The sequence below is a fragment of the Carassius gibelio genome, chromosome A23, assembly GCF_023724105.1.
Source record: "Carassius gibelio isolate Cgi1373 ecotype wild population from Czech Republic chromosome A23, carGib1.2-hapl.c, whole genome shotgun sequence".
NCBI lineage: Eukaryota > Metazoa > Chordata > Actinopteri > Cypriniformes > Cyprinidae > Carassius > Carassius gibelio.
In genome coordinates this window covers 7,754,751-7,817,642 of record NC_068393.1, presented here as the reverse complement: position 1 = coordinate 7,817,642, position 62,892 = coordinate 7,754,751, and the positions used below count along the sequence as shown (strand labels likewise).

The following is a 62,892-nucleotide window of genomic DNA, read 5'->3' as shown; positions in this document are numbered from 1 at the left end:
AACAAACACAGAGAATTATTAAATATAAATAAATAAATAAGGGGTTGGCGGCACTTCTTTTTTTCACCTTCACGCACTGAAAAGACTCGATGTTTAATACAGCAACTGTGGCTCCCTGTCAAAAGCGGTTCTGTCAGGCTGCAACGAAAGTGAAACGCTTTTGGCTCCATGTGTCCCTCCCTGGCTTCGTGCTTCAAAACAAAAGGAAGCCACGTCAAGCTTCGTCACGGGAAAATAATCTGATAATGTCTTCGTACATTGTTTTTAACCCCCAAAGGTGACGAGAGACCCTGGCACGGACTTATAACTATCTCAGCTTGTCTTTTCTCAATGTCGCGATAAAAGCGTTAACACCATCTGTGTGATTCTCCTGGGTGTTTTTGAAAGCCTTCAGAAAGTGAACGTGAAATCTAGTTTGCTGGAGCTCTTTCTCAAACAGTGAAAATGGATTCATTCTCTGTAAAGGACATTTCGTGTCCGGTTTGCTGTGAGATCTTCAGGGCTCCCGTTCTTCTGTCATGTAGTCACAGTTTCTGTAAAGAGTGTCTTCAACAGTTCTGGACAACCAAGACCACTCGGGAGTGTCCTGTCTGCTGGAGAAGATCCTCAAGGGATGATCCTCCATGTAATCTTGTGTTAAAAAACTTGTGTGAGTCATTTCTGAAGAAGGAAAGAAATGAGGAGCTCTGCAGTTTACACGGTGAGAAACTCAAGCTCTTCTGTCTGGAGGACAAACAGCCTGTGTGTTTAGTGTGCAGAGACTCACAGAAACACCTCAATCACACGTTCAGACCCATCAGTGAAGTAGTTTCATCTCACAAGGTAGGACAAATGCGTCCTCTTTCAATAAATAACGAAATAGTGAAGTACAGATATCATCACATTCATGCACTCAGCATTTATTCACATATGACTGTATTCTCTTGTTATATTGTATTTTATGCAATTCTAGGAAGAGCTGAAATCCTTACAAGAAAAACTTAAACACCGAGAGAAAATCAAAGAAGAGTGTGTGAAAATATGTCAACACATTCAGGTGAGGATACACAGCAAGTCAAATACATTTTCATTAAAGCTGTAAAGTATCTATACACAATTACGATTTTTAATATTAATGTAATAAATTCCGTTTACAGTAATTTCTGATTAAGTGTAAATTTTTGGTAAATTTAGGTTTTTTTTTCATTAACCCCATGGTCATGAACTTTCAACTTTCTTCAGGACATTTTAGAATATATTAAAATAAATTGTTATAATTATTTAGAATACAGTGCATTAGAATTAAGAATATAAGTTAATAAGTTTTCAAATACATGTTTTTAAATTCTACATGTGCTTTAGTATGTTAGTCAACACATCAAAATGAATGTACTTCTTTAAAAAGCATGACAAAACTTGATTAAAATCTAATGATTAAATTTTTACTTTAAAGTAAAACCTCTATTTCAACATTATAAAAATTATATACATTTTTTTGACATTATAATACACTTTATTTCAATAATATTATACGTATTGTACGATTTAAAAATACATTTGTAAGATTTGAAGTACACTACAAGGATGCATTTAATAGAATGCACACTTGTTCACACTTGGATGTAAATGATCAAAGTGAATCTGGTTTCATTTCAGTGTCAGGCGGAGCACACGGAGCGTCAGATTAACCTGGAGTTTGAGAAGCTCCATCAGTTTCTCAGAGATGAAGAAGAGATTGCACTCACCACGCTGAGGGAGGAAAAAGAGCGGAAGAATCAGATGATGCAGGAGAAGTTCGAGGAGATCAACAGACACATCTCAGCTCTTTCACACACAATCACAGACTTGGAGAAGATGATGAATGCCAATCAAGTGTTGTTTCTAAAGGTCTGGTTTCAGAAAATGGTATTCATTGATTGATTGATCACTGATTCAGTTATTGATTATTGGAAGAGATAACACATTTTCTGTTTGTTTGCCAGAACTTTCCGGATGCGATGGAGAGGTGAGTGATCTGTTCTCTTCCCTCGTGTCTCTGTTTCTGAACACGTCACAAAGCCGCTACAGTTCTGACTTCTGAATGTTCCTCCAGAGTCCAGAGCTTTCGGTCGGATCCACAGCTGGCTTCTGGAGCTTTGATAGACGTGGCACATTACCTGGGAAACCTGCCATTCAGAGCCTGGAAGAAGATGCAAGACGTTGTCCAAAACAGTGAGTCTTTAGAAAAGTGATTCTGAGGTCATCGTCCGAGATCTGATCTTTTATATGAATGAAAGCAGCTGTTGATTGTGTCTCAACAGCTCCTGTGATTCTGGATCCCAACACTGCTTATCCAGGTCTCCTCTTGTCCGATGATCTGACCAGTCTGGTGTGCAGCACCAACAGTCAAGCGCTTCCTAATAATCCAGAGAGATTCGACGAGCACTCCTGCGTTCTGGGTTCAGAGGGGTTTAACTCAGGAACGCACTGCTGGGACGTGGACGTCAAAGAGAGCTCGTCCTGGGGCCTTGGAGTAACCACGGCATCAAACCAGAGGAAGGGTTATGATTTCTTTGACAGGGGTGTGTGGAGTGTGCAGCACAGACTGTTTGAAGAGTCTGGTTTTCCTGTCGAACAACAGCTGGAGCGGGTGAGAGTTCAGCTGGACTTCGACAGAGGAACGGTGTCTTTCTCTGATCCTGTATCTAACACTAACCTATACACGTTCACAACCACCTTCACTGAGACCGTCTTTCCATTCTTTTATAGCTTTTCTCATCTGAAGATCTTATAGTTGAGTTGGGGGAAGGGGTAGTTGTGGCCTAATGGTTTGAGATTCGGACTCGTAATCCAAAGGTTTTGAATTTGAGTCTCAGGCCGTAAGGAATTGTAGTTGGGGGGAGTGTAATGTACAGTGCTCTCTTCACCCTCATACCACGACTGAGGAGTGTGTGTGTGTGTGTGTGTGTGTGTGTGTGTGTGTGCACTTTGGATGGGTTAAATGCAGAGCATGAATTCTGAGTATGGGTCACCATACTTGGCTGAATGTCATGTCACTTTCACTTTTTGTCACTTTTTTAGTTTGTGCTGTGAAATGATTATCAGTTTGGAAGTGTTTATTTCGTTAACGAAGACGACGGCGGAAAATATTCGTAAACGGAAAAATTTTCTGTGACTAAGACGAGACATTGACGAGATAAAAAAAATCTGAAGACGAAATTATGACGAAATTTATGCCGCGTCTTCGTTAACTAGACGAGACTGGACTGTAATGTTATTTGAGGAATACTGGACATTCAAAATGCATCCTATTGTCTTGCAAAATGTGCATTCATTATTTGAAATTGTCTTAAATCACATATCACATATATTTTTTTTATATCTTATGAAGCGTGCACACAGCCACACACTAAAAATCCTGTCAAACAGCACCTGATTATGGACCAAGTTATCTTTCGAGTTTGATTGCTCCAATACAGTAAAAAAAAAAAAAAAAAAAGGTTTACATATAAACACAGCTGGTTATGTCTAAAGTGAAAGTAAACCGCTGAGAAAAAAACGGATGTGATCCTGGATATAAGATGTGTGCAGCAGTACTAACCATTCTTCTGCTTGTCATGAAAGGATCGTTGGTTCACCCCAAAAATAAAAATTCTGTCATTATTTACTCACCCTTATGTTGTCTGAAAGCTGTGTTAATTTCTTTCTTGTGCTAGCATGAAAGGATATTTTGAAGAATTTAATATGAACACTCAAACCCATGGCTATCTGTTGCTTGTGAAACAAGGCAACATTTGCAGTGTTTTCTGTGCAGATCTTTTGGTTTTTGAAACTCTTAGGAGAATTCCTGAGGGAAGACTTTTATTTTAGAAGGAGAACGGCGGATATTTTCCTTGAGAAGAGTTTTATTTGTGAAAGAACTAAGCTTATTTTCTGGACACTTGATTCTTTCTCATTTTATTTTATAAAATAATAGCACACAGTGCCAGCTGAAACCGGAGCCAGAGATCAGCTGAAGCAGCAACATATTTATTTATTTATTTATTTTCACAGTTAGAGTCGAAAAAAATTGGATAGTGTTCAGATAAGCATAAGGGGAGCAGGAACAGATTGTAAACTAGGAAGTAAACTAGGGATGTTCATCTTACTCATCCACACAGACACATCCGGATCTAATAATCATTATTCTTTTTTTTATTTTTTTCACCTTGCTATAAAAGACCCTTTACCTTGTTATATAACACTCTGCTTTCTAAGGTTTGGGATACAACATGAACACACTGAACTATGATAACACTATATATTAGACATTTTAGTTCAAATTAATATGCAGTACAAATGAATAAAAAGCAGGTTTAAAATGATCTGATGTTGTTTGCTCATTTAGCAGTTCTGTGTAACTCTAAACCTGGTCAAATTACTTTTGAAACAGTACAGTCAAGAAGTGTAACAGAAGGTCAGAAAGGTTTGGTGGCGACTCTGTTCATTGACTGACATATTAAACCCTCATTAGACACGCTTGTTAAAAACACTAATCCCATTCCAGGCCTCGTGAGATTCCAGCATTCCAACCCAGCATCAAACTCGCTGACACAGTCACTCTAAAAACCTTAAAGGGCTCTTACGATGCGTTTTCAAGTTTTTCCATTCTCTTAGGAGTGTTACAAGCCGTTCGTGAATAGATAGAAGACTTAAGTCTCAAACCCAAAGAGGTATTCTTCATCAAAGTTTAGACTCGTCTACGCCCCCCTAAATGCCTCGTTCAAAAATGTCCTCAATGTCTACATCACGATGTGGGAAGATTTGCATTACGCCGCCCAAATGTTCACAAAGAAAGAAAGCTTAACTTTGATTCTCGCTGTTGCTACTACTTTGTTTGGTCTTCCGAAAGAGGACACAACTGGAAATCAGTGATTAAGTTGTATTTACAACACTCTTCCAGAACAGTTCAACCCAAATATTGAGATGTTTCCTGATCCTGGGAGAGAAGACTACAATGCCATGCTTCTGACTCACAGTCTGTAAGTACGTTAACATATTTAAAGGATTTGCCACTGATGATTCAAACATGAGTTTTGAGCACATTTTGTTCTTTCTCCGATCTCAAATGCAGACATGGTTTTGTTTACACAGCGCGATATGCAACGCAACGTGCAAAAACACAGTATAAGTCATTATAAACTTTAATTATGTCTCCACTGGATGCACAAGAGTGCCTTGTTTGTAATGGGTTTCATTGTTTTTGTCTCGTCCGGCCGGGACTCGGCATCACAGTATAATAAGGGCTGTAACATTTCTGTCACACGCTTGAGGTATTCAGCCAATCACAACGCACTGGATAGCTGGCCAATCAGAGCACACCTCGCTTTTCAGACAGATGAGCTTTGATAAAAACAACGCTTTTCAGAAAGATGGGGCATAGAGGAGAAACAATAATGTACATTATGTGGAAAATGTTTTTTGATATGGATCAGAAAATGTCCAGTCATTTTCAAAAATGTGTGTGAACTGTTTTGGGAAATGAGAACTCGAGAGTCAAAGATCTTAACTGTAAATCATCTGATATTATTTAAAACAGATTAATCTAGACCACAGATACAACACATAAATGACTACAAATGAATGAGGAAGACCCTGATTTAAGGTGAATAAAATTACATGATAATGTAATATAAAAATGTTGAATACTTTTATTCAGCAAGGATGCAATTAATTGATCAGAATTGACTACAATGATTTGTAAAATGTTACAAAATATCTGTTTTAAATTAAGTGATGTACGTCTGAGCTACTGTATTAAAAAATAATGTTTCCACAAAAACATTAAGCAGCACGACTGTCTTCAACATTGATTTATAGCAAATGTTTCTTGAGCAGCACATTAGAATGATTTCTGAAGGATCATGTGACACTGAAGACTGGATTAATGATGCATGCTTTACATCGCAGGTATAAATTACTGCTCAGAATATATCAACATTAGAAAACAAGTTATTTTAAACTGTAAGCCTTCTTTCAGAAACATTAAAGAAATCTTACCACCCCCATCCTAAACCGTAATGTATATTACTCTCTTCATCTTTACACTGTACATTTATATTTTCATATAGTTTAAATATTCAAATATTCTTAAAATAAGGGTTTCACCAAGCCAAATAAATGCACACAATATAATTTTGGTCTGAAAATGGGTTTAATAAATAATTAGCCCACTCTCTGCTCCACAACACTGCTGTGAGATCTCACCGAACACAAAGACATAATACTGAACAACATCAGCACACTGGCAGATAACGGTCACTCAAACACAAGCATGCGGGATGAGCTTCTCTGAGGCCTTCTTCTGAAATATAACACACTGACAGAAGATCAGCATTATTACTGAAGTGCTGAAGTGCTTTAGTGGGATGATGGCGTATGTTAATGGCATATAGGTGCTCTGCTGTGTAGTATGGACTTGACTTGAGTGATTCTCTTGATCATGACAGAGCGAACACCAATGTGTGTGTGTGTGTGTGTGCACAAGGCCTAGATCATTTACTAGAGCTGGCCAGGATATTAAATGACACTTTCATATAACAGGGTGTTTTTATTCTCTTCTGCCTTTGGTAGAAGTCTGGCTTCGTTCTCAGGTGGAAGGAACTCGAGGTGATGTCGACCCCAGACAGGTGTCGTCAGATGCTGCCAACGCTGAACAGAGAAACACAGAGTCACACAAACTGAACAAACGCTGCATACCACACGAACCAGAGATTTATGCAACTATCAGTGAGGAACTAACTACAAGTCATTTGTCGTACCTCCATGAGAGAGCCTTTGCAGTGCAGCAGTTTGTAGAGGACGGTGAGAGGAATGCAAAGCATGGATGAGAGAGCGAGAAACCAGCCCAGCACCTCACCCCACCACGGGTACACATACACCGCATTATACACTAATCGCTTGTAGTTGACCACATGAAAGAAGAAAACACCCTGTGAAACACACAAACACCCCTTTGAGACCCTCTCAAGAATACGAAACCCCATGTTGATCCATTATTGCGGTGTTAAACCCACCATGCATACTACCGGAGTGACGTAAGACCAGCACCACTTCATATACGGCAGAGGACGATAGCCGATCATACGGGCCACATCGTCCATGAAGCGATCAGCGCCTTCAGAGAGAGACAGAGAGCGAGAGTGAGCGGTTTCTGGACTGACACGAAGACTCTGTGTGTATCTGCATCTTCACCATGATTTCACCAGATATGACATGCTCCTGAATCTGTATCCTCGTTGGTATGGAAGAACATTATTATAAACCTGGGGTTCCCGAACCTTTTTGGTAGCCGAACCCCTTCAATGTAAATAATTACTTCGATTATGTCTGAGATTTTAAGTTAGTATTTCAGTAATTGAACATATATTTGCATGTTGGGAGCAAGGTTGTTGTAGTCAACTTAAAATAAAACCACAAAAAAATGTTACATGAAATAAAATAAATGGTAGTTGACTTATTACCTGCCCACGAAATAAGAACAGAGTCTGACCGGCCCACAAACACTTCCAGTATTAGTGTGTTTACATGATGTTGAGAAGACGCTGTGTTCAAGGATACCACAGAAATACAATTCAAACATTTCGTTGTATGCATGTCATTTCAACTGAGTGCTCAAAATATCAAGTTTTGTGCTAATATGTGATGTATACCTAGTGCAGCTTTAGGTGTCCAGGTAAAGCATATTACTGTTTACTGAAGTAGTTCTGATAATTCGTTGTGAACCTAAGAATGTGTCGATTAATGTAGACTGATGTTGTTCTAATTACTTGGTTTAATAATAAAGAATGTAGTGTAGCGCGCAGACTTTATAATCATAGTGAAATTGCGGTTTATTTTGCTGCACTGGCAGTTATAGTGTTACAGCGGGAGAGGTTAGGTTAGGCTGGTGTGCAAGTGATACAGCTGTCCTGCGTTCGGATTAAAGGGGTCAACTTTTATTCTCGCTTTTGCCACTAGTGCCATGTTGTGGAGAATCGGTTTCATTGTGAAAGTGAAACTGTGGTTAAGTTGCATCTACAACACACTTCTGGAACCATTCAACCCAAATACTCAGATGTGTGCAGTGCATTTTATGGAGGATGATGACTGTTTCTTGAAACAGTAGCCTACAATGCGTCTGTGGCACAAAGGCCGTTTCTATAAAGTGGGGCAATTACAACTTTGCAAGGACAGTTAGGTGCTTCTGACTCACAGTCTGTAAGTATGTTTTTTTTTAATTTAGAGAATTTGCCTCTGATGATTCAAACACGAATTTTGAGCAGTGTAGAGTAGCACTTGTTTCTCCGATCACAAATGCAGACATGGTTTTACGTTTACGCAGCATGATATGCAACACGTAAAAACACATTATAACTCATTATAATCAGTAATTATGTCAGTAATTATGTAGAGATGGACTGAGTCTCATGCTGCTGGGAGACAGTAATATGGTGAAGGGAGTAACATTTCCGTCACATGCTTGAGGTATTCAGCCAATCACAATGCACTGGATAGCTGGCCAATCAGAGCACACCTCGCTTTTCAGACCGATGAGCTTTGATAAAAATCAACGCATTTCAGAAGGTGGGGCATAGAGAAACAATAATGTACATTACATGGAAAATAATGTTTTTTTTTTTAACCTTAAACCACATAAACGCATTTAATTGCACTAAAGGTGTAAAGTACTTGAGTAAATGTAACTAATTACTGTACTTAAGTATTTTTCTGGGGTACTTTGTAGTTTATTTATGCTACAAATGATGTGATATTGCTATCTACAGGGCACTGAAAGTACTATATCTTGAACATTTCCCCCTTACCCAAAGTTGTCAACAAAGCTACTTTAAGTGAATTTTGAGTTTCTGAGCCAGCAGTTGTGAATCACAGGAGTTTTATAAATGTGATGAGGACATGACTGCAGCTGCCACTGAGGCTGAAACCAGGCTTTGACTTTTTAATTTTACATAAAATTATTTTATCCATTACACTGAAGAGACCTTTTTGAAGGATATTGTTTTTGTAATTTTGAGGTGTTCAGTTTTATTTTGGTTTCAGAAAATAAGCGTGATTGCTATTCTCACAAATCAACTTTCTTGTTTGAGTTTTGTGCCTTGTCTTCGAATTGTATGTCACTTCCCTTCTCCCGTGGTGCTTTTACTCAGTTTGCATCTCATCTGCATCTTATCTTAGCCTCCTGTATACTATATATACAGCCCTAGTGTTTCTTTAGTTCTTTGTGAGTTGATGAATGTAATGGTTGTCTGTTTGCCAGTCATTCTGTTCTTTGTTCCCTGTAGTTTTTGGCTTATTGTTTGTACGAGCTTTTCCATTAAATGTCTGCCTGTTTCCTCAGCTTCTCCACAACGCTACAGTTTTTGACTGGCATGTCTCTTTGACTTGTGCTACTATTATAAGAACGGATTTGCACACTATATTATTGTTTTATGTGAAGGTGCTTGGTCAATGGTAGCACTCTTTAACTGGCTCAAGGACTCCTCTCTATGCCAATCACAACAAGCTTGGCCAGCTGACCAATCAGATATGAGTAGGCTTGTGAATGGGAGGGGTTTGCTCCAAACATGCTTTGAATGAATCGCAAATGGCTCTAATATTAAACGTATATTCTGAGAAAATTACAATGTTTTCTGACCTTAGATGAACTTAAACCCCCCTTTAGAAACCCTGCTGTAAACCAATCAAAGTTTGAGGGTCGGGTTTGGGTTTCCTGGCTAGTTTAACCAAGCAAGACTTCTTCTGTCAAGTCAGCTTCACAGTTTCATAAGCTAATCCATCATAACCCAGTCTGGACCATCATGGGAATTCCAGCTGGTCTTTTAAGCAGGGTTAAATTTTTGTCAGGATTATGTTTGTTAGGAATGTTACTGTTGATCCAGGAACAAGTCCTACTTGGTAAAATCATGGTCCCGGTTTTTGCATGGCTACAGATTTACAGATTACCATACACCCAGGCCACCACCACACACTCCCAGAAGGCCTGCCAGAGCAGAGTAATCCCACTCGCCGAGTAATAGTCAAACAGCTGGAACACATACATCCCCCCCTGAATAGAGAGAGAACATAGCCAAAAACACAATCAGGAAACTGATATGAACTCTACTGTGTGATACACCTCACGGTCGGCCTCAGACGTACCTCTGTTACCATGGAAAGATCAATAGTAAAACAGATAAAGCAGCATATTGCAACAATAACTTCACGGCGCTGAGAGCCGAGGAATGACTTTGGGGGCAGCATGTCCATTATTCCAGTAATAAAGCCTTCAACACCAACAAACTGAGAGAGAAGGAGAGAAAAATGAGTCTTGTTTAAAAGGAAGCTGACGATCTAACAGAGAAATATGTGTGCAAAAAGGACATCTGAATGTGTCTGACCTTGTCAAACACTGTTGCTAATCTAAGAGCTCTGTGGATAATCGAAGGCATTGTGTGAACATTTAAGGCGCCGCTCCCACGTCACATGTCTTGCACTCCTGTGCTATTTTTTAATGGTTGCTATACATACTCATGTGCACACTGACGGTGATTAAACAGCCAGAGGTTGGTAAACTGCTGTACTGTTGCTGGTTAATATATGTTAATAACAGGAGATATAATATATATTAACCGTACACACACACATATATATATTAAAGTGTAATTTTTATAAAAAGCTGAACAAATAAGCTTTCTATTGATGTATGGTTTGTTAGGATCAGACAATATTTGACCGAGATACAACTATTGAAAATCTGAGGGTGCAAAAAAAAGAAAAAAATAATAAATACCGAGAATATCACCCTTAAATTTGCCTAAATGAAGTCCTGACCTTAGCAATGCATATTAAGAATTAAAAAAATAAGTTTTGATATATTTATGATAGGAAATTTACAAACTATCTTCCTGGAACATGATCTTTACTTATCCTTATTTTTGGGAAAAAAGAACATCATTAATTTTGACCCATACAATGTTTTTTTGGCTATTGCTAAAAATAGATCCCAGCGACTGAAGACTGGTTTTGTGGTGTATATATGTTAGGTAAAAAAAAATTGTTAGCATGAATGCATTGTAAGTCGCTTTGGATAAAAGCTTCTGCTAAATGCATAAAAATGCTTACATATACATAAACACACACACACACACACATGTATATATTTGACAGCACTAGTAAATGTTTTTGAGCCCAAGAATGCAATAATGCTGTGTGAAGTAGTAGTAGTTCCAGATAGCGTTTAGGAAACAACTTTTTTTTTAATATGATATCTTATCAGATAACTTTGTAAATGTCTATTGAAACATTCAGTATTGAAATGGACTGTAACAACAAATGAATCAGTCTGATCACATATAGGTCTTTTTCTAATCGGTCATAAATGAGTGGGTGGAGCCTCACCTGACTGTCCAATCCCAACACCAGAAGCATGAGAAAGAACAGCACCGCCCACAGCGGCGCTAAAGGCATCAGCGACACAGCTTTTGGATAGGCAATAAACGCTAAACCAGGACCTGAGAAAAAAAAAACAGACCCACACGTTCATGTACCCTGGCATTTTCATGTATTTACCATTATAGTACCATGTCCAAAATCCTACTGTAGTAGTAGTATGGTACTCTTTGCTCTTGTAATCAAGGAGAATGAAAGAACAGACAACGTGATAAGGGCCGAAGCATATCTCACCACTTTCTGCTACATTACTGATGTCAACGCCTTGTTCGGCCGCCATGAATCCCAAAACTGAGAAAACCACAAATCCTGCAAAGAAGCTGGTGCCGCTGTTTATGAGAGCCAGAACGAATGCATCCCTACAGCGAGACAGAGAGAAATCATGGTGGGATTAGCACGTAGGAGAACACACAGTGCACAGGGTTAAACTGGGTGGATGTTGAACTCATGCAACCCCTGATCTCTGATCCCATCACATACATGCAAACACACACGCACTACTGTCCCACAGGGATGCTGCGGGATTACGAAGCCATACAGAAGAAAAAAAACACATCTCGGCAGGGAGGCCTTTGTTTCATTACTGTGTTTATTTACAGACGCAGTAATACACATACAGGGAGGCCAAAAAGTTTCAAATCTTGTAAGTCAATCATCATTTATGGTGAAAAATTCATATCATTTATAGTAAAAATTACTGTATTACTATGTAATATATTACTTCAGATATAGATATATAATTGCTTCACTGTGGATTTCTTTATATGTATATAACATAATTAGTGTAAAAAGTGTAAATAATGTACTTTTGTTAAAAACTGCATTTAAACACATTAGCCTCAGATTCATTTATGGTCTTCAAGTCTATTGATACTTTAAGCAGATGTTATTCTGCACTAATTTGCCCTTATATGGTATAATGATCACAGATTTAATATCATAAAGTGATCCCGGTGTGTGTGATATTTTGCTCACTGGTAACAGTTGTTGTTGAATCGGTTGTAGCTCCCAAGAGCCGTCAGGGCCCCCAGACCGATAGCATAAGAAAAGAAGATCTGTGTGGCAGCATCAATCCATACCTGCCATCATAATCATGATAACAACAATTATATAACCATGTCACTTGGCTGTAGTTTGGGCTTTAAAACATCAGTACATGGGTGAACCTTTGCTTACTGTTCAATCTAATGCTGAAAAGAAAAATTCTGAAAATAGATTTTAATCTAGATTTTAGTTTTCATGCATTCTTCGATGACTTTTATTGACTAGTTTGTTTTCAAAATATTAACAGTTTGTTTACTCTTGAAAGCACTTGCATATTTTACTTGACCAACCAGAAGTATACAGTTTTTAGCATGTTTTGATATAAAAAATAAAATAAAATAAAAAATAAATCACATAATTGTTGCAAGATTTAAAACCGGAGACTTTCGAAAACGCTGCAGAACCGGTTTCAGTTTGAAAACCCCGGGGTTGTGTTTTAGTGTAAACAGAGACTTCTGAAAACGATGGCGTGGCTGGCCACATTAGCTCTGCGTGTCCTTGACTATCATGTAAACAATAACATCATGCTCATTGTTGTACCTGGGTGAATGGTCATGTGACATACACTTTCGGTTGTGTAGTGTGGACGGAGAACGTTTCTGAAACACAGTGAAAACGCAAGCGTAGACGAGGATGGTTTTAAAGGGAAAACGCACTAGTGTAAGCAGGGCCACAGAATCACCCACATAAATCTGAACACACGCAGCCATGCGCTCACCTGTGCCTCGGAGAGTTTGCTCCAGTTTGGTTTCAGGTAGTAAATAATGCCATTAACAGCTCCTGGCAGTGAGACCCCATGGACAAACAAGACCACCAGGACCACATACGGGAACACCGCGGTGAAATATACAACCTGCACACACACATACAGACGCATTCATGTACGTAAAATCATAGCTCCTGAAATGAGTATTACTTTCTGAGGCATCAGAGATTGAAGTTTATCATCATGTTTCAAAATCTTTTCTCTAACAGTCAAGCACTAGAACAAAACCCAGCACACACACACACACACACACACACATCCGCTGAGAGAGCTAATAATCAGCTTATGTTGCCAGTGCTCTGGCCTTTGATCTATTTCCTCATGTTCACAACAAACATTCATAATGGTTCGGCTGATGTGTGTCCAGTAAGGGATAATGTACTGCCAGCCATCATTACTGCAAAATAAACCCTAGCAGTGCGATCAGGACCCTGACGTGGAGCAGATAATGAGTGATAATGATCTGACTGTACATTATCCCACTTATTACACAGCTTCTTATCAAATAAATACATGAAATATTGATTTGAGTACTTGTAGATTAGCTCAAAACTTCCAATAAGGACAGCCCATTACAGAGTTATAACTTCCATAACAACATAGTCACCACGGTAAAACGACAATGTTACAATATTTATATATTAATAAATTATTTATAGTACCATTCAAAAGTTTGGGGTCAGTACAATGTTTCTGAAAGAAGTCTCTTACGCTCACCAAGGCTGCATTTGATTTATAAAAAAAACGAAAAAAAAAAAAAAAAAAAACTACTACTGTTTAATAGTATTACAATTTACAATTGATTTCTATGTTAATATATTTGAATGAACACGTAATGCGATGCACTCACGGTCTTAGTTGTGGCCATTGTATTGACAGACAAAACATATACTAATGCCATGTAATGGTTTAAAAAAAACGTGTTAAAAAGTGTGGGAAACACTGCTTCCTTGCTGACTAAAAGTAATAATTTCTATTTATAATATTGTTCTAGCCACCATCGTTTACACACATATTTTTGTACCTTTCCAGCGGACTTAACACCCTTCCAGATGCAGAAGTAGACGATGACCCATGTAGCCAGCAGACACAAGACCAAGTAACCGTTGATCTCACCTACTTCATCCAAACCACCAGACAGACGGAGGACTTTACGTCTGATCAAGAGACAAACATAGTGTCAGACCAAAGTGAACATTAAAAACATTTTTTTTTTTTTAAAGCAGAAGGGTTTGAGCAACCATGAAATATTACACACCGCTTACTTTCTACAACGGTTAATACATACAAATGATTAATACACAAACAGTTGACGGTAGCCACTGACTTCTACATGAGGATGAATAAATTACAGAATGTCATTTTTTTTGGGTGAATATCTCTTTAAGAGCTCATCTGATCGCAAATGCTTCATCAAAAGGAATATAAATCTGTGCCAGGGCCTAGTTAGATTAGAAAACGCTTCAAAAACACTTACTCCCAGAACTCCATAACAGATGATCTCAGCCCCGTGTGCTCCAGACAGCTGGAGTTGAGCAAGGAGACGTTGGGAGGGGAAGAGGACAGCGACTGATTGAGACACACGCGGCTGAAGTTAGTGGTACAGTTGACCGTGTTCCACTCGTGTCCACATGTGGCCCACGGCAGAGGGGAGGTGAAGGAGTGAGCCAGAAAATACAGGCCCCACACCAGAACCATGATGTAGTAGGTGTTGCAGAAGAACACGATCACCATTGATGCCAATCCAAGCCCTGGAGGAGAGAACGATACTGCCTTTCTTCAGCCTCACGCTGGACAATATTAAGAGCCAGACAGATCGATATTCTGTTGTGCCATTAAAGATAAAAATGCCTGCTAGCAGGATGAGGCATGGATCGGTTTAACTAGAGGTTGGCAAGGGCTGGGGTGTGTGCAAATGCATCTGGTTGTTAATACTCCACCTTTAAAAAGAGGCGCGATGTTCCACGTGGCGACCCCACCCTGCTTCATGAACTGACCCAGTGCGATCTCCAGGAAGAAGACTGGAACACCTCCAACAAACACCATCAGGAGATAGGGGATCAGAAACACACCTGCGACACAGGACGTCACAAGGCTTTAGCAGACTGACAAACGGTTTATTACAGAAATAGCATACTTGATTGCATGTTAATTGCATTTAAATGAAAATGTATTATATTTTCAACGCACTTAAGTTAGACTTTTAGTACATTTAAAATACATATACTTTATAATATTGAAAACAATACATGTGGTTTAGTATGCTAGTCAACACATCAAAATAAGTGTACTTCTTTAGAGCACAGAGGATTAGTAGAACATAGTGGTTTAAAATGAAGTAAAAGTAAAACATTTAATTTTACATTATAAGAGCTTCCTTTTTTTTATTTCACCTAAGTGAGGTAAGAAACATGATTAAAAGTGAACTCTGATTTGAAGTGCAGTGCAAGTGTACATTCAATAGTTAAGCACACTTGTTTTTCACAAGGGTAACAATGTCTGCATCTTAGTTTTCAAATAAATATTTCACCCAAAGATGTAAATTCGGTCATCATTTACATGTTTGTATCGTCATTCCAAACTGGTTTCTTTCTTCCAAAAAACAGTAGATATTATTATTCCAAACAACGCTGGTCCCCATTGACTTTCACTTTGCGCACAAAGAAACACTTGAGACATTTTGTGTGCTCAGGTTTAGAATGACGCGTTTCCTTCACAAATCATGTTTCCAGACAGGTAACACATCTAATGTTTATTATCAGCTCTATAGACACTAATGAGACGGTTCTTGAGGTGGTGTCTGATGACACTGATGCTGACTTATTGACACGCTTCAGCTGAGGGGAAGCAAAACAAGCTTCTAACTCCAAGCAGCATACATCACCACCTACATGCGTCAGAAGAGCTGCACAGATGGCTAATGTTACAAGAGAAGAAGAGGAGAACAAAGAACAGAGCATCACTTCTTCAACCTTTGATAAACTCTGGTCACCAACAGAAGAAAACCATTGTCCTCCCTCTTCCTTCCTGTCTGTCAGGCATACATTTATTATTCTCAGCACTTTGACTTTCTAATTTATCTGTAGATACTTCATTAAATTTCAGATGGTTTAGTTTATTAGTGTTAAAGAAATCGTTCACCCAAAAATGGAAATTTGCTGAAGATTTACTCACCCTCAGGCCATCAAAGGTGCAGATGGGTTCAGTTCTTTATCAGAACAAATTTAGGAAAACGTAGCATTGTATGTATGTTCTGCAGTGAATGGGTGCCGTCAGAACTAGAGTTGATAAAAACATCACAATAATCCACACTACTACAAATCCACTGATTTGTGAAGCGAAACACTTGTTTGTAAAAAACAAATTCATCATTAAGATGTTAACACCTTATACATAATATTGCTTTCTTTGAAGAACTTTCTTGAAGATAAAACGCCTTAATGATGGATTTGTTTATTAACAAAGATTTTAGTTTAACTGATGGACTGGATTATCATCAGCTGTTTGGGCTCTCATTCTGACGGCACCCATTCACTGCAGAGCATCCACTGGTGACACGCATTTCTCTGAATCTTCCAAGGCACTCACATGGTAAGATAAAAACCTGGTCTTAAATCATTAGAACCAGTTAAAAGTAGATCTATGCGTTTTGGCAAAATGGTCTTCTTCAGGACATATCCACCCTTTCATCCGCCCTGGCTGACTGAAAACATAGCTTCAGGGTCAATTTTAAAGACTGAAACATATTTGTGATCAACAGTTTCAGGAGATGACCAGCAGATTTCAACAGAGGGGTGATGACTAAATTTCTTCTATTGTGTAAGAAGAAAAAAGTGCAACAATGGTCTAATCATTACAATCGTGTGTTTTTTTCACCCAACAATTTACAGCCACGTGGCAACACAAATTAAGTGTATATTAAAGTCAAACTGGATCATTATCGAAAGTGAAAGCACCTTTAGGGCAACATTTTGAGCTAAACCAATGGTCAGTGGCACGCAAATAATCTGTTTGTAATCAGATTGTAAAACGCTCACATAAACACCTTGATCGATCCGACTGAGCTTGATCCGAATTACATTTCAATCGGACTGAAGGGGGTGCTCTATTCCTCTTCCAATACGATTGAGAGCGCATGTAAACACTCGATCGTTTTGAACCATGAAATAAAAGGACTGCGCATGTGCAATGACGCAGAAATAACGTAATGATATGATGCACGGAACGAGCGGCTCTTCATGCGTCAGAAGAAAGTGTTGTTTAAATGCATTTCCTGTCATTATAAAACTCCTTTCACTCAGCATCTGTGAAGTGGAGCAGGACAACCGTGTTTTGGATACCCATTCACAGGCTCCCCTTTCTGGAAACTTTTTATTTTTGCGTGATAAATATGAGCAGCACAGCGTCTTTTATGTATATTTACCCATAAACGGGGATTATGCGGTTAAAAACAATTAAAGAAACCATAAAGGAGAGTGGTTATTATGTCCAAACAGTGAGAAACTCCAGTCTATATTAGCTTTCACTTTCACTTTCACTATTTGAGCAGTGTGCGCATGTCAAAAAAAAAATATATATATTCCGATTCGAAGCTTGTGAAATATAAATGTGCACATCAACCCAATCACTTTATTTAGCATTCATGTAAACGCTAAAATCAGATTCATCAATTGTAATGAATTCAGTCCAATTGAACCAAAAGGTGCGCATGTAAACGTAGCCAGTTATAGATGTTCACCAGCTATACGAAATAAGGTAGCTAACTTCCTGCCCCGAAATAATAATAATGCGGCTTGGCTCTTCACTAGGAAATTTTAGATGTGGGCGGTGTAAACTGTGATAATATGGTGAGAACTAATAGTTTTACTGATGTGTTTTCTGGGAAAGAAGATCAAATTAAGTATTTTATTAATTACAATTACTCGTATGTAGTCTATAGGCTAGAATGTGAGCGTGGATATTTTTATGTGGGTCAAACAAACAGGAAACTGCATTAAAGAACACAACTATGCTGGTATCCCATGTTCAATAAGAGACGGAAATAGACAGAAACAGATTCTAGTGTCACTTATTGATAGTATTTATAGGAAAATCTCATATTTTCAATGTAATCTCAAGACTTTTAGACCCCAGTGTATGTATCTGATATGATATATCTGTGCCTGTATGCATCTCACCTCCTCCATTCTTATAACAGAGGTAAGGAAATCTCCAGACATTTCCAAGGCCAACAGCAAAACCGACACAGGACATGATAAAGTCCATCTGCCTGCTCCAGGTCTGTCTCTCCGAACGCCCCAGTTCTGATGCGGGGTCACCTGTCTCTATCAGACCTGTGCCAGCTCTGGGCTCAGCAACCTCCACACTGGACTCCTCAGTCTCAGACACCAAAGGACGGGCGACTTCTGCTTCCTCCTGAGACTCATCCTCACACGTGCCACAATCATCTGAGAGAGAGAGAGACGAACACGACTTAGTGAGCACTTGATCTTCGTTTACTTTAATATCAGCAGAATTTGAAATATGAAATTAACTCCAGGCCTTTGTTATATAGATATCACAAATTTGATATATATGAATGAATGAATGAAGTCACAAGCGCCCATTCAGCATGATGATTGGACTGCTGTGACGTCACTGGCAATTTTATGTATGTCAGAGATGCAGCTGAATCCAGATCGGAGCGGATTGAAGGACTGTGTGTGTGTGTGTGAGGAAGAAAGTGAAAGAGAGACACTTGACACCGGTAAATACATGAAGAGACCAGATCTACATCAACTCGAGAGTTTTAGAGCCGTTCGTTTAAACGTAACGTAATGGAAAGATACGTTACACTAAACAACAGTTTGATTCCGTTCAATAACGGTCTTTGGATTACATTTTATGTCAGGTCTCTGTATGAATGCAGCCATTGAAATGTTATTCGTGTCATTATCTAATAGGTAACGTTAGGCTAATAAACAGATTATAATAGAAAGTGGTTCTTACTGGAGAAGTGCTCTTCTGGCGACATGCCGCGTGCGCGCCTCAGATCCACAAATAACGGTTCTTCGCGTTTGATTTATTTATTTATTTGTTTTTAATTCGCGTGGTTTAGTACTTTCCTGTGGGTTTGCGGTCTGATTGTTTGTGTAGAATCGATCTTCAGCAGAATGTGGACGAGATTGAGCTGTGAATTATAATAATTGACGTGCGTCGCCGGCAGACGAGGAATATAAGGCTCTCAGAAGCAGTCGACAAAGCACTTGAAGGTAAGCCTGAAGAATCGCATGGATGTTGGTTAAACGCGAATGGCGGTAGGTCTTAAGGAATCTCCCGGTTTGGTTCGGTAATATAACAGAGAAGCAGGTGTGAGGTCGCCGCCTGCCTCGCTGGATTTACACTGCTCGAGCTCGAAGCATCAGCGCGGCGCTCCGTTCGCTGCGTCCCTGCTATCACGCCCGGTGCGACGCGGCGCTGTGATTGGCTGACGAATAAGGTACGCCCGTCTGTGATTGGCTTATGAATGTAGCCCGTCTGTGATTGGCTAATGTGCGACGTTGTCACACAGAAACGCGTACCCGACCGAAGCCGCGTAGAGATGCAAACCACGTGCATCTTCAAACCACTGTCTATGCTTCAAACCCAGAGGAACAAGCAAGCATAGCGATACATTATTCCGACAAAATGTGAACGGAAATGCGTCGAGGACGTTTTAAGATCAATCCATTGTTGTAATTTGAGCACACTGGGTTGATTATTAGCTGGAGGACCTGGTGAAAGAGGAAGGATAAATGTGGTTTGGCAAAAGGAACCGGACTTTCCTGATGTTCCCTGGACCTTTAGTTTAGACAATGTAGTTTTTATGAAAATTTATATTTAAAATAACGTTAAAATTATTTAAAATACCGTTAGGGTTCATTATAATAATAATAAAGCTTTAATTACTGAAATATTGTAACGTTTTTAATGTTTTAATTTTTATTAAGTCCTTTCTGTTATTTAAAGAAATTTTACTCCATCAATATTCATTTTTAAATGTTGTTTTTTTTTTACCTGTCATAACACACTCAGGATCTCCTTTGATACTAAAACACATTTGAAGCTAGATGTCTCCATCTCTAGTTTCTCTAGTAGTTACAGTGGACCTAAATAACCCCCTCTAGATCAACTTTATCCAGCCATACCATTAAAGTAGTTTGCATCATACTTCAGGGGATAGAAAAGGTCCATTGCATTTGCCAATCCCAATGGTACTCACAAAGCAGTGTCAAATTTATACAGTGCGTAATAAATACAAGCATAGCCAAACAGCTGTGAGAAACTATTGATGTTTAGTAAGTCACAAAAAGCCCCAAGACTCCATAAACTCTGTATTAAGCCTCAAGATCCAGGGGGTATTAAAGGATCTCTTGCAAAAAGGGCTTACATGCTGTTCTCATAAGTTCCCTCAGCTGCAGCAGCACAGAAGTGTGTGTGTGTAAATTCATAAGTTTTTTTTCTTCTTCTTTTTACTATGGCATGTGTCAAGTTGCCCCGTGTACCATCACTCTTAGTCTTTACAATGTAAAGAAGGTCCTAGATAATGTACTTTCAAAACTAGTTTTTGTATACTAAAAGTGTTTTTGGAAAGATGTTTTGTCAGCTGCACAATCGGTGTGTTGTTGACAGTACAGTCCATTATACACACTGTATTTCAAACCCTCACAGCCTGGTTTTCTTACTGGTCAAAAACTCGAATAATTGTCTTGAAAGATCTGAAAGAGCAGTACTGTATAGCAAAGCTGTTGTGTATAAATAAGCAGAGCCCTTGTTACTTAGAGACCTTGTCAAGTGAAGATAATGCCCTCTTGAGGGGAACACGTGCACTTGCATATTCGGTGAAGTCTGTTATGTGTTTGACAGTTGAGGTGTAATTCCTACAGAAAGTTGATCAGTGAAACAGACAACACCACCCATACACTCTTCCATAAGTATGCATTTATTTCTTAATTCATTTAACTTAAATATCTGACAATGTCTTTGCTTGAAACAGTGCATTAAAATGGAAAAAGCCTACCTGGGCATAACCAAACCTGAGATAGACACACATTATTTGACTCATATATATAATGTACACACCACACATTTGAGATATATATATATGAATAAATAATAACAATTAAATAAACATCAATATGACAAATAATATCTTCAATAAATATGCCACACTGAATAAAACTTTTTAATAAATAATGATTAAATAACTTGTGCAACACCAGCAAACTATATATCAGTGAATGTTCAGCTATTATTGAAAGAGGATTTTCCCTGTTGAACTCATAAATATTAAATGATGTCACTGGAGCAGGGGCTGACAGCTACATGAAGGTAAAGCTTGCAGCGCTGGGGATCTCTTTTACTTTCCTAAACCAGGCTTCACACTGGGGGAAACTGATTCTAGATCAGCATAGAAGGGTAATTTCTCCCACCGTGTCTACACTGGACATGAGCGGCGGCGCACGGCGTGACAAAACACAATAGACCCTATTATAATCTCTGACAGTAAACTGCTGCCTCGTTCTATTTATGACGTACTGACACAATGTAAAAATGATCTGCAACGGATGCTTTGTAGCCCCGTCTGGTTCAGAGGTCTTGGTGCATGTGTCCATGCTCGGGGTTTTTGCTTTGCTCGTCTGGATGCCATGAGACCAGACGCTGGTAGCGCTCCTGCCGCTGCTGGTCAGGGTCGATGTTCACCCACACTCTTCCTGTCCATTTGACGCCCCGAGTGACTAAACAGTCACCGTGCAGAGAGAATTCATCCAGCTCTCCAACCCAACCTGACAGCAATGTGTGAACAACAACAATGGTCAGTTCATTAATATTCCTCATGCGTACACTACCAGTCAAAGGTATGGCATAATAACAATTTTTTAATGTTCTAATAGTCTTCTTTTAAAAAATGTTTTAACCCACAGTGTTTAGTTTGGTATTGCTATGTGGTGGATATGATATTTTGGTATGAGCTCAGACTGCCTCTTCAATGCAAGTCCATGGGATAACTAGGCACACATCTAATAATAATAAAAAATATAAAATCACAAATACAGGAGATGGAGGCATATGAACAAGAGAAACTCACCATTTCCATCTGAGAGGTGGTTGTACCACAGCAGAGCGGTTCCAGCTACAGGTTTGACCTTCAGATTGCCTTTAACACAGTACTGCTGAGAGAGATCACCTAAGACCTGAAACACACACACACACACACTCCGGGTGACGCTGCAGTAACATCAATTGCCTAAGATGGCTATCATAATTCAAGACCTTCTTCCTGTTGCTGCCCGGTTGCCATGGCAACAGAGCTCACCTCCCCTGTTGCCATAGAAACAGGACGTGGCTCACCTCCTCCTCATAGGTCCTGTTGTCAGCCACGGGGAAGCTGGTCTCTCCTCCTCCATCCGCCGAGTTCAGATGCAGCAAGACCGTCAGGTACCTGGGACACACAAATACTTCATTACGGCGTCTCATTCAACAACAGACTCCGAGAGTCTTCCCCAGGAGCTGTACCTGCACGCCACCTGTGTGGAGGCGGAGTTATTGGCTGCCAGGTGTGTGTGGGCGCAGCTGCTGTCGTGATTGGTGAGGCTGCTGTCGTGGTGGGCGTGGCTGTAGCCGCCCTGCTCATAACGGACCACTTCCATTGGCTCGCTGAGATCCACCAATGAGGACGGCAGTCGCGTTAAACGGGTCACTCTGGAGAAAAATATAGAAATAGAGCATAGTTTGTCTGTTATTTTGTTTATTGGCTGTTAGCTGCACGTGTCACACTTTCAGGTGTCTGGATCGAACCAGAGTGGACGGAGAATGTTTATACCAAGCGTTGTTGCAATCTAGACTGGTTTGGGTTTGTCAGGTGAATACTCAGAACCTCACTGAAAGCCTTACCTGTGTCTGATGCTCTTCAGCAGGTGGTGTGTGCCCTCTCCGAGGTAAAGTCGCGTGTGTGTGCTTCTCTGCCTGACCTCGGCATGTCTGTCTGAACCTTGGCCAGCGCTGCCATACTGCAACACTCCACCACTGACACGCTTAAACTCCTGCAGAGACAAAACTCCTGCAAACACACACCAGACACCACTCCAAATCAGCTACAGCTTCCATGCACCAGTCATACAGCAGTCAGAACACTTCTGCATCCATTTCACTATTTAATGAGGAAAACGTGCATGGTGCAATACAAGGTACATTAGGATGGCTGCGAAGATGTTCTGAATATTTTTAATGCATTTCCATGTGGTTGCTTGCTAGTGTGTTCTAAGTGGTTTCCTTCAGGTCCAGGTCAAGTGAGCCCATTTATGATTTTGGTCTCTATAAATGGCTTGGACTCCTCCTTCAATGTAAGTCTTTGTTATTCATTAACAAGCCGCATGTTTTGAGGCAGCATAGCACAAATCTTAAATGATGAGGGAGAAGTCACATATTTAGGGATGGGCTGTGTTTAAATCCTTCACATAAAGTATGTGCATCAGTTATAGCTATGCTTGCCTCAGGAAACAGCTCAAGTAAAACATTACTGCTGATGGCAGTGTTACAATGAGCAAGGCGAGAAAACAAGAATAGTATTTCTCGATTTTTCTTCTTTATTCGCGGGTCAGTGGGTCTTCACTCTTTCCCCTCCAGAACCGGACCACAGCGGAACACTCTCCAGACGATAGAGCAGGGGGACCGGAAGAGGGGACACTACCTTGGGGAGACCGGATGTGTGTGTGTGTGTGTGTGTGTGTGTGTGTGTGTGTGTAGCCCTCATATTAATGAGACTTTAATGAGTGATAGGATACTTCTGGAAGCTGCTAGAAAACACTGCATGTTGTGTCACTGTATCAGACCCACCACTCTCTCTCTCTCTCTCTCTCTCTCACACACACACACACACACTTCACTTACCAGAGGGGCTGGTCTCAAACCCGGTGTGGATTTTCCGTAAATTGTATGAGCTCAGCCAAGATCCATCAGTCGAATGGGACAGACTCAAAATCTGCGTCGGAAAACAGGTGTTAATTGTATTTTTGTTTCTATCTTTCAGCTCTCTCCACATTCACTCCGTATTCCCAAAATAGAATTCTGTCATCATTTCCTCTCACTCGTATTGTTCCGAACTGTATTATTTTCTTCTATGGAACAACAAATGAGTTATTAAGCTTTCAAAGAAGCAATAAAAACTACAGGGTTTTGGGCACAAATATACATGTACATATACAATGTACTTATATGGACTGAAGGGATGTGCGATAAAATAAAATCGTGTGTGATAAAATAAATGACACTAAAACCGCCAGTAGCTGTCAGCAAGTCTTAATGAGTGAATTATTGAATCATTCATTGAGATGATTCACTCAAAACAGACGATTAATTCAGAAATGAAGCAAGTGAGTATCTTCATGCGTAGATCATTGACTCAAATGATTTGGTCAAAAACTGATTCAGTAATGAGACCCTGCATGGGTTGCTCTGCTCTCACTCTGGAACTATTTTTACTGGAAATTTAACTCACTCAATATTGTCGTCTTGTTCGTTGAACTGCTGTATAAAATCAATCTCACTTGGAATTACACACACACACTAATATTCTGTGTGATATTACTAAACTATATCTTATCTTAAAATATATATATATAAAAAAACAAGGATATTTTACCTATACAACTTGAATTATGTGGACATTTTAACTGTATTCTAATGAGCTTCATCTACGTTATTTTTCTTGCAATATGAGTGACACAATGTCAACTCACACATTGCTAAAACAATTACAATATTATCGGAAAAGATAAATATCACACCCCCCAAACTGCAGGTCATAATCACTGAAAATGTCCACCACAACTCACACAGCTTTGCAACAAGGAGAGAGTAGATGATGACAATACTCTGTTAAGTGACTGAGCTGATGCATGTATGTGTGAGCCTGAGCAGAATGAGTGTGTCTGACCTCCTCCCTCTGCAGCAGGCCGTCCTGGTTGAGGTCGAGCAGGCTGAAGAGCTCATCTTGAGTGAGCTGCTCCTCCTGGCTGTCCGGAGCTGTGAGGAGTGAGCTGTGTGTCAGACCCTTCAGCTGAGCCAGCTGCATCACCACACTGCTCTCCTCCACACTCAGGAACCCTGGGATCTCTGAAACACACAGCACTGCCCATGTCTCTCTGCATGCTGCATACAACCAATAATATCTCAGGTACTGATTATGCAGTGACATATACATATATATACATACATATATATATATATATATACATATATATATACATATATATATATACATATATATATACATATATATGATTTTTTTTAAAACAAATCGTAATCTATATTATTTATATTTATAACAATAAAAACATTTATTTATGGGTTTCAAGAACGATTCAAGGATGCATTAAATGTAACAAAAGTGACATTTATAATGTTACAAAATATTTATATTTCAAATAAATGCTTTTGAAAGTTCTATTCATTAAAGATAAAAAAAAAAAGAATCACAATTTTCATAATCAGAAACATTTCTTGAGCAATGAATCAGTATATCAAGAGTGATTTTTGAAGGATCGTGTGACTCTGAAGACTGGAGTAATGATGATGGAAATACAGCTTTACATCACAGGAATAAATTACATTTTAACAATATATTAAAGTAGAAAACAGTTATTTTAAATTGTTATACTATTACACAATATTACTGTTTTTATTGTATTTTTTAATCAAATAAATGAGATCTTGGTTCACAGAAGAGACTTCATTTAAAAAAAGAAAAAAAAAGAAAAAAATATATATACCCCCCCCCCCACACACCTATATACTAATTATCAACCAATATTACAGATGCATTATTCATGTTATTTTAAAATGTTTTATATATATTATGGAAAAATGTATGTTTTTATAAATATTATTAGCAATTAAATTTTATTTGCAAATAAATTAACATATGTACATATTGTGTTATAAACGGTGTTATAAAAATGTATTAGCAATTAAATAAACTTAACATTTTGTAAATGTTTTATATAACTTACAAATATTTTTAGAAATATTTGTAAAACAAATGTTTTTATAATATTAGCAAAACATTTTTAAATAAATATTCATATGCAATTCAATTTATATTTCTCTATAGCTATTAGTAAAAAATAAATGTTATCTTAAATATTATTTGCAATTGAATTCAAGATTTTATAAATATGATTTTTATAAATATTACTTGCAAACAAACAAATAAATACACGGTTTTCTGTGTTTTGGGTCACTACACAATATTTCAAAAATAATTAGGAAAATAATAATAGTAAAGAATGAGAGAGTAAATGTTTGGCTATATTTAATACTGTATATATTGCTGACTGTATAGTACTGTACATATTAAGGTTTAATCTAGGTAATGGACACATTTTTAAGTAGCTAAGATCAGAGCAGAGGGCATTAAGCTGTCAAATATACCGTATTTTTCGCACTATAAGTCACACCTAAGTATAAGTCGCATCAGTCCAAAAATACTTATGACGAGGAAAAAAACATCTATAAGTCGCACTGGACTATAAGTCGCATTTATTTAGAACCAAGAGAAAACATTACCGTCTACAGCCACGAGAGGGCGCTCTTTGTTTTCAGTGTAGACTTAAGGAGAACTGAGCAGCATAGAGCGCCCTCTCACAGCTGGAGATAGTGATGTTTTTTCTTGGTTCTTTTCTCTCGGTTCATGACAAATTAATTTTGATAAATAAGTCGCACCTGACTATAAGTCGCAGGACCAAACTATGAAAAAAAGTGCGACTTATAGTCCGGAAAATACGGTAATGAATTGTTCCCATACCTCTATTTGAGACTCATGGTACTGCCTGACCCATTGACAGTGTTAATGAGACCGTGCCATTAATGTGTCCTGGCGGGGGCCATTGTTTCTCTGGGATGGGTGAGAGAGCTCACGGATTTAGACCGCTACATGTAGGTTTCAGCGTCATCGATCACTGTTTTTGTTCAGCATCATTCAGATGAACACAACGCATAAACATATTCATATTCAGGCACACTCTTCATAAAGCTCTTTTCTGCAACAGATGCGGTCTCTCTCTCTAGCTCTTTAGATCGGAAGAGGGGAAAAGAAAGGGTGAAGTGGACAGGAAGTGAGGGCCATTCTCGGGGTTGACATTGTGTAGTGCTCCCAGCAGGGGAAGAAAAACTCCTGAGCATCCCACACACACACACACACACACAGATGCCGCTCCAGCCCTTTCACACTTACACACTTCCTTTCACACACACTTCTGTCACAGCCAGCTCTTCCCACAGCTTTACACTGGCAGACCGTTCATGATAGACCTACCTATCCATCCATCTATCGATCTACACCTCCTTTGACTCGTGGGGGGAGTGTAATGTACAGTGCTCTCTTCACCCTCAATACCACGACTGAGGAGCTCCTGAGCAAAGCACTGAACCCCCAACTGCTCCCGGGCACCACAGCATATATGACTGCCCACTCTCTTGGTGTGTTCACAGTGTGTGTGTGTTCACTGCTGTGTGTGTGCACTTTGGATGGGTTAAATGCAGAGCACGAATTCTGAGTATGGGTCACCGTACTTGGCTGTATGTCACGTCACTATTATTATCATAATCACACTCCTCAGGAAATAAGAGAGGAAAAGGAAGTGTGTGGTAAAGTGGAGCTCACAGTTCATCATCTCCAGCAGAGAAAGGGAACAATCAGCACCTCAAACACCCTCATACACACCCTCCCTACACTACCTTACTACTTACTACTACTACACGACACTACCTTACACTGAGCCTCCAGCTCTCTGACGCTCTCTGGACTATGATGCTGACAGCGTCTGCTCTACTGCTGCTCCTGCTTGTTCCTGGCATCAGTCCCGTGCCCAGCAGACTCTGGGAACACCGGGGATCCTCCCATTGTGTGCCCATCCCAAGCAACATGACCCTGTGCCAGGCTCTGGGCTAAAACAGCATGCGGATGCCCAACTTGCTGGGACATGAGTCTACAGCAGAAGCGGTGCAGCAGAGGGTCACCCACACGCCCAAATATTTCTGTGCTCGCTCTTCACTCCTGTGTGCCTTGAGAGGTAAGACTCACCTATAACAGACCGACTCTCAGTGATCGGCAGCAACCATGATGCTGAACACTACATGATTTATATACACTGTATATATACAAATACACACAAAATGCACTGAAGATATTTTTTCAGCCCACTGTTTTCAGTTGTGGCTGGTGCTCAGCGTTACACGGCCATTGTTATGCAAATGAGTACTACGGTCAATGTTAGGTGGAAGTGAAAACCATCTGCAATGAAATGACAATATAGCAAGCGTCCCTAATCGCATACTTATTGACTATTCTATTATGTTTTTTAGTATAAACAGAGCACAAGTAATGTGTTCTCACTGAAAATTCCCAAAAAGTGTGGAATGTGGGACACTTCATGCACTCATCTGTCACAGCTTTGATTACATAACGAAGGCGGAGGGGCTTTCAGACTCAGATTATGAGTGACAAAATAACCTTATATAATTCATACACTATATGGTGTGTTCAGGATCATTTCTCCATGCAGGAGTCTGTGTGTGTCTGTACGGGATAGCTGCGCCCCCATCATGAACTGCTACAGTTACCCCTGGCCTACAATACTACAGTGTGACCAGTTTCCAGTCGAGTTAAACAAATATTTTCTGTTTTACATACACCGAGTTTCAGAGAAATGCAGATAGGAACAATGCTGGGTTTCCTCTGTCAAACTGATATTTGTGGTTGTTTTCAGTGGTGCCTCGAGCGAGCTGCACAGACTGTGTCCTCCAAAGACCTGCTCCACCTCTTCTGAAAAAATGGCTTTGGTAAGAAACACTAGTTTTCGCTTATACTAACCAACCTAAAACTGTTAATGCTGAAACTGGTTTCTCGTGTCGTGTTGTCTCTCTGCTAGTGGTTAAAGTGCGTCTATCCATCTAGCTGGAGGAAACACCAGCGGCTGCTCAACCAAGCATCACACACGTGGAAAAGACGTCGGTGCAGAGCGTAGAGTTTCAGAAAACATACCTCAGTGCTCATAATGACATAAATAATAGAAGATCCTTGTCCTATGTTTTTGAATCTTAAGATATTAAAGTTTTACAAATGCTTTTCTGAAAACTGTAGTTCTCGTGAACATTTCCGGTCACAAATGTTGAGGTCACTTTGAGGTCTGTAATTGATGTCGAAACCAAAACTTACAGTTGATATGAAAATGAATCGGTGTAAACTCACCAAACAGCAGTGGTTTCAGGCTGAGTGTGCGCATGTTATGAGTCCGGTCGGGAACCAGAGAGACTCTCTGCACGTGTCCAACCTGAGCAGAGCAGATACACATTACTCTGTGTCCCTCAAGAGACGGGAAAATGACTTGGACAGCTAGGATCAACTTTAATGTCTGTCATTTTTAAAACAGATCAACACATTTTTAACACAATTTGAAAAACATGTTATTATTTAAATTCCAGATTAAATTCCTTTCTCTCTCTTTACAACTTTTTTGCATACAGATCTATGATAAAAACCTGTTATAATTTACATTTCATCACTATGAAAAAAGACATTATCTGAAAATATAAATTCCAATTAAAAATATTAATAAATGGTAAAATAGCTTATTATTAAATTATTAATCTAATGTTTTATGGATTTCTTTTTGTCCAGTCTTACGGTTTTGAATTTTTTTTTTATTTTTTTTTCTAGATTTAAAATTAAAAGAGGATGGTAAGGGGGATGCATTATTAATTATTTTAAACTTAAAATGTCCATGTTTGTTATTAGTATTACAACTGCTAGTGGGGTAGGTTTGAACAACAGCATTTTTTGTACTTGACATTAATTTACACATCACATATAATTTCTAAGAGACAAATAGGAAATTGTTATATATATTAAAATTGAGACAGAAAAAAATAAATTAAAAAAAATAACAGATGTTGAAACAAAATGTGTTTGAACACTCTCTGACTCCCCAGATGATAAACTAGAGCAGGACAGACACGTGTGTGGTGTATCGCGCAGTACCCGGATGCCCTCCAGGCGCGGCAGCTGGAAGGAGAGCCCCGGGCTCCGCTCAGCCGAGGACGGGCTCTGCTGCTCAGGCATGGGTCGAGGGGCACTGGCGCTACTCTCCAGGGGTACATCCTGCTCCCCAGAGCCCGTGTTATAGTGCACGTAGAGCAGCAGCGCGATGATGTTTATTATATAGAGGTGGAAGAAGGCCATGACAACCACGAAATAGGCCCTGGAGCACACGCTGCTCTTCTGGATGTGGAGCCGCTCGCGGCCGCCTGGGGCTCGCGCTGGAGGGGGGAAGTGATGGGCCTCCCCCTCGAGCCTGCGCAGAATGTCCTCATACTCACCCATCTCCTAAATCATGGCCCTCCTCTAAGCTTTCGATTCAGCCGAGGTGTATCCAGCAGAGGTTACCTGGTTTGACAGCTGCTCCCCAGCATCACAGCAACGAGCGCGATCCCGAGCTGAACTACACCTCGATGACGAGTTCGAGGCAGATCGCGGGCGCGCGCTCATCTGAGTGTTGACGGGGATCTGTGCAGGAATGTGTTCGAGCGCAAGCGGAGGACGAGGAGAGATTCAAGACGACCTCAGCTGCCTATCGGAGGGCAAACAAATCTGACAAGTCGGACACACAACAGATTTACAGCAATAAAAGCAGGAAACCGCACAACTCCTATGTAAACGAAGAAGGAAAATAAGAACAGCGTTGTTAATCGTCTGTCGTTTTGCCCTGCAAGCAGCGCGAGGCAGCCGACGCTGAGATACGAATAATCCTTTCAAAATAAAAGCACGGTCTTTTTCCATTTACATAACCTTGGCTTAAATAGATACATTTTGCTACAATTTCCCACAAATACTGATAATTAGCGATTAGAGTATTTTTGGACAATTTATTTAAATAGCCTGCCTAATAAAAATGTATGTATAAAATGTATAATTGATAATTGTGCTTAAAGTATTATTGTCTTATACATACACACACAAACACATACATATATATATATATATATATATATATATATATATATATATATATATATATATATATATATATATATATATGTGCAGACTTACACTCTTGTAACACTTTCTGTTTGTTCAACGTGTATGTGTGTGTGTGTGTGTGTGTGCAGTACAAACTGAACGTGTCACATACATTATTGGAGTATGTTTAACAAGAAAATACCGTGTTAAGTCTTTCACGTTTAATCCAATGTGTTGCTTGCTATTTCTTTGTAAATATTTGTGAAATTATCGAGCTTTTTCTGAGTGATAATTATTTTAAAGTAAATCCAACACCACTTTTTTTCAGTGTAAGAAACAAGACAAGTGCATTTATACATTATGCATGAATGTATGGTGCTTACAAGTACAAAAACATACATTAGCAAAAATACACGTTTAGAAAAATAAACTAACAAATAAATAAGCTTAATGAAAAAAAAATCGCATAGATATGATTTTAATAAATAATGATAAAACAATACATTTATAAAAAATACTGAATCATTAGCAAGAAAAACAATCAAATAAAAAAGACACAAAAGAGCCTGCGTCCCAATGTTCATACTATCCATCCTAAATATATGAGAGATTAGAATAAGTGTGTCCCAAAGCACAGTATAATGAAAAGAGTTTGCAAAAATGACCCGGATGATTTACTTTTTCATGTAGATTTTTGAAGTGTGGATCCGGCTCAGGACTACAAACACGAATAAAAAGCGTTAAAAACTACAAACATGGCGGATGTGCGCGACCAATTTTCCCTATGTAAAAGAAATGCAATTTAAAATATCAAATGAGATATATCCCTCTAATAAATTTCTACACTCAAAATTTAATTTTGAGAATGAGCCCTGTTATTTATGCAAACATTTAGTTGAAGATACAGAACATATTTTTACATGTAGTTTGTCTCAGTCGTTTTGCATGACTGGATGGTTTCACTCTGACATCACAAGATGTAATGCATGGAATAACCAAAGAGTGCTCTGTTTTGTATGATTTGATTAATAATATTGTTTTATTAGCAAAATATTTTATACATAAATGTAGATATTTTAAATCCACCACATTGTTTATTGTATTTCAAATTGATCTAAAATACTTCTCAGATGCCCTTGGTAAAATCCAAAAGCAGTTAAATTATTTAATTTGTTTGTTTTATATAATTTGTTGTGTGTGTGTGTATATATATATATATATATATATATATATATATATATATATATAATAAAGTTAATTTATTTTATAATTGATGTCTTTTGAAATGTTATATGTTTTATAAAAAATACCCGTGTACCTGTGGACGATGGACTCGAAAGTGCAAAAATGCTATCTCCCTTTCGGGTTTTTGCCTACAAAATTACGTCATACTTCCGCCACTCAAACGTTCAAACGGAAACTTGCGTGAGCAATGTCGAGGGGCGTGGTTAGAGGCCCCGCCCACTCGCGCTCCTGTGAGTGACACAGAACCCCGGGAGAACATACTAGAACCTCTACCATCACACACAAACACACACAGGAGACGCCAGAGTCATGTAAGTCTGTGCTTTTTGTCGAAAACATCTGTTCTGATTTATGCGCAAACAGCTCGTTACAGAAACCGGCACTGAATAACTATGTACTGTGAAGCTAACCGCTAGCCAGCATTAGCTAACGTTACCGCACTTCAGCACGACTCATTCACTTCTCTCGGAGTCATTAAACCGAGCTATCCGTTAACGTGATGAACCTCGCGGCAGAATTATTAACCGCTTGATCTAACAGCATCTCGTTCAGACATCTGTAATGTTTGTTGAAATGTGTCTGGTGTAACGTTCATTTAGCCCGTAACAGTTAGCCTGGGGCAGCATGTTGCGTCCTTGCCACTCAAGTCTGTTCGCAAACACACACATATTTGAGAGATTGTGTTTTAGTGTTGACAGACTCGAGCAGGGAGTTGTGACGGAGTTTATCGCGGTGTTTAACGGTTGAATGTGTCGCGAGGATGAGCGCGCCGTGTGCACGTGCTTCAGGGCCAGATGAATGAAGGACAATAACACGCATATATTCACTGAAGACGAGGATTTCATCTAAACCTCTCATAAAACACACTGTGTTTTTAAATTAAAGTGCTGTTTTTGATGCAATGCCAGACATTCTTAGGACTCAACATCAGTAACATCAAACCATGTGTTCATATTATCTTAATTGAATTTTTTTTATTTTGCAATACAGCAAGGTACAATTTCTACCAAGTTCAATTGTCAATGTCTGTGGGAGTCTTTAAGTTTGGAAAGGAGTGTCTTATGCTCACCAAGGACACAGACAGATATATTAATAACAGAAATATTGTAAAATATTATAAAAAAAATTAGTAACGGTGTTCTATTTGAATATACGTTAAAATGCAATTTATTTGATGTGATCAGAGCTGATTTTTTTTAGATGCTTAAAGTTACAATTTAATTTTGCACAATAGTGTCTTTATCAATAAATGGTGAAAAGCATTATTGTTTGGTTGACAAGATACAGTTTATGACCTTAAATTAAGACACATGAGCTGATTAAACACATTCTACCCATTATTTTAAATCATCATTTTTTTAACTGATTAAATGCACATATAAAATGGTTGTCTGTAAATTACCCTGTCTGTTCTAGCTTTGATTTAAATACAGATGTCCCCTAACAGGCATCCAGCGGCTGCTAAGTGGTACGACAGACGAGACTTTGTCTTCATTGAGTTCTTGGTGGAGGACAGCAAGGATGTGAATGTCAGTTTTGAGAAGTCCAAATTTGGTTTCAGGTATGTTGCTGTAACTTGGTTCATCTCTGTAAAAGCACAACGTCGTCGTCTTGTCATTGCCTTAGACTGTAGTTTGAGTGTTTCGTGGCTCAGCTAATCCTGTCCTCCGCTCTCCTTCAGCTGTCTCAGCGGGACGGAAAACACGAAGTACTCAAATGAAATTGACCTTTTTGAATCCATCGATCAAGATGTGAGTCCAGCACACATTTGGGAGATCCCGTTTCAGATGACCCCCCCCCCCAGTGGGATGCTCACTTTGAGTTATATTTTACTGTCTATTCTCAGGGGTCCAAACACAAGCGTACAGACCGGTCAATCTTGTGCCGTTTACGGAAAGCAGAGTCCGGAAAATCCTGGCCCAGGTTAACAAAAGACAAAGCAAAGGCAAGCTTTGTTCCATGTTTGTTGTCACTTTAGTATTAACAATTAAAATAGTCATTATCTGTTGGAGGACTATGTCAGATATCTTGACCGTTTGAGCTCAAACTCTCTCAAAAGAGTCAGTTTTAACAATTATTTCAAAATGGCAGTTATTGTGTTTAGCCAAGCCAAGTCTTAATAGTAACACATCTGTGTTTGCATGATTTTCTGGTTTTAACGTAAATGGTAAACCAAGCAGTAGTTTGTGGCATCATAAGTTGTTTGGCTGCATATTTCATTAACCACTTGTTTTTCATAAAAACCTGCTGTATATAATAATCATCAGCTTATCATAACAGCCAGAATTGTAATATCAGTGCATCTGAACGTGGATTGTTGTCTGATCAAACTCGTATTTTGTGAATTTGTCTGCAGCTCAACTGGCTTAGTGTTGACTTCAATAACTGGAAAGACTGGGAGGATGATTCAGATGAAGATTTGTCCAACTATGATCGCTTTTCAGAGGTTTGTTGTGCTTCGTTAACAATGGCTATAATTCACCTCCGGACAGTATTGCCTGTTATTATGGGAACTGTGAGAAGAATACATCTGTAGTTAATGTGCTCTACGTGACTTGTGTTGGTTTAGATGATGGGCAACATGGGAGGAGAAGATGATTTACCTGACCTCGATGGAGCAGATGATGTAAGATTTAAAAGTTTCTTCATATGTGGAAGAAAGTTTAGTTTAATGGTAGATCTGATCCCAATGGTTTACTCGGCATCATGTCTTTCCAACCCAACATGTTTTTTTGTTCTGAAACGGTTACATCTCTAAATTGATGCTCTTGAAAGCACAGTAAACTAAAACAAAAAGTGTCTAGATAAACGATTCATTATCACTAATCAAATATGGTGACGCATTCTTGCCTTAAAACATGTAACCTCAACTTCCTGTTATGAATGACTGTTGATTTATTTATTTTTATTTTCAGGAATCAGCTGACAGTGATGATGAAAGTAAGTTTTTTCCTCTTTTTCTAGCTTGTGTGTTCAGAGCTGTTACTGGTTTAAATGGCCGGTACAACCCAAAAGTGTTATTACATAATTTACTTATTTTTAATGTTCTCTCATAATTTTTGTCCATCTATTGAAATCATGTAATCAGTTGTCTACGCAATCAACATTTGTCAAGCCAAAAAGTAGATACAGACAGTAAATAATCCATCTCAATCAAGGGGTTTGAAGTCTTCTAAAAACACTGTCAGTTTATATGATGCATATTTAATTCATATATGAACACTGATCAACAAACATACAAAGAGCACTTTAAAGTGCCCCCATTATGCCTTTTTAAAGGTTCGTACAATAGGTTTAAATGCACGCAAGGTCAAACAGCACTTTTGTTTTCTCCAAATTTTCATTTGATTTAATCTAATTTCCCAACAATCCTTAACTGATTCGTTCATAGCCGTTCTAATGACACTTTTCCACTGCGTGGGATGGCTCGGCTTGGCTACGTTTGTGTTTCCACCTCAGTTTAGTGCTGCTTTAGAGTGGGCGGGATTATAGATATGCGTGGGACCTCCTGAAAAACAGTTTAATTCTGCGTCGTCCCATCAAGCTCTCGCTGCATCCGCTCCTCGACGATCAACGAGAGGAACGCCTGCTTCCTCAACAGACCACGCAACAAGAGATTCAAACTGATGATTCGTTTGGGTGATTCAGAGTCGATTCTTTCCTATGGGAGACAATAACTTTATCGTGCGCTTTCAGCTTTGCAGATGGTTTTTGTTCACATACAGCTACATTACATGCTGCATGAAAGGTAATAGCTGAAAAGGCATATTAGGGGAACTTTAAATAAGGTAAACAAAAACTAAACTGTGCTCGCTTGATCATGGAGAACAAACCTCAGTGGTTCAAAAAGCATCTTTGAGCTTCATGCAAATTACCTGTGCAGTGTCATTAAGTACTTTTTGACCTAGACTTTTGATGAATGGACAAAAAAATTAAAGTCTTATTCTCATTTGTGTTTTGAAGATGAACAAAAGTCTTACGGTTTTGAACTGTCCCTTTAAGAGTTTGTGTTCGTTTGAATACAAAAGGTGAATTTGAATAATTTATTCAATAATTTATTTATAATTAATGTCGTGGCAATCTCCAAAAAGAAACAATGCACTATTAAAATCTCAGAAACTCCAGCCCTCATTTATTATAACAGCTGGAAGAGCAACATGTACAGACATTTTCTCCATTTTGTGTTTTACTGAAGAAATGTATACAAACTGAAATGACACGGGGGAGTAAATTATGACAGATTTTTGCCACTTTGGTTTTTCTCCAGAAATGCCAGATCTGGAATAAGCGACTGGCACGCTGTGGACAGACAGAGGAGGAGAGGGGGATGACATAATGAAAAGAGGACGCTGTCACCTAAATACTACATGATCTGAATGAGAGCAAAGCTGGATTCAATGATTGAGTTCATGAGCATCACCTCTGTCTCAGTGGCTGCACTCCAGAAGATCGTCTTAAACCTCTGTTGGGAGATAATATGCATATTGTTGTACAGAGCTTTGTTGTCTCTCTCCTTATGACCAGTCCTGGCTTCTTCTTTCCTTTTTTCTTTTTCTTTTTAATCTGTACTAAAAACATGTATACTTAAGCTGTTTGGAAAATCTGCACTGTATTCATATATTTTTTTTTTTCAATCAAAAAGCAATAGATGTGACGAAATTTTTCTTTTTTTAATGTGAGGCATTGAAATTAAAATGAAAAGTGAAACTTTGCAGAGTTGGAGAGACTTTGTGTGAAAGCGTAAGAATGATTCTAGATTTTGGAAACGGTTATCTGACACAAGACTCACCTTTCTAATATACTTCTCTTCATATATCTCTTGAGGTGGTACCAGGTTTGTTGGCTGTTGATGTTTTCTGACTCTCCGAGTTTCCTCAAAGTCTATATTAGCACTGTATTCATATTGGACCATTAATGTCTTTCATATTATGACTGCAGTATGTTATGTGATCTTTTTAAATGTAAAAAAATGGGAAAACTGAAAAGCATTGTATGTGTCCGAATAAGTCTAAAACAAAAAAAGACCAAATAAGTTTGCACTAACAAAATTAGGTGTTAAATAGGGCTATGTTTTGTGCACGCTGCTGGTTGACTCATCGATGTTTCCAAAAGAAAGAAAAGAAGCTTCCAATTTTGTCTACATATTTCTAATAAACTGCTCAAAGCTTATCTTTTCATTTTCTCTGCTGAACAGTTAAACTGACAACATTTATTTACCATAATTTCATCCCAGACTCGAACACATCCGATATTAAGAAAGTGTAGTCTCTTCTCCATACAAACTCAATGGGGTCCAATGTTGATTGGCAAAAATATATCTTGCAGTCCACAGAAAAAAATAAGTCATACAGGTTTGAAATAATCTGAGGGTAATAGATGAGGACGGATGTTTCATTTTGCATAAACTGTCCCAAGATACAAGTAGATGGTTTTGTTTCTCCGTCAGAACACATTCACTGAAGAGGATCTATTGGTGAACAACTGATGTAATGAAATCTGCTCTGATGAAGAAACAAACTCAGCCCGAGGGGGAGTACATTACATCAGCACACTTTAATTTTACAGTGAACTATTGCTTTAACAGGTACAACTTTAGATTTTAGTCATGTATCATTGACATCAACAGCTTTGGGAGTATTATCGTTGTAACATTGTCTAAGTTTTATTAACTAATGGAAGCTTATTTGTAAAGAGTCTTCTCTCGGGCATTCTGGCTTCAATAACTTGTTCATATATGAGCAACCCATACTGCATGGGGTAAAATTGTTGTTTTTACCTGCCAACTCCGAGTTTTAAGAGTACTTAATCATCCACAGCTCGCACTTTCACACAACGTTAACATTTGGCCGTGAGGTCAAGAGGAGGCGCTATAACATGCGCGCTCTCGACCTATGACGACATGCGGACACCTCTCATCTCACTCCAGCCCTTAGCAGCGTGTAGCCTATGTATACTTTTCTGCCATGTTAATTACATATAAAAGCGCTCATCTATTTAAAACAGGGGTGTTCTGGATAACTGCAGTCGTTTATATATTCTGTGCATTGGATGGATAGAATGGCCTCTGCTCTATCTATCAGCAGCGGACCATCACTTCCTCCAGCCGCATTGTGGCTGCGCATCCATTCCTCCACACTTCACACGGCACATCCTCGAGCTGGGTCCTAGCGCCTGCCTTTCTGTGCTCGACTCGTCCTCCACACTTAGGAAGCAGAAACAGATTTGGGTATTGAATTTTTTTTTTTTTTTTTTATTATTGCAACCTGTCCTTCTCGTCACTCAGCAGACCACATATTTAGGCTACACGATGGAGAAAATAGATGAGGACAAATGCGTTTCCCTTTTAAGTTTTTGGTCTTCTGTATTAATTATTATTATTTTTACTTTTTTTTTTTGATGCAGTCTTAAATAAAACCTAAAATGTTAAATCAGACACCCAACAGTCTCGAGGAGTCATACAGTCACTTGCGATGATGCCAGAGTCAGAATTTCTCGAGACCTCCCAGTCTTATGTAAATATATATATATATATATATATATATATATATATATATATATATATATATATATATATATATATATATATATATAGATATATATGTTTTTTTTTTCTTTTTTTGTGGAAAAGTTTAATAATAATTTGGTTATAATTATTATAAAGTAATACTTTTGTGGAAAGTATGAAACATTGTCTTTTTTCATGATTCTTTGATAAATAAAATTCTAAAGAACAGATTATTTGAAATAGAAATGTTTTGTTACATTATAATTGTTTGCAGTATTTTTTTTAATCAATTATCAGCTAAATTTATACAAGACATAGTCAACCAGACGATGAACACTATTAACAGCAATTATTATGTGATTGCATAGTAAGTAGCAATATTTGTTAGTCCTGTATGTTGTTTCAGGGTTAGCATCAAAGAGATGTGTTTTTAATTTAGATATAAACAGAGAGAGTGTGTTTCAACCCCGAACATTATCAGGAAGACTACTCTATTGTTTTTTTTTAAGGCCTTTATAAATAAACTTTGACTGACTTTTTTAAGTGTATTTAAGTGTCATGAAAATGAACTCTCTTAAGTGACCTTTTATTTCAGTTATTTTAAGTGCCTATTGAGCACAAGTTGCACACTTCTTGTGCACACGGGTGCTGTGGTGTATTGTTGTTTCCTCTGAGAGCATGGTTCGTGTAGGGCAGAGGTCCCGGTGTCTGGTCGCGGTCGGAGCGCATCCAGCGGGCGTTAAGACCCGGAGGCGCGCGGTGCTCCAGCCGTCACTCACTTCCTCTTTCGGCTCGCTCTTTCTCTGTCGTCTGTGATCATGGCTGCGCTCAAACATTACCAGCCATGTTCGCAAATCTGAGACCCAAAGGTTAGCGATTTACCAGTTTTTTATTCACACCGCTTACACCCTCTTCATCCACATCGGTCCTTTACCGGGGGACACTCTCCCCGTCTCCTGAGCGGTCGGCGGGTTTAAGGTTGGACAGTTTTATTATCATTATACGGGGAAACTTTTGAGAGTGTGTAGTGTGGGTGATGCTGCCTCATTTTCTCTCGCCGTATATCGAGAAAATGACCTGAATTAATCAACGAAAGATGACCTTCTGAGACGAGATGATGAGCGTCTGTTTTAACACCGCATTCGAGCTGTAAAAGCATCATAAGCTCCCCTAATGTCTTACAGACCACAAACCCTCTTGTATTTATATAATCAGCCCGTTTTATCTGTACGTATTTAATTATTTAAATAACGCATAAACCCGTGGTTATGTAAATAAGAGCTGGTGCTTTCGTTTACACCACTTTCATCGATGATTAAACGCTGCTAAAGTGAATTCGAGCCCAATTTCATTCATACTGCTCGATTTTGAATTAACGTTAATGCTAATCTTGTATATTGTCTCATAAGCGCTCGCGAGGATCATTGTGATGCGGGACACAGGCCTCATTCTGTCACGACATCGCCACTGATACAAACACAGCACTTTAATCAAACTTCATGTCAGAATATCGTTTATAAGTGTCTGTATGTCTCTAGGGGTTCATCATGGACATCACTAAAACGCTTTACCTATATCTGTATTTGTGGCAATGTGTCTGAATATACACTTAGTCTTTTATCACAAAGCAGTGGCTTCTTGTTTTCGTTTTTGTGTTTGTTGTTTAGCCGCGTCTCGTTTCTTTTTCTCCGTTTTATATGTTAAATGTGATCGTGTAAGAGTGAAGTTCTCTGAAAGAGACGGAGAAACCGAGCTAGAGCAGATTTGAGCTGGTTTAAGCTGAGTTGCGGTGTTTTAGTGTTGGAGAAGTTTTATAAAATGTGGATATATATATTTATGTGTGTGTAGCAGCGCGTGGTCATGTGTGGAGGTTAGCCTCCATGCTAACCGATTCCCACATCTCCTTGTTTCTTTATTCACATATCCCGTCTGATACTTTTAAAGTAACGTTATGTGTTGCTTTTAGTGACGTTGTGTGGAAGCACGGCCTTTCTGAATGAAATCAGTTTTAAGTTTGATGTTTACTGTAGCTGCGAGGGTAATGATGGACGCGCATACAATAATTAGTGCCGGATTTGATATAAATGCATACATCTAACGTGAGGTCATTTAAACATGTCGTTTAAACGGGTCATTTAAACATAAAAATGTCCAGGACTGCCTTCTGTTTCAGGTGTAGTCATTGACGCTTGTGTTCATCATGAGGTCTGCGCGTGAGATGCGTGCTATTTAACGCGATTGCTCGGGATCCCATCGGCTTTATCTGCGACATTTTATGTTGAGAGGAGATGTGAAGAGCAATATTTGTGATGTCCGCCGCAGCAGTGCTCGCTGGCTGCGTGTCAGAACCTCGCACACCGGAGACCTGCACAGCGTTCTTCGTTTCGAACGTTCGGTGCGTTCTCAAGGATGCCGAAACTCCAATTAGAACGTTCTGTTCGCGCCAGCACCGCTGATAAACGAGTATAGTTAGATCGCGAGGTTTTGAAACTCAGCCTCTGTCTTCAGCATTCTGGTTCATGAACATTACACGAGTTGGAGTTGGAATCTGCAGATTTTTAGTACAGGAAGATAAGGATCTGCCTGTTGTTTAAAAAAGTAATTGTGGTATTATTAAAATAGAAGCCAGGTTATTTGGAAGGATTTATGACTCTGTGGGTTTAACTTTTTTTGTTTAGACTTTTTTTTTGGTGTAATATATTTTTAATGGTTTGACAGAGAGTGACAGACACCAAGGTAAACTAAAGTACAACCTGTTGAGTTGTTCAAACAGAGGAAGCATGGCCCTAGCAACTCCAAGGTCATGGGTTTGATTCTTACATGAACTGATGTAAGTCGTTTCTGATAAAAGCGTCCGCCAAAAGTAAAAAAGGAAATATTCTATTCCTCACAGCCTCATTTTCACCAAGGTCAAAATGACATGTGCTGTTTATTGTGATTAATGTCTATAATGACAAGTTTTAAAGCAGGTTTCTTGAATAGATCCCACACCCTGTTTGTCATTGGTTGGATAAATGGAAAGTCCCGCCCTAAACTTCCTGAATATTTGAGACCGTATTGCTGTGTCATATTGTTAGTTGTTTTTTTTCTGCTGCTTTTTTTTGTTTGAAAATCACAATGTGTCAGAAATCACATACTCTAGTAGGCACTTCAGTTGACGAGGAACAAACTTTGCAACTGAGAAAAAAGTGTGCTATGTAGTGTGAATGTAATCCTGGAGTACTACATTTGCCTTGTTAGCTTTGTCACATGACCTATGGCATCCAGTTATATTGCTTTACTGCTGTGCACAAATCCTGTCCCATGGCCTATGTGGGATAGTAAAGTGTGCTTTGGATGCATACTTCAGTATCTCACCCAAAGTAGTAGTTCACCTGGGCACTTTTTTCCTAGTTTTTTTTAATACTATGAATTTTGACATATGGTGTGTCACAGTGTGTGTCCTAATGCACTATTCAGTGCCATTTCGTAGTATAAACCGTGTTGTTAATGTGGTCAAACTCCAATAATAAGAACTTCACTAAGAAATGCACTTCAAATGCCTGGGTGATGCACTTAATTATTTGAAAAAAAAAAAGTATGGTATACTATGATGCTCGATAGTGCATTATTTGGGATACAACAATACTGAATTTGTGTACTGTTTAGTAGGCATATTCAGATCCAGACTTTTCAGGGAAATCAAGCAACAACTGGCATACGTAGATGTCTGTGCATAAGAGAAAAAGTATCTTAATACTAAAAATATGCCTCGTATTATCTTTCAGTTCTGTCATTTTTTTTTTCTTTCGCTAGATGGAAGCAAATAACCATTTCAACTACGGGCCTCACTCTTCTGTGTCAGCAAACTCAGGACTGAAGCATTCCTCAGGAGATTCTCTCTTTACTAACGGGTCCTCCATGAGCTTCCCCCAGCAAGGGAAAAGTGAGACTCTGTCTTGTATTTGCATTTCATTTTTTATCCATATATGTGGTCTATAAATCCATAAACATGTTGGCTTTTAAGTCCTTTATGCTCTGTTTTTTTAACTGATGCTGTTGGTCACACAGATCTGAATGGCCAAATGAATGTGAACGGCATCACTACTGCAGGTGGGAGCAGCCAGCCAGGCTCCCACCCTCCCTCTTCCTCTTATCCTCACATGAGCAACCATCACCTCCCAGGCAGCATGGGGTTTGACTATCTGTGGGGCCAGTCTCAGTACAACCCAGCGATGGGGCCCGTCCCTCCCCTCGGGTTGCAACAGAAATCAGGCTCCCAGAGTGGGGTACAACCACAGCAGTCTCAGCACCACTTCCAGAGCCATGGACCGTACCAAGTCAATGGCAGTATTGGACCGTCCCAGCAACCTCCAGGTGCTGGGCCGCAGTACTGGGGAAGAGTAAATCCTGGGCAGCAGCAGCAGCCACAGGGGGGATCTTCGATGCCCATGGCATATAACTCTCACAGTATATATGGGACATATTCCAACCAGGGCATCCCACCGTCCCAGCATCACCAGCAGCTCCAGTCTGCAACGGCACATCATCTCCAACACCACCAGCAGCCACAGCAGCATTATGGTGTGATGCCTAATGGATTGCCGTTTTACCAGCATCCATCACAACATTCCCAAACTCAGCCTCAACCACAGACTCCGATGATACCACCCGCTGCACAGAGCTTTACACCTCCCAGAGGAAGCCCTCAGCACCATCACGTGGCCAGCGGAGGAGGAAGAAGCAGCCCCCATCACGTCCAGATCCCAATGAGGTCCCCTTCTGCTGTGCCTGATAGCGGTTCGCCTAAGAGCAGAGAGATGCAAGGTGAGCAGCTGCCACACACAGCCCTCAGTGTGTTGGAAGCAGGCCAGTTATAGTTTAGAGTTTTATTTTTATATACTTTTTAATGTGAAAATTTTGGTTTGGTTTGGTTTGGCAAAAACACGGTTTGAATGGTGGATTTATCACGTAATCACTTATTTAAATTTTGTTAATTAATAAAAAAAAAATACATTGTGTATTTTTTTTCGTTAACTATAAAACGGTGGTTTTAAATGGTGGCACTCCTGCCCAGTTCTCACTTTTGTCCTCATAAATTAAGCCTTAGTAAAGATTTATGAGGTCTACAGCATTTCAACGGGATTGTTTCACTTGTTTGCAGCTAGCTTTGTGGAAACAATATACAATCTTTGGCATTCATATTGTAAGTAATATGATTCCAAAAATGGCAGCATGTTTTATCATGCATGTTCTGATTTCCTGTACTTAGGTGATGTCATGCACTTCCTGAATGGCCTTTAATATCACCAACACTAGCATTCTGTCCTCTGACAAAAGTAATTTTAGGCCAGTCAGACGTGTTTTCACCAAAGGAAGTTGACTTTTTGGATTAAGAAGTGATTCAAATGGACGGATAGTCCGTAAACGGGTGATATCTTGCCCCAGTTCTCTTTTCCACCCACACTGAAGATCAAAACGGTTTGAGTGTGTCTTAATATTTTTTTTATTCTGCTTTGAACTGATTCACACTGTTTTCAAATTGCTTAGAGAAGCAAGAGACAACGGCTATCAGAGGCTTTACTGTAATTTCCACTTTGATGTGTGTATGCTGATTATACAGCAAATGCCTTATATTTCATTACATGGGAAAATATTGAGAGTAAAGAAGTGAATACAGTGCACATGCTATTGCACAACTGTTTATAACCCAAGTCGGGTTTGAACTCTAGTTTCCTGCACATTAACAGCATAGTGCACTACTTTTCAGGCCACATCCACGACCTAAAAATCTAATTTTAGTTGCATTTCAAACAAACAAATGTGGTTTTTTTTTTTTTGCTACCTATCTGAACATTTTTGGGCACTCACTAACAGCTGTTGTATATGTGTTTTGTGGTCTGTAGTTTCTATGAATGAGTCCTTAAAAGAAATGGATAAAGGCTTCAATGGAGTCGAGAAAAGCTCTGTACCTCAACATTTGCCCAAAACTGAGAGTTTTCCTGTAAATCCCCCTGGCCCGGTTTCCTCTGCCGACTATAACCAGGCTGTGCAGCACCCAGCTGTGGACCTGGAGAGACCTATAAAACAACGTCAGGAGATGGGAGCTGCTGCAAAAGAGCTTAGTTCTTCCCCCGTCTCTGGACCTCCTCCACCACTAGCTAGTCCGCCTCGGAAAACATCGACCCTGCCAATGGATTCACATTCTCCTTCGTCTCCAGGGTTTGCTTTATCTACAGCTTTGGGTGTTGGTGCAAATGCATCTGCGTCTCCAACCTCTCCTCTTACACCACAGCTTCAGAAGGTCCTAGGCCAAAAACCTGGATTCTCTGGACCTTCATCAGCTGAAGGAACACCTGCAGGACTTGGGACACCCCCTTCAATGTCTTCTCCTAAGAGCTCCAGAGCTCCACCTGCTGGTTCCCACAACCACTCTCTGGTGTCTTCTAAGACCTTGATGCATCCTCCAACGGTGCCAGTGCCTTCTCAAACTGTACCGGAGGCCCAGGGATCAAAAAGTCCACCGGTCTCTCCAACACCTCTGTCTTTGGCTGCATCTCCATCTGTTGTCTCCACTCCTCCTGCGCTGGCTCCACTTAAAGGACCCCAAGAGGCATCACCTCTAACAGGCCAGAGTCCTAAACACCCTGCTGCTTCCTCCACTCCAACATCTGTTGCCGATAACGTCTCTCTCCCTGCAGTCTCCCCACTTCTGTCCGTGGTCGCTGGTTCTCCTCAAGTTGCCGCTCTGGCTTCATCCGCACCACCTCCCACTGTTAGCTATTCTTCTCCGGCATCTTCAGCACCTCTCAATGTTTCTCCTGCTCTAAATGTATCTCGTTCCCTCATTGGCTCTGTTCCTCAGCCTTTAGAAACAGTGGCAAATGCGGACGTTTCTTCTCACAGTCCAGGGCAGATAGGTTCTCATGGTTTAGTACGGCACAACTTTGGGGAATCACACTCTAGACCTGAGGCATCTGGTTCAAAGAGTAAAGTTGGAATCATAATGGGCACATCCAATAAGGAGTCCAACAATGAGAGCCAAGCTGAGATGCATAAGTTGCAAATTCATGGTAGAAACCCTGAACTGGCTTTCATTGTTCCAAAGGAACCTGAAAAAGACACTATGGTCATTGGCAGAAAGGACTCTAATAGTATCAGAGATCAGGCTGCCCCAAGGAAAGGAGAAAGTGAGACTCTAAATTATTCTTTTAGCACTGACACGTCACTGGACTATCAGTCCTTGGCCGAGTCAACCTACCTTGAAAGCTCAAGAGCTAAGGATGGGAGTTCAATGATGGACACTTTTGATGATTCTTATAGTCTTTCCCAGACTCGAGACCAATCAAAGTTTACAGAAGGATCCATGATTGATGACTCCAGGGACTTGCTGGACACTTCTGGCGAAGAAGAAAACTTGAACAGCTCCATGACCTCTACCAGTTCCACCGAGGTGGCGTTCCTCAAAGATAACACGTCTCTACTGGATGACTCTTTAATCGACAGCTCACAAAACTACTCCTCCCTGCTGTCTGCGTCGATTAATGCCTCTACACACTCTATCAAAGGTGAGATTTCCAGTGCATAAAAATGGATTAATAAACAAATGAATCGATGTTAATTTGCTGAAGGTTACATTTAACAATGTTGTGAAATTATTAGTGTTTTTTTTTTCTCTCTCTCTCAGAAAAATCAATTTATGCAGTAATTACGATCATTTTTTTTCAAATGTTCAACTCTATTAATGTAATATCCCATGGTAAAATAGAGACTAGCTTATAGATTATAGATATTTCCTATTTCCCATTGAATTTCTGTGGTGCGAAGACCAAGTGTGACCAAAAATAATGCCAAAATCATGCTCTCAATTTTATTGTATGTTTACAAGCCAAATGCCATAAGTTGAGTTTTGTACCGATCCATTAAAGCTATGATTTTTCACATTTCAAAATGGAAATGTCTTTGGTCAAAAGTTACTGAAGTGGCCCAGAGAGCGAAAAAATGACTGCTGTTGGCCGGTAACCGGTCACCACTACGGGATCTATATATTGTACATCCAAAACAATTTCTATAAAATGTGTAGTTTTAACTTTTTTTTCAGGTGTAGTTGAACACTAAACATTCAATTATGGTTTGAATGCTTGGCAGATGTATTGTGGACATCTTTGGATGTGAGTTGTTTAAACCCAACACTGTATTCCCCACAGGTGATCATATTCTTGGCAAAGAGAATGGAGCTGATGCTTCAGGAGGTGACAGAAGGTCTGCACTCTCTCTAATGACCGTTAAAGCGCTGCAAGCGGTCGTAAGCGGTTCTGTTGAAGGCACGACCACACATATGTCTGAAACCCACATAGTGATGCCAACAAAAAAGCCACGGAAGCCTAGAACCCCAAAGACGACAATCGCTACCGCTGAAAGTATGTGCACTATCATGCTTACATAGCTAATGGCTCACAGGTTTTTTTAAATGTATCAGAAGGACAGCATTAAGTTAGATGCTAAATGCTGTTTCTGTTTACTCATTTCCAGTTGGCTCTCCTGATTCCAAGATCAAGAAACAAAAGATAACACCTGATGGCCCGAAACAAGAAAAGGTTAGGAGGAGAAAGAAAACCGAGGATAATTCACTGAGTGCGGTGAAGAAGAGGAAAATTTCTAAGGAGTCCAAGGAACAGGAGGGCTTCCCAGCTGATACCTCAACTCCTTCAAATGCTCTGCCTCTCCTTCCAAGTGATCCATTGACGTTTGTCCATGACTCAAGCCTGAACAATAGTGAGCAGCCCATAGTCCGGCCCAAGAAGATCTGGAAGCGTAAGATGAAAGAAGGTGTGAATGAGGCAAAGCTTCCCAAACCAGCCCAAGAGTTCTCCGAAGGGAAAACTGAAGATAATGATGATAACAGCTCCGCAGCAGGTATCTTGTTTGAAATTTGATGTTTGTTCTAAGCGATGTTCAACCTCTTTTATATGCGTTCTCTGGCCCTTAAGATTAAAACATGAAATGTGTGTCTCAGGTGATACCCCAAGGCGTCGGATTGCAACTGAAGAGCAAGTCCAATTTCCTTTGCAGCATGGGTGAGCAGTCCTTTATCTAAAGTACCAATAGCCCAGGTCCTGATGCTTACTTTTTCAAAGGAGCCAATGTGCTTCTAATTTGAAAAAAATACAAATAATTTTAGGGATGCAATGAAAGTTGATCAAATAAATAATTAGTTCTTCCTCGATAAAGTTAATACATTTTTAATTAATTAATACAAAATGTACACTAGGTTTTTGAATATCTGCTTCAAACTACTTGATGAATAATTATGGAATAATTTACAGTTTAAACATTGAATTAAAATGCCAAGAAATGGTTTGTGTAACCAAAAAAATAAAATAAAATAACCAGAAAAAAACCCAGTGCGGTGTTCATTGACTGTGAACTTCTCTGAGTCTGTAGAATCTAAAAAACAAAAACAGGAACTACGTTTCAGATGTCAAAGACATAATTTATACATCTGCTGAACGATGAATAGATAAGCTTTCCATTGATATATAGTTTGTCAGGATAGGACATTATTTGGCCGGGAATACATCTATTTGAAAATCTGGAATCTGAGGGTGCAAAAAAAAATCTAAATACTGAGAAAATCACAGTTAAAGTTGTCCAAATGATTATTAGCAATGCATATTACTAATCAAAAATTAAGTTTTTATATATTTACGGTAGGAAATTTACAAAATATATTCATGGATCATGATCTTTACTTAATATCATAATGATTTGGGCATTAAAGAGAGATCTATAATTTTTTTTTTTTGTTTATTGCTACAAATATACCCAGAGACTTGAGACTTGTTTTGTGCTCCAGGGTCACATGGTAGCTAGCATACTACAAATAGAAATCCACTCTTCTCAAAATAATTATAAAAAAAGCCAGATTGGTTAACAACTGTTCACCATTAACTAAAGGTTTTCCTTCAATACACTTCTAATTTGCATCTTACTGATAGAAAAGTAAGCTAGTTGTAGTAGTTTAGGTATTGGGTAGGCTTATAGGGATAGTTCACCCCCCCCCCCCCCCAAAAAAAAAGGAAGTACTGTCATTAATTACTCGCCCTCATATTCTCTGGGATGGCGCTCCTGTTTCACATGCTGTGCTTCCTATTTTCTAGCTGGAGGCGAGAGATTCGGGTCCGGAGGCTCGAGGACCGCCTGAAAGGAGAGACGTGGTACTACAGCCCCTGCGGCCGGAGGATGAAGCAGTTCCCCGAGGTCATCAAGGTGAGAGCCGTCACTCCACATGATCACCCACAATACCACTGTAACACAATCTGCATGAGCGATTACAAGGCTTCCGTCTTCATCCGGGTGCTTTTTTCTCTCCAGTATCTGACGAGGCATCCCGGTGCTCTCCAGGGCGTTTCCAGAGAGCACTTCAGCTTCAGTCCACGCATGCCAGTGGGTGACTTCTACGAGGAGCGGGAAGGCCCTGAGGTGTGTATGAAGATGTCTACAGGTGGTTTTTAGCAGCAGCATCCTTGATCATTATGCTGTTTCGAAACGTGTCATCGCTCTTTAATTTGTAACAGGGTTTGAAATGGTTCCTCCTCGCCAATGAGGAAGTGCCCTCCATGATCATGGCAATAACCGGCAAACGCGGTCGTCCACCAAATCCAGACAAAGAGCCTCGTTCCCGTGGCTGCCGAGCCAGAGGAGCCCCAGGTAGACGGCCAGGCCGACCTCCCAAGCCCAAGATGGAGGATCTGCTCAGCAAAGTGGACGCCAGGCTGCTGAAGAGACTGGGGGAAAAGGGTGAGTCTGAATATTAAAATCATTTCTCAACTGGAGAAGCTGTAAGAATGAGGAGGTGAGGTGCAAACTACCCCTGACCATCCCTGGAGCAACACACTTGTCCTCGGATCGCTTCGGTGGATTGCATGTTTAGTAAAAATACACTTGGTGCAGAAGTACAGCTTTTCTGTCTTCATGTTGTAGTTGTAGCTTTTTTGGGAAATATAATACTCTGTTCATTGTTTATCAGAGGATCTCACAGAGGAAGAAAAAGAAAAACTGATCAAGATCAAGAAGAAAATGAAGAGAAAGGTGAGCTGACTTTATACTATTGATTATTTTCTATAACAAGTCTATTTTGGGAAGCAACTGATCATCTGATTTTTCTCACGCAGGCAAGACTGAAAAGAAAGGAGGATGCAAAGAATAAAAAGATCCGGCTGGAGAAACGGAAAGCCAAAGTAGGAAATATTCTTCAAATATGTATAGAACTACAAACTAAAATATGATTTCAAATGATGATTATAACTATATGGCAACTGTTGATAATAATAATAATAATAATAATAATAATAATAATAATAATATATTGTGGTACCCACTAGGGGGCCTCAGCAAAACCTCCAAAGACTGCAAGATGGTTTAGATAAAAAAAAAAGACCCGAACTGCTAAAAATGAAGATGCAAGTTGAAATCCTATCTACTGTTTTAAATTTATTCCATTTAACAACTGCCATTTTTCCAAGAACCTGGAATTTTACTTCAGCATATTATTTGTTTAATATGTTTTGTTTTATTTTTTATTTTTATTTAATTGATCTGGAAAATTCATGAAAATAAATACTTTAAGTAATTTAATCTTTTTATAATGAGTATATTGATCTAATATGTATGTATTTGAGTGCATGTAAATTTTTTTAAATTGAGATTTATACACAAACACACACATTTATCACATGAAAGCTGAATAAATAAGCTTTCCATTGATGTATGATTTGTTAGGACAGAACAATATTAGGCAGAGATTTGAAAATCCGAAATTTGAGGGTGAAAAAAAATATAAATATTGAGAATATCACCTTTAAAGTTATCCAAATTAAGTCCTTAGCAATGCATATAATGAATAATAAATTGTTTTATATATTTATGGCAGGAAATTTACAAAATATCTTCATGGAACATGATCTTTATGTAATATCCTAATGATTTTTGGCATAAAAGAAAAAACGATAATTTTGATGATCAATAATCAAAAATTTTGAATATTGTTGGCTATTGCTACAAATATAACTGTGTGATTTATGACTGGTTTTGTGGTCCAGGGTCACACGTGTGTGTGTGTGTGTGTGTAAATAAATAAATAAATAAATAATATAATGAAAGTGAGCACCACTGTCATTATTGCTGAAGTATCAGAAATATTTTGAAGGATATTTAAATATTGTCTTTGTCAATGGGGATCCTTGGAGTCAAAAGTTAAGTGGAAACATCATCAAGATGTAGTGGAATCATAAAATCATAGCTGTAAATCCCAGTTCTGTGAGCTCTGATTGTGTTTTCTGGTGTGTTTGTGCAGTTGGAGAAAGCCAAAGAGCAGGAGCAGGATGATGAAGGCCAGTCTCAGTCTCAGACCCAGTCCTCTGAAAGCCCTCTCTCAGCCGCAGAGGGACCCAAGAAGCCCGGCCGCAGGAAGAAGGTCGCAGTATCACCAGCTGCAGAAGCGCTGGACCTGGAGAAGGCCAGTCCCATCAAGAAAGTGGCCCGGGCCCGCAGCAAAGCCAAGGCTCTGGCCAAAGCCCAGGCTCAAGCGGAGGCCGAAGCGCAGGCAGCACTGGCAGCAAAGAGGCAGGCGGAGCGAAGGGCGCAGGCTCAGAGACGAGCGGAGGAGAGGAAGAGACAGCAGATGATCTTAGAGGAGATGAAGAAGCCTGCAGAGGACATGTGTCTCCCTGACCACACGGTGAGAGGTTGTGCTGAGGACATGAGATTCCTCGCTTAGCCACTTTGATGCTCTCTTCTTTCTTAGATTAATGTTTCCAGTTAAAGAACCAAATCCCCAAGCAGTGACTGCTGGAGTTTAGAGTAACTTGATGCATTACAGAAGCATGTGATTTGTCTTTCCACACTAAAAGAGATGTTGTGTGACACGATTACAGCCTAAGGGTCTGAAGGGCACTAAAGTATGCTTCAGTTTTGATATGAAATGCTTAGCGTGTGCCTACAGCTGAACACTGGAATTGTCAAGTATACTTCATTTATTGGTGCTCGACACAAGTGCACTAGATTCATCCTGAAATTTGCCATTTATTTTAGGGTCCAACAGTTACTCAACTTGAGTGGTCTTCTCTCTCCCTCTGTAGCCCCTCCCACAGCTGACACGGATACCAGGACTGGTGCTTTCGGGTTTGGCCTTCTCCAATTGTTTGAGGGTGGTTGAGTTCCTGCACGGTTACGGGAAGATTCTGGGGCTCCAGGTGCCCAAGGATATTCCCAGCCTGAGCGTGCTGCAGGAAGGGCTCCTCGGCATGGAGAAGAGCCAAGGAGAGCTCCTGGACCTGCTCATTAAACTGGTGGAGGCCGCTCTGCACGACCCGGGACTGCCCTCATACTACCAGGTGTGCCTTTTGTGTGATATCAGTGCATTGAGTTGATTTCCATTTATAGCAATGTCAAAAACAAGTCTGAAACGTAAATCTAAACATGTTTAAAATTACTTTAAACCAAACATCAGCCTTAAAAACCAACAAGAAACTGCATCCACAGAATAAGTATTTTCAATTCGTGTTATACTTCAATAGAAACCTTGCTGGAAAACAGGTGAATGCTCAGTGGGAAATAACGTGGGGTGGGTTTCACCCTAAATTTAAGGCACGTGATTGTCAGTGATTTAATGAGGGCTGGTTGTGTCTCAGTCTGTGAAGATCCTGGGGGAGAAGCTGGTGGATCTGGAGCTGAGTCACAGCACTGTGTCCGAGGTGCTGCGGATCTTTCTGGAAGCCCATGGCTTTGAGTTGGAGGTGTGTAACAGTCTGCGTACAAAGAGCTTCCAGACCCTCAAACCCGACGCCAAAGCCTCCATACTGGCCTTCCTGGTGGAGGAGCTCAACGCCAGCAACATCATCACCAGGTCAGCGGGAATTTCAGTCCTCATCATTTAAAGGAGATTTGGAGATCTGCTTGCGTGAACCTCATTTTCATTTCCAAACCGTTCTGTTTCTGTAGGGAGATTGATAACACGCTAGAGAATATGGCAACCTACAGGAAAAACAAGTGGATTATAGAAGGCAAACTACGCAAGTAAGACCGCTGCTTCTTGGCAATGTATTGAGCAACCACTAGGATTTCTTTCTAAATTGCTGAATTACTCACAATGATGACACAAACATATTGCAGTTCAGATGCTAAAATAAGAGTCGTGTGTGATGTGTGAGGAGGGTGAAATCGAAATCTGGGGTGGAGCAGGTGTGAAAGCAGCTCTTCTTCGTTCTCATGAATGTGTGTGTGTGTCTGAGCAGACTGAAGGCTGCGCTGATGCGTAAGACGGGCCGTCCGGAGGAGGAGCTGTGCTTCGAGGAGCGCCGGCGCAGCGCTCGTGTGGGGGGGGCCGAGGAGGAGAGCATCGAGGAGAGCTGCGTGCTGGAGAGAGGGAGACGCCGCAAGGCCAAAGAGGAGCCCAAACACCCCGAGGTACAGGACCTAGTGCTTGAGAAAGCTAGAGTCGAGCTGCAAACTGTGCTTGTGCTAAAACTGGTTCATAAAAGAGAAACGGCGGACTGACTGCAGCTGCTCGGTGGACAGGGATTCATGAGGGGGCTCCAGGGGGTTTGTAAATTAACGAAAAGCTTAAAATTAATGAAATCATAATGTAAAAATGCAAATAAATATAAAAAAATTCAGAATAACCTGAATGTCATTTGACCGTTAAACAACACCGGAGAAATGTGAACTTGAAAATGTGTTGCTAAATATTAGATTAATATGAAATATTAGATTAAAATGTCAGGGGTTACTTCAAGAACTAAAAAAGGTTGTTCAGAGGTGTTACCTGGTTTAACTGTTTTGTGTTAATATTTGATGTTTTTGTTTTCTCACAGATTGAGAGTCCCAATTCTTGCAGCGTTGCTGAGCTGGAGCGTCAGATTGATAAACTGACCAAGGTAAAATATCCAGAGAGATGCAGATGCGGATCCTCCTAAATCTCAGAAGTGACTTTTTTTGGAGATAGCACAGATTTCTCACACTTGGATCAACACTGACAGGATTAATAACACTGTTCATTCTGTACTTGTTTGTATTCAGTAAAAAAAAATATTAATATTAGAACGGATTAGAATAGAATTGATGTTTATTGATCTTTATTTTGAGTAACAGATGATTGTTTCTGGTCTCTCAGCGTCAAGTGTTTTTCCGTAAGAAGCTGCAGCAGTCGTCTCACTCGATGCGGGCCGTGTCTCTGGGGCAGGATCGGTACCGCCGCAGGTACTTGCTGCTGCCCTACATGGGATGTGTCCTCGTGGAGGGAGCCGAGGACATCCTGGGTGAGTGGACACTTCCCAGCATGCAGTTAGTCTTTGAGATCTAGGCCTCGTCCCCGCTGCGACTCTTACGATCTCCTTACAGTCTGTACTTTATCTAATGCCACCTAGACTGTGGAGTCACACATGAATCACGGTTCTTCTCTCAAAATGATTCAGGTTATTATAATACCATATGCAGGCAGGACAAAACTTCAAAAATGAGCACCATAGAACTGCAAAAGATACAGAAGGCATTGAAGCATTATGAATCTAATTTGTACTCCCTGAATCATACTAGAATTTGTCCCTAATGATTCCGAAGTTGAGTTTTTTTTTTTCTTGGTTTTCTTGTTACTAGGGCTGCAAGATTTTGTAGTACCACCAAATAAAAAAAAATTACATCACACCTGTAAAATTACACAGTCTATGTATATATGTGTATATTTTTAGTCTTAAATGTAGTGATGCACCGATCATGAATTTATCTTGACCGATTCCGATACCTATTTTTTTTTTTTTTCTTTAAGCAACAAACAAGAAAGAAGGAAAGTATACATAAACGAGATGTTTATTTGGTATTTAATAGGCCAAACTAGCTTTTGGCTATTGAAAACAGTAACTGTAACCATCTGAAATGAACGACAGTAACTGCAAAGTCTACATTCAATACAAACACAGATGTTACAGACATCAGCATTTAGCTTTTGTTTTTGAATTGTGTTGAAACTACATTGAACTGGCCTTAAATTAAAAGATTAACTGTAACCGTGTGAAATTAAAGGCAATAGTTCTACAGTCCAAACAACACAATCAACACACATTCAATAAGATATGTCTTAATCAGCATTCAGTATATGTTTTAGTTTTTAAATTTGGTTTTAAATAAAAAAAGGTCTTTATCAGTGAGACTAAATAAAAGTATGCTATATAAATACATTATTCTAAAATGTTAAAAACAATTAATGTTGGTGCGAATAAAACAAAGATGCAAAGTTTCTCATTCATCCAATTAAAAAAACAATTAGGGTAATGATTAATCTATATTTTTTACTTGAGCAAATGAAAAATAAATACTGGCTCAAGTAAAAAAAAAATGTATTGAATGAATGAAACACTTTTTTTCAGTGTGCTACAGCAGGTGATTTTTAAATCAAATGAAGTAGTGTAATTTTAAGGTCAAAAAAAATAATCATCTTAATGCAGACTCCGAGCTGACGTTTATTTCTGGCTTTTCAAACGTGTGCAAGTTCTACTTCACAAAAAAAAAAAAAACTTTCCCGTTTTGTCATATTTTAGTCGTTTCGTTTCTCATCCAACACGCGAGAAGTTGAGCTGAACATCCCTTCACTGTCTTTGCTTGTGCAGGTACCGGTACAGTCTGCTCACGCGTCAGTACACCAACGGCTGTTTGCTTCCTGCTATCTGTGCCTCAGACTTGAAGCTCTGCACTTCCAGTGCTGATCGGCTGCCCGTGTCCTGCGCACAGATTCCGAATTACTTCCACACATGATATGATAGCGAATTATTACAATGTAGTCTGTGCACGCGGGCGCACTTCTGGAAAAATTGGCTGAAAAATACCAAAAAACGGTTTATGGCTGGTCAACCGGTGCCTCCCTACTTAAATGTGAAGCTCTAGCTTTTACCCACATTAATATTTAATGCGCTTAAAAATATTCAGGTTTGCTGCACACATTGTTTGCCAAATATTTTGTGATGTAATTTATTACTAGTAGTAGTAGGACTAAATAAAATATAAAATTAACTGAAAACAAAATTAAAATTACAGTAATATTGTTTGTTTTTATTTTATATTTAATTTTATGTAAAATAATTTATATAAAATAAAACCGTTGTACATTTCAACTGTAAAATGAATACAAAAAAAAATGGTAAATTACTATACTTTGTGGCTGTCTGAATTTATTAATTTGCGAACATCATTGTGCAGCCCTATTTATGACCATGTTAATGTGCAGTTATTTATTCTTTGTGTTCAGCGTCAGATGAAGTGACGGTCAGCGATGAACCTGTGACTTACGTGAAGGTCATAACTCCAGTGAAGAGCGAGGTAAAAGCTGAGCCTCCCCTCTCTCCGGCTTTTGGCGTGCATCCCCCATCTTCTCCCCGAGTGTCCCCGCTTACCCCCACAGAGGCGGATCCCCTCCCCGGCGAGGCCTCTCTGATGAGCAGCCATCGAGGACGGGGACGCCCACGCAAGATCAAACCAGAAGTGGAGCTCCACCTTCGAGAGGCCAAGAACCGACGGCGCCGCCGCAGCAGCAGATCAGCAGCAGAGGATTCGACTCTCAGCTCTCCTGTGCAGGATCCCCCTCAGCTCTCTTTCCAGACGCCTCTCGAGCAGCCGCAGGACACAGAGGCCGACAGCAGCGCCCCGATCACAGCGTCAGGAGCCGGTCAGGGCGAGGATAACAGCCAGCCGGAGGACAGCATGAGGGAGCAGGCAGAGAAACAAGGCCAGTGGTTCAATCTGCTGCCGAAGGAGCCGTGCGACGAGACGTCGATCTCCCAGCCGTGTGAGAACACACCTGCGCCCGCTTCATCACCCCCTGAAGACACTCCAGCACCCCCCGATACTGACCCGCTCGCTCCTGCTCCACCACAGCCTCCCACAACACAGGTTCACCCTTTAATAATATCAGAAAGTTTCTAAATCTTCTGATTGCCGAACCTTTCTCCTTCTGATCGCTTCCCTGTTTGTCCTCATCCACAGATGCAGACGGAAACTCCTCCTCTTCCTCAGGTGTGCTCCACTCCAGCTCCCAGGGCCGTGAGGAGGCGCAGGAGAAGCAGCGGGACGTCCCGAGCTCACGCTCGCTCCAGTGCGGCGAAGAGGCGTGGCAGACCTCGCTCCAATCTCTTCCAAGAGGTGCAGCTGAAGTACTTCACGCAGCTGGTGGTGAAGCCTGTTCCTCTAGGTGAGTGCGAGGGGTTACAGGGGTCATGCTGGACTGGACAACAAGGATGACCTGTGTTTTTGGCCATCTTGCATTCATAGATGAGAATATAATTAATTTACATTTTTAACATATTGTTTACTCGCCAAGCAAAATGTCATATTTGTGTATCATGAATGTCATCCTAAAGCTCTTGGAGTCCCGCAGAGCAGCGTTCATTGGCTCTCTCTCTCTCTCTCTCTCTCTCTCTCTCTCTCTCTCTGTCCTACAGAAATGGTGAAGGGCTGGTGGTGGATCAGAGAACCGGAGGAGCTGACAGCCGTCGTGAGCGCACTCCACCCTCGAGGCATCCGTGAGAAAGTGCTCCACAAACACCTCTCCAAACACATGGAGTATCTGTCTGAGGTCTGCAGGCGGCCCGTCACCGGTGAGGAGCGGCAGCACATGCAGAGAGTGACTCCAGGCTTGGGTTGATGGGGGCATGATAAATGCATTCTCTTCCATTGTTTCCTCCCAGATCCCATCTTCCAGAGCACGGTGGAGGATGCCCTGCTGGAGGCGTCTAAACAGGCGTGGAGTGAGCAGGAGAGAGTCCTGCAGTTAGACATCGGTGTCCTCCAGTGGGTGGAAGATCTGGAGCAGAGAGTAGTCGGTGCAGACCTTCAGCTCAAGGTAAAGAAAACCTTGAAACCATCACAGTAGAGGACTTCAGGCCTGGGGACTCCCTGTCCTGCAGAGTTTAGCTACAACCCTAATCAAACACATCTGTGTGTCAGACCTGTGCACTACGCTCTTGCTCCTTTAGTGACCACCGAGTGGCACTAGATTTACAGCACACTCACTTAATAACCATATACACAATCTTCTTTTCCAGGTCTCCATTCCCAATGCAGAGAGCGACAGTGAGGCTAGTCAGGAGTCATCATGCTCTCAATTCCAGGTAGTGAAAACCACACACCCTGTGCTCTCTTATCTGTCCTTTAATAGAGGAAACTGCTCCGTGAATTACTCTTGATGAGTATGACGCAACCTGACGAATTGCTTAAAGAGTTCTTAAATTAAAAGTTAATTGTCAGGGTTGTGCTTAATTCATAGCTGTGATTTTTGATTATTTAGAAAGTGACTATTATTTTATATGTAGACTGATTTCTCCTCTCTAAACTGCTTCTCAAGGGCGTTCTCTCTTCACCGCTTGTGTGTGAATATATTGCATCACAGCACTACAGAGTCAGAGGCGTCTTTCTGTACCATATTGAATTGCATAGCAGCATATTTGTTTTTCCAGTGCATCGTGTTGCATTGAATTGCATTGTGTTGAATGGAATTGAAATCAGCTCGCACTAAATCTAAATAGGGATGAATTGTATCGCATTGCATCAGTAGCTGCTTCATATGTATCTTTATTCTTTCAAGATGCGTATTGCATCAGACTCAGTTATGAAGATGCACATCCCTACTACTACGGAGAGAGAGATTTAGATTTATGGTGTTTTATTATGATTTACCCTAGGTTTTTAGGTTGAATTTGTTGTAATATTCCCATTCAGATGTATACCCCTCCCGAGGCGGACTCCACGCGGGAGGACCTGCAGTATTACGAGCACGAGCTTGACCCCAAGGACGACTGGATGGTCAGGACCAAGAGGGAATGGTCCGACCTCCTGCGGGTTCCCAGCAACCCCCTGGACCTGGCCGTCCTCCGCTTGACTAATCTGGAGCGTAACATCGAGCGCCGCTATCTGAAGGAGCCGCTGTGGAACCTGTCTGAGGTGGTGCGCCTGGCTCCTCTCACCCCTCCCCCCGGCGGAGAGGAGGTCCCGCTAGATGCTGTCAGGTGGGTCAGAGTCAGGCTCTTCAAAAAGAGATGGATTTCCACTTCTTTGTTACCCAACATGATCATATCTTTCAGCCTTCATCAAAAACACATCATTGCTCCAAATTCTACAGCACAATAAAAGGGGAAATCAGTCATGTGTGTGTGTGTGTGTGTCTCTGTAGCTTGGAAAGTGAGATCACACCGCGGTTGAAGACGTGGCGGCAGGCCCTGGACCGCTGTCGCAGTGCGTCTCAGCTCTCTCTCTGTCTGCTGCAGCTGGAGAAAGCCATCGCCTGGGAGAGATCCGTCGTCAAAGTGGTGAGAGCACACACACATGAGCCTGTTCCAGAACTATATATTATATACCATTTCTTTATATACATACTTGACAGGTATCACTAAAATAGGTGGCTTAAGTCTGCATTTTAAAATTCTGTCCACAGGTCCGTAGTTTTGTTTTTAACTGTTGTTAATGTGTCCCCAGACGTGTCAGGTGTGCCGTAAGGGCGATGATGACGAGTACCTGCTCTTGTGTGACGGCTGTGATCGTGGCTGTCACATGTTCTGCCTGAGGCCAAAGGTCATGCAGGTGCCCGAAGGCGATTGGTTCTGTCCCACCTGCGTAGCCAAGGTAACATTACCAAGATGTTTCAAATTTGACGAACAAAACGTTTTAAGTATCTGACGCGTCATGTGATTCATATTGTAAACATAGACAAAAAAAAAAACCGCAATTCAAACATTATAAGAAAAATTAAGGAACATTGTTTTTTCAGGAAAACGGTGAAGCTCCGAGATCACAGCGTTCATCGCGGAAGAGATCGAACGTGCGGAAACGGCGGTTTGCGGAGGATAGTTCAGAGGAGGACGATGGGTACAGGCGAGGCGTGACCACACGACAAAAAGACACTCCAGCTTCCTCGAGTGGGACGAGCATCTCTCCCTCCAAACGCAGACGGATGGCCACACGAAACCAGCCGGACCTCACCTACTGCGAGTGAGTGTGCAGGCCTTCACAGAATACTAGGAGTGCCACTTAACAAAATATCATTTCTCCTTTTAATTAAACTTTTGTCATTATTTATAAACATCCGTTGTCATGATTTGAAAGCTGATTTGTGGGTGCATCTCTGAGTGGAGTCTGAATGAATGCACTGCGTGGAACAATGAGTGTGTGTCATGGAGTAATGAGCGAGCTGTTTGATGTGCTGTAGGATCATTCTGATGGAAATGGAGTCTCACTCAGACGCCTGGCCTTTCCTGGAGCCGGTCAATCCCCGTCTGGTGCCGGGCTACCGACGCATCATCAAGAACCCCATGGACTTCCTCACGATGAGGGAAAAACTTCTGCAGGGAGGGTGAGTGAAGGCCGAACACAATATTACAGCAGTGCTGATTCTTCGGCTGTACTCAGGAATAGTGTTCATTAGTTTAGATACAAATAATTAATTTCATGTATGCGTTAGAAATTACATTTGAATCATGTTTTGCAATTTTTTTTAAATTGATGTTCCATCGTATGTTGGTTTTGAGTTGTTACATGTGATGTTTAAACCTGGAAAAATGTTCTAAGAAAAATACATTTGGTGTGAATAACCTGGTTAGTAAGTGAAGCTGCGTCTGTGTGTCTCAGGTACTGCAGCTGTGAGGAGTTTGCTGCCGACGCTCAGCTGGTCTTCAACAACTGCGAGCTCTTCAACGAGGACACGTCGGAGGTGGGCAAGGCCGGACACGCCATGCGGTGCTTCTTCGAGAGCCGCTGGGCGGAGTTTTACGAGAACAATGACAAATAGAGACACTGCCCCCTGCTGCATGGGAGGAAGCACTCGAATGCCACGCCCATTTGATGCTCATTACTACTAAAAACTGTCTGGAGAGCCAGTCCTCCAGTCTCTGTATGCATACACATGTAGATATATGTATAGATATGTTCTGTTGTTTTACAATTAACTGTTTGTTCCCCTCGCCCTTCTTGATAAGGTTAAAGCATTTCTCCATCACCTGGTATTACGGTGCATAAACGTCTCCTATTCAGCTTCGTCTGTCACTCCTTCGGAGTAGAGGTACTTCTTCAGGACTTGATCGGGTCACACTTGATGTCACGTGTCACAGACACACCTCTATCAGGACGATCTCACCCTTTCAACCATTATATTTGAAGCCTTCTGCTCCATAATGTACAGGTCGTGGACCACCTGTGTCCCCTCGATTGAAAATGTAACTTGTGCTTTCGAGACTAGAAGCAATTTCCTCAGTATATTTTTTAGTATATACTATATATATATACACTTAAAGACAGAAAATAATAGTCTGGATTATTTAATAGCAATAGACTGTAGTGATTCTGTACAGACCACGTCGTAGAGAGATGTATGGTGACTCATGAAATGGCCAGTAAACACACTTTATCATGTGTAACTCATCACATCTTTTGCTTCTAGAGTATTGGTCTTATAAACTGGACGACTGCCATCTTTTACTAGGTACATTTTTCTGTCATGCCCCCAAAACCCAGAAAGAAATCAGTTTTTATTCATAAGGAAATCTGATGTAATGCCTGCAGCAGAACTGTTACAATGATAACTTTCTTGTTTTTAAGCTCTGCTAGCTAGATTCAAAGCTTTTGCTTGATGTTTGATTATTGTCTGTGGGGGAAAAAAACTTTAGACTATTGATATTGGTTTATATGGAAAGGATATGTGCGTACTTATGGCAGTATAGTTTTGTTTTTCAACAGAACAATATCTTTGCTGTCTCTTCAGTATGATTGATCTGCTTTGCTCTTGGTTTTTATGAACATGGCAGTTTGTAGGGTTTCTGAAACCATCACATCCTCAAATGTTTAGACTGTTTTATGTGTTTTAATTATGCGTGTGTGTGTTTGAACCTGGACCAACTCCCTTAAAAAGGAAATTGTCTTTTAACATAAACCATGCTTTCTCAAATGAAAATGCCTTGTATTATTACTGGTGTAACTGACACAAAAGGGTTCCCCTCTTACAAACTCTCATTCAGTTTTTCGAGGAGTACAGTAGAGCACACTATACATGTTCATTTCCCAGGCTTTCATACACTGAACTGGATTTGTGCAGTAAGAAGTGCATCAATCACTTTGAAGGGTGACATATTTGCTATTCTTTCTTTTTTTTTTTTACAGACTGTAAAACCGAAGACAGTATGAGAGAACTCAACCAAATGTGGTGTCTAGTGAATTTTTAATAATGTACAGTTTTTGTGACTTTACATTTTGTTCCTTTCTATATTTTTAGGACCAATATATCGTTTTTAAGAGGCGACATTAAATGACCATGTTGTTTCAAGGTAATGTAACACACGTGCATCTGTAGAATGTACTGTAAGCGGAAATAAACCCACATCTAGTAGACGAAAACTTGTCTCCTACATTTGTATAAACTGAATTGAGTCTGGTAATGAAGTTTAATATGTTTAAGCAATAATTCAAGCAAGAATGCTCCAAACATCAGCACTTCCCATGATTGCAGAGATAACTTTTCTATAGTAATTCAACAAAAAAAAAGTTAATATTGAGCTAGTTATATTTTATGAAAAACACTGTGCCTTTTAATGGTTAAAAAGTTCTTATTCCAACTTGTTACTTTATTATAGCTATTGAAAATAGTAAGCAATTCAAATACAGTACCTATTCAAACCGTATATAGGCGGAAGCAGCTTTAGTGTTTTGAATGGATGACAATGGAGGAGACTTCTTTTATGAGCTTAATGAACTGACATTTTGTCTGCTAATCTTTAATGTGTGCAGAGACGTAACATCAAACATCAGTTTCTAAGGATATGTGCCTTCCTGCCAAGACTTATCTGACATACAACAATGATAAACTGTGGT

At 40.0% G+C, this 62,892-nt stretch overlaps 5 protein-coding genes and 1 long non-coding RNA gene across 12 annotated transcripts; 4 read left to right on the top strand and 2 right to left on the bottom strand.

Moving 5' to 3' along the window:
• The first annotated feature begins 189 nt into the window (after nt 1–189).
• On the top strand, nt 190–4,604 carry LOC127944308 (nuclear factor 7, brain). 2 transcript variants are annotated; one of them, XM_052540194.1, is made up of 6 exons: nt 190–822; nt 953–1,036; nt 1,636–1,866; nt 1,962–1,984; nt 2,072–2,190; nt 2,259–4,604. In XM_052540194.1, exons 1-6 carry the CDS (start codon nt 445–447, stop codon nt 2,750–2,752), a joined length of 1,329 nt encoding a protein of 442 aa, XP_052396154.1. In that variant the 5' UTR covers nt 190–444; the 3' UTR covers nt 2,753–4,604. The 2 variants fall into 2 exon arrangements, with proteins under 2 accessions (XP_052396154.1, XP_052396155.1); XM_052540195.1 differs by having other exon boundaries at nt 2,280–4,588.
• Nucleotides 4,605–6,132: 1,528 nt separating this feature from the next.
• On the bottom strand, nt 6,133–19,675 carry LOC127944506 (sodium- and chloride-dependent creatine transporter 1). 4 transcript variants are annotated; one of them, XM_052540485.1, is made up of 14 exons: nt 19,223–19,672; nt 18,412–18,681; nt 15,175–15,306; nt 14,712–14,985; nt 14,259–14,391; nt 13,187–13,321; nt 12,400–12,503; nt 11,659–11,783; nt 11,374–11,486; nt 10,135–10,275; nt 9,940–10,042; nt 7,014–7,114; nt 6,759–6,929; nt 6,133–6,648 (listed from the first exon to the last, which is right to left on the bottom strand). In XM_052540485.1, exons 1-14 carry the CDS (start codon nt 19,245–19,247, stop codon nt 6,517–6,519), a joined length of 1,959 nt encoding a protein of 652 aa, XP_052396445.1. In that variant the 5' UTR covers nt 19,248–19,672; the 3' UTR covers nt 6,133–6,516. The 4 variants fall into 4 exon arrangements, 2 of the variants coding, with proteins under 2 accessions (XP_052396445.1, XP_052396446.1); XM_052540486.1 differs by lacking the exon at nt 6,759–6,929 and having other exon boundaries at nt 19,223–19,675; XR_008150375.1 differs by lacking the exon at nt 6,759–6,929 and having other exon boundaries at nt 6,528–6,648; nt 9,933–10,042; nt 19,223–19,674.
• A 1,498-nt stretch (nt 19,676–21,173) lies between these two features.
• p4htma (prolyl 4-hydroxylase, transmembrane a) lies at nt 21,174–31,073 on the bottom strand. The gene is made up of 9 exons (XM_052540488.1): nt 30,291–31,073; nt 29,502–29,583; nt 25,188–25,366; nt 24,143–24,233; nt 23,147–23,312; nt 22,769–22,954; nt 22,604–22,694; nt 22,341–22,446; nt 21,174–22,038 (listed from the first exon to the last, which is right to left on the bottom strand). The coding sequence occupies exons 1-9, from the start codon at nt 30,630–30,632 to the stop codon at nt 21,842–21,844; spliced, it is 1,440 nt and encodes a 479-aa protein (XP_052396448.1). The 5' UTR covers nt 30,633–31,073; the 3' UTR covers nt 21,174–21,841.
• On the top strand, nt 28,018–29,515 carry LOC127944508 (uncharacterized). The gene is made up of 3 exons (XR_008150376.1): nt 28,018–28,323; nt 29,020–29,092; nt 29,182–29,515. It is a non-coding gene; the product is annotated as an uncharacterized LOC127944508 (long non-coding RNA).
• A 1,608-nt stretch (nt 31,074–32,681) lies between the features above and the next one.
• On the top strand, nt 32,682–37,682 carry LOC127945059 (prostaglandin E synthase 3-like). 2 transcript variants are annotated; one of them, XM_052541590.1, is made up of 8 exons: nt 32,682–32,824; nt 33,961–34,074; nt 34,195–34,264; nt 34,360–34,458; nt 34,870–34,959; nt 35,083–35,139; nt 35,429–35,453; nt 36,781–37,682. In XM_052541590.1, coding segments are annotated over exons 1-8 (477 nt in total). In that variant the 5' UTR covers nt 32,682–32,822; the 3' UTR covers nt 36,801–37,682. The 2 variants fall into 2 exon arrangements, with proteins under 2 accessions (XP_052397550.1, XP_052397549.1); XM_052541589.1 differs by lacking the exon at nt 32,682–32,824 and having other exon boundaries at nt 33,947–34,074.
• Nucleotides 37,683–39,704: 2,022 nt separating this feature from the next.
• LOC127944449 (bromodomain adjacent to zinc finger domain protein 2A) lies at nt 39,705–62,418 on the top strand. Of its 2 annotated transcripts, none has more exons than XM_052540363.1 (30): nt 39,705–39,887; nt 42,814–42,943; nt 43,069–43,824; nt 44,904–46,565; nt 47,205–47,417; nt 47,530–47,913; nt 48,014–48,074; nt 49,158–49,266; nt 49,372–49,479; nt 49,575–49,797; nt 50,027–50,088; nt 50,172–50,237; nt 51,353–51,736; nt 52,137–52,391; nt 52,689–52,903; nt 52,999–53,073; nt 53,292–53,463; nt 53,871–53,933; nt 54,170–54,314; nt 56,294–56,934; nt 57,028–57,232; nt 57,483–57,638; nt 57,729–57,883; nt 58,086–58,151; nt 58,759–59,045; nt 59,210–59,345; nt 59,512–59,658; nt 59,804–60,024; nt 60,242–60,385; nt 60,661–62,418. In XM_052540363.1, exons 2-30 carry the CDS (start codon nt 42,814–42,816, stop codon nt 60,818–60,820), a joined length of 7,401 nt encoding a protein of 2,466 aa, XP_052396323.1. In that variant the 5' UTR covers nt 39,705–39,887; the 3' UTR covers nt 60,821–62,418. The 2 variants fall into 2 exon arrangements, with proteins under 2 accessions (XP_052396323.1, XP_052396324.1); XM_052540364.1 differs by having other exon boundaries at nt 39,705–39,996.
• The last annotated feature ends 474 nt before the right edge of the window (nt 62,419–62,892 follow it).

Bases quoted from the DNA above. Each gene is read 5' to 3' on its own strand.
- p4htma (XM_052540488.1), bottom strand. From the start codon at position 30,632: ATGGGTGAGTATGAGGACATTCTGCGCAGGCTCGAGGGGGAGGCCCAT. The intron at 25,367-29,501 runs GTGAGTTTACAC...TGTGTGTTTCAG, and splicing joins CCTGAAACCACTGCTGTTTG to AGATCCCAGGGTTCCTGAGT. The intron at 22,695-22,768 runs GTACAGCTCCTG...TGTGTGTCCCAG, and splicing joins TCCACACAGGTGGCGTGCAG to GTACCTGACGGTCTTGCTGC.
- LOC127944506 (XM_052540485.1), bottom strand. From the start codon at position 19,247: ATGTCGCCAGAAGAGCACTTCTCCA. The intron at 18,682-19,222 runs GTAAGAACCACT...TCTCTCTCTCAG, and splicing joins GCCAGAAGAGCACTTCTCCA to ATGATTGTGGCACGTGTGAG. The intron at 11,784-12,399 runs GTGAGCAAAATA...GTCTCGCTGTAG, and splicing joins TTCAACAACAACTGTTACCA to GGATGCATTCGTTCTGGCTC.
- LOC127944308 (XM_052540194.1), top strand. From the start codon at position 445: ATGGATTCATTCTCTGTAAAGGACATTTCGTGTCCGGTTTGCTGTGAG. The intron at 1,985-2,071 runs GTGAGTGATCTG...ATGTTCCTCCAG, and splicing joins TTTCCGGATGCGATGGAGAG to AGTCCAGAGCTTTCGGTCGG. The intron at 2,191-2,258 runs GTGAGTCTTTAG...GAATGAAAGCAG, and splicing joins GCAAGACGTTGTCCAAAACA to CTGTTGATTGTGTCTCAACA.
- LOC127945059 (XM_052541589.1), top strand. From the start codon at position 33,947: ATGTCCCCTAACAGGCATCCAGCGGCTGCTAAGTGGTACGACAGACGA. The intron at 34,075-34,194 runs GTATGTTGCTGT...GCTCTCCTTCAG, and splicing joins AAGTCCAAATTTGGTTTCAG to CTGTCTCAGCGGGACGGAAA. The intron at 34,459-34,869 runs GCAAGCTTTGTT...ATTTGTCTGCAG, and splicing joins TAACAAAAGACAAAGCAAAG to CTCAACTGGCTTAGTGTTGA.
- LOC127944449 (XM_052540363.1), top strand. From the start codon at position 42,814: ATGGAAGCAAATAACCATTTCAACTACGGGCCTCACTCTTCTGTGTCA. The intron at 53,074-53,291 runs GTAAGACCGCTG...GTGTCTGAGCAG, and splicing joins ATAGAAGGCAAACTACGCAA to ACTGAAGGCTGCGCTGATGC. The intron at 56,935-57,027 runs GTTCACCCTTTA...CCTCATCCACAG, and splicing joins CACAGCCTCCCACAACACAG to ATGCAGACGGAAACTCCTCC.